Source organism: Aethalodelphis obliquidens, unplaced genomic scaffold, assembly GCF_003676395.1.
Source record: "Aethalodelphis obliquidens isolate GAN/ISIS:26980383/991018 unplaced genomic scaffold, ASM367639v1 scaffold3, whole genome shotgun sequence".
NCBI classification, from domain to species: Eukaryota; Metazoa; Chordata; class Mammalia; order Artiodactyla; family Delphinidae; genus Aethalodelphis; species Aethalodelphis obliquidens.
Window position 1 is genome coordinate 77,519,672 of NW_020837947.1, and position 72,089 is coordinate 77,591,760.

Here is a 72,089-nt window from a genome sequence, read left to right on the forward strand (position 1 = left end):
TATTGATAACTTACTTTTTGCATCAGAGGAAATACAGCTTCTCCCCACTGCCTGTTTCAGTGTGTTAGCTGCTGTCTTGGGTGGTATGTTTAAGTGAGGGACCATGGAAGTGTTTTCATACCCCAGGACTCTGGCATCCAGGTCATCGTGGGCACTTCTTATTTATGAAGATGTTTCCTGTTTGGAAATTCAGGATCTGAGACAGAGACTTCACAAATCAATTTCTATACTCCTCTATTTTTGGTGTTTCTCTAGTAATGACAGAGAAATCCACCTCTTAGGCAAACTCTTAAGATTGTTCTCAGCTATTTTTCCTTTCTAAACTTTTTGAGTATTACTCTACACTTTCTTAGGAGATTTAAAGCATTCTGTACATGCTTTCAAACTCAGTTCTGTCACATTCACTGGTATTTCCCACATCCGTCGTTTTGAGAGTCCACGTTTATCTTTGCACAACAGGGCTCCGACGGGGTCACAGCTGTAACTGGTTTCTCAAGCAGTCTGAACTCAGTGGGGAATGAACACGAAACCATCCAGTTTTCCTGTAGTCACTGACTGGGACCAAGCTCAGATGAATTTCTCTTTGTTGTATCTTGGACAACATCTTGGGCAGATTAGAATTGGGGTCACTTTGGATGATTTAAAGTGAGTCGATTTTAAAACTCTAGTCTCCTTTCTGACTGAAAACTTAGCTCGTCCTCTCTGCCAGTAGATTTGGAATGGGAGTGGGCAGGGTCTGCTCCTTTACTTCCCTTTTACTTGCAGAAAGGAGGCTGAGACTAGAATACCTCAGGGATAACTGTTCTTCTCTGAGAACAGGCAGACTCTGGTGGTCATTAGGGCTGCTCATCGGGGTTTCTGTTCTCCTTCCTGACACTTGGAGGAGTTGCACTTACCCACTCCCTTATGTACTTTTATACTGACAGATGGAGGAAAAAGGGAATGTGAGGGAATCCTACATTCTTAAAGTTTCCGTCTGGAAGTGGCTTATCTCACTTCTAGTCAGTTTTTATCAGCCAATGACCACCGTAGTCTACCTTTCTGGTCCTCAAATAGTTGGCTACCTCTTACCCAAAAGTTCCATCCAGGTATTGCATTCAGCCCCAAGTCCAAAATCTCTGAGTGATGGTGCAGAGTGTCTTTACCAGGTCTATGCATGGCCGCTGTTAGTCTGAAGACCTGTGAATGTGATAGACAAAGTGGTGGGAGAGAAATAGGACAAGCAAAATCAACATTCCCATTTAGAAAGAGGGAAGAACTGGAGACACAAAGCAGCTTCAGGTCCATAGCGATCCTGAAATCCAGACAGTGAGGAACATTCGTTGATTTAGACCCCAACTCTGCTCACTGGGAGAGCTTCCTGGTCCACTGTTCCCCATGGCTTTTGAATCTGTCACTCTAGAATATTCTTTCTTTTCCATTATTCTTTGAGATAATCAAAACAGATACTGGGAAGTTTGTCTGTCATTGAGTACTGAGCAGTTTTATCAATCTGCTTCATACCTGTGGACACCTGAGATCATTTTAAGTCTTGAACAGTCACCACCCTTTTTCAGTTCCCATATATGGTTTCTGTGGTAGTATAACTGTTGAAAATAGCAAGCACCATATCTTTTAGATTCCATTCAGTTATATTTGCCAGTAACCAGTTCGTTTTAGACATACTAATTCATTTTGCTGAAGTTCTCCTGTCTCCACTTGACTTAATTAAGAGTGTATGAAGCTTTTATCTTCTTTCCCTAAACCCTGTTTCCAGTTGGAAGAAACCTTAAACCTTTAGCTGTACCTTGCTGCTCTGTCTCCTTAATCAATTCAGAGGTTTTAACAATGAGTTTGAAAGCCACACCCTTGATTTTATCCTCCATGCGTTCTAACTGGTCTCTATCATTCTAAGGCATCCTTAATTCTTTCTTGTACAAATTGAGAAAGGAGAAGTAGTAGCCTCTTGCAGCTTTTTGATCTGTGGATTTTATCTATTCCAGTTTATTTGCTTTTACTTCTGCATGAAGCTAGCCAATTCTTTTCTGAACTCATCTATTCCTCATAATACTTTATCAAACGAAGCTAACAGCAACCAGCACACAACAGTAACATTATTTTCTTATGTCTTTCACTAAAGCTACAGATTCTCTCTACATATTATCTTCCCTCCAAGTTATTTCAGGCAACAGTTTTACCAAAAATATCATTGGTATGCAGCATTAATCCTCATCTTTTCAGCTTCCAGTAACAGTTTCCTAGCTGCCCATCACCTGATTACTAAGCAATGCTATGTATTTGTGGTTTTATGTTATATATCATGACTACACGTCACACTACGTGCTAACTTCTGTATCAGTAAGAATATGCTACGTAGTGCTAGCTAGAATATGCTGTAGTAACAAACATCCCTAAAACTTCAGTGGCTTAACCCAACAAAGTTTATTTCCTCCTCCAGCTACATGTCCAACACAGGATAATAGAAGAACTTTTTTCCTTGTGGATGTTCAGGGACTCAGACTGATGGAGCCTCTAGTTGATGAAGGCTCCGTGTAACTAGCATTCATTGACTACAGCTAGTTACTTGGCTACACCTAACTTCAAATTGGATGGGGAATTGTAAGACTACCAGATGCCTGGAAAGAAAACTGGAATGTTTGTGAACAGCTCTAACGAATTTTATAATCTTTGGAGCAAAATAGTAATTGGTTCTAGCTTTTGCTATTTTAACTTGCCCATCTGTGGTGCAGATGTGGAATGCACAAGAATTCTTAACAATCCTGATACTTCCCCCAAGCCTGTTTCTTTCATACTCTTCCCAATTTACTTAATAGCAATTCCATTTGCTCTGTTTTTTGGTTAAAAAATCTTATCTTCCATGTTTCTCTTTCTTTCACACTCAGCCTCCAATCTGATAGTCAATCTGATTGGTTTTACCTTCAAAATACATCCATACTATTACCACTTCTTTCCAACGTCACCTCTACCATTTAGCTCTAAGCTACCATTGTTGTTCACCTCCTAAACTGGTTGCCCTTTTTCTACACCTTCAACCTGTAATTATTCTCAATACATTTCTCATCATCACTTTTTAATGCAAAAAGCATATCATATAATTCCCTTGCTCAAAACCCTCCAAAGGCTGTATCTTTAGTGCCTGAAACAGAACAATGCCTGGCACTTAGTAGATGCTCAGGAAAGTTTGAGCATCTGAATGAATAAAACAACATTGATCCATGAAAACACAAATAGATCCATGGAACCAAACTGAATATTCACGTGGGAATTTTGTATATGGTGAAGGTGGCATTTCATGTCAGTAAATAACAAATACTGGTAAAGATGTGGAGAAAAGGGAACCCTAGTACACTGTTGGTGGGATTGTTAATGGGTGCAGCCACTGTGGAAAACAGTATGGAGGTTCCTCAAAAAGTTAAAAATAGTACTACTATATGATCCAAAAATCCGACTTCTGGGTGTATATCCAAAGGAAATGAAAGCGGGATATCGAAGCGATGACTGCACTTTCACGTTTGTTGCAGTATTATTCACAACTGCCTAGATATGGAAATAACCTCAGTGTCTGTTAACAGATGAATGGATAAAAAAGATGTGGAATATTACTCAACCATTAAGAAGAAGGAAATCCTGCCTTTTGTGACAACATGGATGGCACTTGAGGGCATTATACTAAGTGAAATAAGCCGGACAGAGAAAGACAGATACTGCACAGTATTACTTATATATGGAATCTAACTAAAAAGTCAAACCCTTATAAATAGAGAGTTGAAAGTGGTTGCCGGGGGCTGGGGGAAGGGACAAATAGGGAGAGGTTGGAAATGGGTAAAAACTTTCAGCTATAAGGTGAATAACTTCTGAGGATCTAATGTAAAAACATGGTGACTACAGTTGATAACACTGTATTATATTTAAAAATCTGAATTTCTTCTCTAAAGACAAAAAATAATGATGCCTGAATTAATGTTTCTCCCAGAACATTATTTGAGTTATTCATTCATGCATTCATTTGGCAAATACTTTTTGAGACCTAGAAGCAGTCTCTGGTTAGGTCCTAGGTACAAGCTAGTGAACAAAATAGACAAAACCTCTACCATGAGGGAACTGAAACATTCATTGAGCATCCAATATGTACCAGACACTGTGTTGAGGCTGTAAAGATGAATATAGTTCCCGCCTTCAAATACTTTTTAAAGAAACAGATAAGAACATATAATCACAACCCAGAAATAGTATATACCATTATACCTCTAGAAAGAAAAGTGGTGTCAGAAAAAAAAAGATTGTATATGGCATATATACTATAAAAAGTCAAAACAGATAACATGACAGAAAAAAAGTAATTTCATATTCATAAGACAGCTAACTGGTTAATTTCCTTGCTATATGAACAGCTTTTACAAATTGATTTTAAAAAGAAGGTCAGAGAAACCACAATAAAATGCACAAAGAATGTGACCAGAAAGAAAAAGAAATAGAAATGACTCAAACATATGAAAAGAAAAATCATGATCTCAGTGCTAATACTGAGAAAAAAAGCAAATGAGAACTTTAATGAGATACAATTTTTAAAAGCACAATATTAGCAGAAATAATTTTTTAAACATCTGGTGTTTGACAAATAGGGTCAAGTTATAACTGTAGAAGAAAGGATAAATACCAGATTTTAAAAAATCGAACATAAGCTTTATAAGCAAATAAAACTTCATCATGAATTTATTAAGTATTTTCTGTTAATACTTTATTTTCCCAAGAAATACTGATATCCTTTAAAATATTCTGAGGTTTGCATTTCATTTGGACAACAAATGATGGTGTCCATTCTAATGCCTGAAGTTGATCATAGGATTGGCAACTTAGTCCATGGAGAGTTGTCCTTGGATTCTTGATGCTATGTAGAAGGTTCATTGAGAAGACCTTCTTCTATTCCTTACTGGGGAGCTCATTTACTGAGAGAAAAACCTTTTTAGTTTGTTCTTCACAGATATAACAATGATCAGGATCATACCTTTGTGGAAACCATGGATATAAAAGCAAATAAGCTGCCTCATCCAGGGCTGGGGACCCACCCAGGGAGGGCAGCTTCTCTGTAGGCAACATGGTTGTTATACTCACTTCTGGTTCCTCACACTCTCTGTAGCAGCACCTCCCTTCTGGCAGGATACTAGACATTGATTTATTTTACTATCTGTGGCAGCTGAGCTCTAGAGCATTTGATCAAAAGGAAAGGCAACAAATTAATACAATCCTTCCTCCTGGGGGTCTGGAGGGAGGAAGAAGGGCATTTAAAGCAACTGAAAAGGATGTTTAGCTGTTTGGATTCTCTTACATCCTCCCCTTACTCCCTGTTTTCTTCTGTTGCTTCTAATCCACCCAGGGTACCCCTGGGCCTCCCAGTCTGGCCCTGTTTTGCTCAGGCACTGGATTTGGAAGGACTCTCTGTTAAGCAAGACCGGGTTTCAAGGAGGACCAGTCAGAGGATCTGTAGAGCGAACAGTCTGTGGGGCAGTTGAAGCTGTCACAGAAATCTTGCCTTGAGGGCCAGAACGTAAACCCAAACTATTGGTAGGAAGCTGTAAATTCTTCATTTCAGTGAAAGGATTGGAGTACACTTTCTCCAGCTCACATGGAGGCTAACAGAAAACATTTATCTTATCCAACCTTGTAAAGTTGGTCCAGAAGCAGACTGGTTGAAGGGGACAGAAATGATGGGAAAGCGCTAACCACCAAGAAGTCTTGGTCCTTCCAGGGAGTCCTCTGCGGGGGGGTAGCATGTATCTGCACAAAAATGTTTTCATGGTCTGGCTCCACTTCTCTGGCTTGCAGGGGAGGCCAGATTCAAGGGCTTCCTTCGGGGAGATCTGCTGGTGATTTCAGTCACCCCGGACCCCGCTTCACTAGAGTTACATTTTTCTGTCTCTGATAATGATGATCTGTAAACAGTCTCAGCCTCTGTGTTGCAACCCAGATGTGAATTATACACGCTGATGCAAAGAGAATTAAAAAAAAAATTGGTCCAGTATGTTCTTTGCAACATTTAGAATTCCTTCGAGAGGAATTTTCCAACTTAAAGGTCTTTTTTTCCTCTCATAAGCATTTTATAAGTCTTGCAGGATGATTACTCATTTTTCTAAATAAAACATTAGCTACTCAGTGTCTAAATAAGGTATTTGAAATGCAAAGAGGTTTTCCTTTGGCTCTTCTTAAAATAAAACATTTCTGAAAATTTCTTGGATGAAAGGATATTGAGGCTTAAATGTGTCAAAAGTTTGAGCAGATGGGGATGGAACCTATTTACGTGGTGACCTGGTTGCATGACTGCCCTGTGTTTGTTTTCTGTTAAGTGATTTGTAGGGTATTGAACCTGGGAGGCCTTAGCACTATTCCAATGCATCCATGATGTTTTCATTGTTAATGTAATTATGGACTTTTACAGAATATCAAGTGTATATAAAAATGAATCATTCTGTTTCTGAAGGCTTAATGGGCTTCTCAGAAGGGAGAGAAAAGAGATTGTGTCTATTAAGGAGGCCCCTTTCCTTCCCTCCTTCCTGCTCTTTCTCCCTCCTGTTTCCCAGTAGAGCTTATTTCCTTAGTTACTATGTCTACTTCTTTATTTTTTCTCATTTCCAAGATTTGCTAATAGCAGACTTCCAAACTCCCTGTCTTCACAACCACGGAACATGCCTAATTGTTTCTCTTTGTGGAAGAACTCTGAACACTGTAAGGTACTGTAGTAATGTTAAGTAACATATGCTATGGAAATAAAAAGGAAAACATAATAGAAATAAACAGGAGACCAGAAGGCATAGGTATTGCTCAATTTAATCACTTAGTGATAATCAGAGGAGAGCAGAAGTATAAGTTGAATCCTGTTCAGAGGCTGGGAAATTACAATTCTGGTGATCCCTGATTCAAGTATGAATATAATTTTGTTGCGTGGGTAAACACTTAGGTACTAAGAATGCAGAAAAGGCACATGGACCTTTTAACTATTGTCTTTTTTGTGTGATGTGGGAAATTGAAAGTATGGATAACTTAACCCAGTGGTTCTCAAGGGGGTTTTTTTCCCCCAGGGGATGTTTGCACTGTCTGGAGACATTTCTGGTTGTCATAAATGAGAGTAAGGGTGCTACTGGTATGTAGTGGGTAAAGGCTAGGGCTACTGATGAACATCCTATAGCACACAGGGCAGCCCTCACAGTAAGAATTATTTGGTGCAACATTTCAATAATGCTGATTTTGAGAAACCATGGCTTAATCTAATCCATCATTATTTGAAAACGAAAACTCAAAATAAGCAAACAAACATAAAAAACTAAGCCTTATATCATCTTTAGCCATTCTTCCTTTCTTTTTTTTTTGGAAACTCTGGTCTGTGTCTAGCACTATTGAACTCTAGAGAGTCTTACTATGTGGAACTTTAAACTCTGTGCTATAATACTCTCTTCTTCTTCATTTAATTTACATTTAAAGATATTCAAGACTTTTCTTATATGTCACTCTTACTATGTGAAGCTTTCTGTGACACTGTCTCCTTATGACTCTGTCTCCTAGGAAAAACAAATTATGTCCTAAACAACCACTGTAGTGTGCCTCTGTTACTTATTCTTCACACTCTACTGTTTGTTCCCATTTAAGAACCTTCCCCCCACTGTGAGCACTTGAGGGCAGAAGCTGGATTCCACTCATCTTTAAAAGCCCCAGCAGAGAGTCTATCCCTCAGCAGCCTCCAAGAGATGGGGTTGAACAAATGCCTTCATGAGTGAAAATCTCAAGGAAGGAGCATCCCTGGGTTAACTTCTCACTTACCTGTGCTTTGTTTATCTTTTGAATATTTTTGTGACATGTGAGCTTTGTTCAGGAGCTCATGATATCACTTTCTAGCCCAAAACTCTTTCCTGAGCTGCATTATTGGTGTATACATGTATAATTATTTCCATTTTTTCCTGGATGTCTCTCAGGCACCTCAAACTTACCTACATCAAAACACTCCCTAACTTGCTTCTATTATTCCTCTCACATTATTTCCCTCCCTAACTTGCTTCTTTTCCCAAATACCCTGTAATCAAGAGTGATAGAGCACTTCCAAACAGCTTCCAAATTTCTTTCTCATTTCCAGGACCACTGCTTTAGTTTACAACTCTAACTCAGCATCCTACTTCGAGAATTCTTTTAATGAAAAATCTCTTCTTTCCCCTGGTTAAATCATGCACTGATTCAATGGTTCCTCATTGCCTGTAGATAAAATCCACATTCTGTAGACTGGGAATAGAAGACCCTTCATGATACTATCTCATGCTATTATCTCCCCAGCCCGTATCAGCTCACACCTTCTTATGTGCTCCCAGCACACCAAACAATTTGTTGTTCCTTAACGTACTGTGCTTTGTTACATGCTTTCATCTGTGTTGTTCCCCTTGCCTAAAAGCACCTCCTCTCATCTCCCACCCTTCTTGTTATCCACCCACTGTCATCTACCAGGTATCTCTCTCCGGAAACTATTCACTTCTATCTTCAGGCTTGATTGGTGTCCCTTTGCTGGGGTCCCAACTCATTCTGGCTATATTTCCAGGTCAACCCTTTTCTAATAGAGTTGTCAGTGCCTCTCTTCCCTATTAAACTATGAGCCCGTCAAGGAAGGAGGTTGCATGGGACCCATTTCTTATTACAGAGTCTGACAGAGAGGAGTAGTAAACACAGAGCCTCTCCTGCAGGAAGTACTCAGTTAGCATGTACTCAGTTAAACTGAATCTCGGATGAAGAACCCATTGGGAGTACATCTGGAAATGGAGTGGCTGTAGCATATTCAGCTTATTTCTCATGTATCAATGTTATTTAAAGGGACAAAAACTCAACTCCCCTCCCCAGAGTGTGAGGCTCCAGTCTCTTTGTTAGTCTGCTCTATTGGATTTTGTTAGTCTCCATTCCTGTGGATGTTATTTAACTATTCAAACTCACAAAGATACCATCCAATTGCTTTACTGAATGGAATTTAGTTTGGCCTTTAGAAAGCTATCTTAACTCTTTCCAGCCAGTAGGTTATCATTTAGTTAGAGTATTGAGGTGGCGAGTGGTTGGGGAATGAATGAGGAAGTGATGGTGGCCTCTGACAACATTGCAGAAATGGCAGGAGAAACCTCCAAGTGACCACATGCGGGAAAGGATAAGTGGGTATTAGGTGAGGGCCAACAATGAGATAATTCAAGTCCAGTTTCCAGGTTTCAGCTACTACAAAAATGTTGAAGATTTAAAAATAGATATAATCGATTCCCCGTCCCATTTCCAGATGTGGAAGCGTCCTCTGTCCCATTCTCAGACTCTGTGGGTCCAGCAAGACATATAAAGTAGAGGAGGGGTGGTTAAGTCTGGACAAAGTTGAGGCATGACCTAACGTTCCACATTCCAAAAGGAAAAAAAAGAAACCTCAAAACAAAAATCACATCACTGTATTCTTGCAGACATAGCTGAGGTTAATATTAAAAGTGTCACATCAGTTTTATTTTATTTTCTCTTTCTGAGGAATGAAGCAGCGGGAAAAGGACGAAATGAAGTTGAGGAAGGTGAACACATGACTTATAGTTCATATTTTCCAGAAAAATATAGCATGTAAAAACCTTTCTGGAAAAAATGCTGAAACTGGATTGGATTATTATAAATTTTGAATTCAGGTACATCAGCTATTTTATCAAAATGAAAGTCAAGCTGTGTTCACCCAGAAAGCATTCCTCAGGGGTGTTAAGTGTGATGATGGTTATAAACTTTCTCAGTTAGATTTCAAGAAAAGAAAGAGTAAATGTAATTTGGCTTGTTATTCGTACTCTACTGAATTATGTCAGATCCAAACTGCACAAAACCTTTAGGTTAATTTTGGAAAAAAAGAAACTAAAAATCTTTTATGTGCATTTTTGTTGATACCGTTTAACCTTCAAACATCACACAGTTTATTCAGCTGCCTTTTTCTTTCTTTCTTTTTTGACTGTGCTGGGTCTTTGTTGCTGTGAGCAGCCTTTCTCTAGTTGCAGCGAGCAGGGTCTACTCTTCGCTGCAGTGGGCGGACTTCTCATTGCGGTGCTTCTCTTGTTGAGGAGCACGGGCTATAGGCGCGCGGGCTTCAGTAGTTGTGGCTCACAGGCTCAGTAGTTGTGGCTCGTGGGCTCTAGAGCGCGGCCTCAGTAATTGTGGCTCACGGGCTTAGTTGCCCTGTGGCGTGTGGGATCTTCCCTGACCAGGGCTCGAACCTGTGTCCCCTGCTTTGGCAGGCGGATTCTTAACCACTGGACCACCAGGGAAGTCCCCAGGTGCTTTTTTCTTAATTATACTTTGTTACTAAACAGAGTGAAAGTATCACTTGAGAAATCACTTACTTTTTCAGGAAAACTATGCATATCATTAATAATTATTTTATTAAAAAGAGATGTTAAGAAAGGTTTTACTGAAGAAAACTTTTGGAAGGAATCCCCTTTTTTTTGGTTTCTGGAAATATGTGGAAGTCAGGAACAAAGCTTCGGCTATCTTTTATTGTGAAAAGATTCATTTGGTTTACTTTAAATGGGTTTATTGAGAAAAAGAAAGTGGAGAAAATTTCTATAACAATGAAAGAAACTTCCTTGGGCAAATCTGCTAGCTGCTTTATGCTTTGGTTGCCTCATGTATAAAGTCAGTTTGGATTAACCATATAAAAATATTCCAGGCTTTAAAATTCAATGATTCTGCTACCTTCTTAATTATCTAAAGGACAGTTGATTTAAAAAACATACAACACTATAAAGTGAGTACTATACATCTTGCTTTTGAAAAATAAAAATTATTAAAGATCAAGTAATATTTCATTCATTCTTATTTTGCTTTTGTAGTCAAGATAATTTTTTTTTTAATGAAGGAGTAATGGTTTTACAGATTAAACTGTTCAAAGAGGTAAAACAATACACATTTTGGCCAGATGCTGGAAGTTTGGGCATTAAAATCAATGCCTAGTTTAAGTCAGGGCTGAAGATCACCATCGTAGAACGAGCCTCTGGGGCAATGGAGGAAAGCTGAAATGTTATCCAATAATTATTTATTATTAGATTGTCCTTGATAACTGTTCATAGTAAACATTTAAATGTGTTAAATAACTCAGGAGCAATAGTCTCTCAGCACTGCGGACAACAAATGGCTCTGAGCTTCCTCCAAACCACATTTGTGTTGCCAAATAAACATTCAACTGGTGGTTGAAAAGCCCCACCTTTCTCTAACACCATTGTTTTTTCTTCATATTCTTTATTACTTCTGGATAGAAGACAGTTTTCATAGCTGGATGTTGTCAACATGATTTTGGAAACCTTTTTCCCCCAAATCTTGAAATCTTGAGATGTTAAATTAATATTCTGCTTTCCATGTATCACAGCAAGATATAAAAATTACAAACTAGTACTACTTGAAGGATGTATGACTTAAAAAAATAAATAATTAAAAAAAAAGAAATACAGTGTTTAAAGATATGTATCCATGAGGTATAACTAAGACATTAATCTTTTCTTAAAAGTTATAACTTTTGTTGTATAATCATTTATTTACAAGTCAAAAACCCCAAAAAGCTCTGAAAATAAGTTTTTCTTTTTTTGTAAATATGTGGCAAATATTTGGTTGCAAAACAGGATCTGAGCTGACATAATGTCATTCCAAGGTTTATTTACTTTACTTAGAATGACTGTTGCAGTGGGAAAATATTACTCTTCTTGATTACATTTGCTTCCCTAACGCTGGGGATTTTATATAGGAAGCATTCAGATACCATGTTACCTTTCTAAAAGGTAGAAAATTCTGAATTTTTAAACACACACAGCCCCAAAGCTTTCAGATAAGATTTTCCATATTCTTAGGGATATGCTGTGGAAGATTGTTTCTCAAAAATGTCCTCAACAAAATTCCTTATTCCACATGTTCTTTTCGAACCTTAACATGATCTCATCAAGAGGTAGAACTTAATTCCTTTCTTTTGAATTTTGGCATGTTTGGGGCTTGCTTATAATTAGCAGGATGTGGTATTATTAACATTATGTGTTTCTAAGGCTGGATTTAAAAATGCCACAAATGCCCTTGTTCTTGTGGGACACTTGCTTTTGGAGTCCAGACACCACACTCTGAGGAAGCCCAAGAAACCTATGAAAAAGCCAACACGGGGCTTCGTTCCGTACTTGTAGGTGAGTTATCCACCAATAGTCTAGACCAGTGTGTCAGTCATGTGAATAAGCCATCTTGAGAGTTAACTATCTAGTCCCCAGTTGAACGACTGTAGGTGATACTGTGCTTAGTCCTGCTCACATTTCAGATTCATGAAATTTGAAGCCATTCATGAATAAATTAATGATTTTTTTGTTGTCACTAAGTTTTGGGGTAGTTTGTTATGCAACAATAGTACTGGAGGCTTAAACTGCCTTGTAAGCCGCTCAGTTGCCCCAGGGAAGCCATTCATCAGGGAAGCCCAAGCTACCCCACATGGAGAGACCTTACGGAGAAGCTCTTAGACTGCATTTAGAAAAATAGATCCCAGCCAGTCACCTGCTCCAGCTGCAGCCAACATTTGACCAACTCAGAGAGAGACTGACTCAGAACACCCCATCCATGCTCTTCCAGAATTCCTGATCCAAGAAGCCAAAAAGGAAGAGCTATGAACTTAAGAAATGGAAGAGGCAGCTAGGTGAAACCATTTTTAGGAAAGATCAAACTGGTTCTGAGTGGTTTCTGTAGTCATGTGTTCTGAGGTTTTCACTCTGATCACCTTTAAAGAGATCAGACCTGCACAGAGTATTACATATGTATGTATGTATGTATGTATGAGAATACAGTGTGTACGGGAATATAGAAAGGAGAGTAGTTAATTCTGTTCTGGGGCATTTGTGAACAATTTGTAGAACAAATCAAATTTAAACTGGTGCCTGACAGTTGGTTAGGAGATTTTTCCAGGTTGTAAAGTGTGGGTTTGTATGTGTTATGGCTATGTGAGGAGAAAAGAAAAGAGGAGGAGAGAGACAGCTGGGAGAATGGCTACTGAGACTTCCAGAGGCTAGGTCTTGATTTTTGTCCTTTCTTCCTTCCTAAGAAATTTCTTCTTTTGATTTCCTTGAGATAATCCCATTTAAGGTAGTACCCTTTTTTTTTTCCTCTGAAACTTGCCCTCAAAAGAGCCTTGACTAAGACAATTCTTTTGGTTTATGACTACCCTATTCTAGGTACTGTGATAGTCATGGTGCATATCATGGTGCATATCATTAACATGGTGCATATCATTATGCACCATATAGTCATGGTGCATATCATGGTGCATATCATTAACATGGTGCATGTTAATCAATTTAATTCTTACAACTACTTTTTGAATTTCAAAAATTCAAAATGGGAATATCGTCATCCCCATTTTGAAGATAAGGAAGCTGAGACTAAATACCTATTAAAGTTACAAAGCAGGAAAATGAAAATGCTGGATTCAAAATCTAGACTTTCACCCTTTACGGTACAATGGCTCTCGTGTTTGATCTTATTCTCTTTAGAGCTCATCTGGTATTTACATATTTGTGGTGCCCATATATTTTATATGTAGACCTGCTTTATCCCCACAAATTCAGAGTATAGTAGAATTTGTATTTTAATTTTATTTTTTCCTTTGAGTTGGCCTTGTATTTTGTCTAGAATAGATGCTTTAATATTTAGTTGACTCAATTAGTGAAAAATAATGAAAAAACTAATGGCAGATAAGAGCTTTGGATTATGATTAAGACTTGAATGAAAATGAGAAAGAGACGTGTTTCTTCTGTTTCTTTCTGTGGGAAGGAGGAAAGAGGCTGTGACCTCGGGTGTGTGGGACTTTGCAGGGTATTTATACGAGGCTGGAGGTCTGCAAGGCTCCACTACAAGAGCTGTTCATCTTTGTTTTATAGCTGTTTTCTATGATGAAATAGACATTTGAAAGCAATTCTTGAATTCTTTGCAGATGACCAGATTTAATATTATTTTCTTTAAGAGATTCTTCCCTTTGTACAGTGAGATTTTCCTTAAATACTACTTCTTTAGAAAAAATATTCTGCACTGGTATTATTTACATACTATGTAATTTTTCTCTTGCCTCAGATATTTTTGTTCCTTTCCTGCTATTATAGTAAAAGATAACAACCACAGTGAATCTGACATTTAACTGACTAGCTTCTTTTGGAATACTGAAAAATTAGATTAGATTTATATTCTATTATATAATGTCAATTTTTTCTTAAACCTTTCAACACCAAAAATATCTCTCAGGTTAGCCTAATGTATTGTATAAATGTTCAAGTTGAATCATAGACTAATAAATTTTAGTATTTGAAGAAGAAAAGGAAAGTATGCAGAGTGGGGTCTGGACATTAAACACATACACACACAAACCCTCCAGGTGACTCTCAATGACCAGCCAGGGTTGAAAAACCAGTGTCCAACATTTTATCTTACAGATGAAATAATTGAATCAGAGGAAATATTGATAAAATGTCATTTGGGTTCCAGAAGAATGCATAAAACTAAAAATAAACTTAAAAATTCACCTAACAGGAATGATTTATTACCGTAATATATTTAGTAATAACACTTATTGGCAAACGACTGAAAGCCAACCCCAAATGGCATATGAAAAAAGGCAAATGGGTTGGCTTATAGAATTCAGGAAAATGTTGACTACCAAACCCTGGGAAGGGCAAGGATGCAGTTGGGCGTGAGGCACATTCCATGCCAGGTACTCAGATGCCACCATTCCTGTCTGTTGTTGAACTTTATTCTCTTCCATTGAAGAACACACTTCTCCACATGGCAGAACATGTGGTTGCCAATGGCTTTCCATCTTTATACTTCATCCTTTAAGACACCAGAAAGAGAATGACCTCAAGATATCACCCTAGGGCTGAATTAAAATATCCTAGAAAAGGATTCAACTTGAGTTGAGCACAAAACATAAATCAAATTGGTCCAACGGACAAGGTCACACTGTACTGAAAGAAGCATTTCCATCTAAACATAATGATGGGGGAAGAGGCAGTTTGTAGACAGGAGATCCTTAGCAAACCAGCTCAGGTGTCTACTAAAGTAACTTAGTCAGTTAATTGAGAGAAATGCATTTAAATATCTCTAAAATTCTTTCATTGGAAAATCTTTACCTGAAGTACAGGATAATTTTCTTGGGGAATCATTCTCTAGACTAGAATCTTCCAACCTTCTAGCAGTGGTGGCCCAAGAACTCCATAGCTCAATGCACAGACTTTTACCTAGTCTCCTTGCATTTCATCCTGTGCCTCATTTTTTGTGCTACGTGAGGTCTGCATCCCCAGTTTAAAACAGCCTGGTTCAATTTCTCCAGGGAATAAGTCTCTCTTCTCTGGCAAAGGAGTGGAGGAAGAGGAAGTCATTTTGTAAAAGTTGAGATGGGCCTGGGGAGACATTGCACAGCAGGCTGAAGCTCCTGTCTTTAAAAGGGCCTGCTTGCAAGGTTGGCTGTTGGCTGACTTCAGGAACCTTGGCTTTTCAAAACGTTCCCTTTGTCCCTAAGTGGTAAGGTTAGTTGCTGTGCCTCATCTGTTTATACAACACTGTGATTTATGGTGAATACCTGCTTTCCTGCTGGGAATGTAGCTTTTGGTAGGTGCTAGGCAAAAGGTGCTTACATGATCAGCCACCAGTAAAAACCCTAAACTTTTAGTCTCAAACAGGCTTCCCTGGGCAGCAACATCACACATGTTGCTGCATTTTCCTCAATGGCAGGAATGTGTGCTCTGTATGACAGAGGATGGAGTGTAGGAAGTCCTCGCATTGATTCCTCTAGGCTCCACCTATGTCTTTCCTACTGATCCTTCTTGTATCACTGTAATAAATATTCTCTGTGAGTACAACTATATGCTGAATCCTGTGATTCCTTCTAGTGAATCATCAAAATTGTGGGTGGTCTTGGGATGCCTGAAACAAGGACCTCACTTTCCAACTTCACGGTTTCCCCCAGTTCTGAACCTCTCTTCGATATTGCTTTCCATGGCCAAAACATTGTAATTCATTGGCTTTCCTTCTTCCCAAACCTGGTTGGAGTCTTATCTCACTGGTGTCCCCTTTCAAATTCTTTTGTCCGTATGGACTTTCATTACCACTTTTCATTACTGTAAGGTGTTTTGAGTGCAGATTTATGTAAGGGAGGCTAGAAACATGTGGTTAACTTGTCATATTTATGTGGAAGCCCTCTATTATATCTGTGAGGGTTTTTTCCCTGTTCCATTTATCCTAGTCATTTTTCAAAAAACACCATATTTTGGGTCCCCAATATCTGTCTTCATATCTATCTATAATTATTTTTATCTCTTTGTCCATTTCTTCATTTTGTGTAATTTTTCTGAAGTTACTTTTCCATACCATCATTAGAGTCTTCTGTGTATTAATGGTTTTAATTACATTATAAATCCTTCATTCGTATTATTTTTCTCTGTAGTTTTTTTTTGTGCCTATTTGATTTTAAAAATAAAATATCACCCTAATGCCTTATTAACTCATGTTTCAGCATGTTTCATAGAGTTAGTGTTCTCAACATTCCTTGAAAGTACAGACAAATGTTATTTAATTCTTTGTGATATATTTCAATTTCCTAAAATTGTTTCTCATTTCTGACATCCTCTATACCTTTTGTAATATATACCTGAAGTCTTTTTGACAAAGTTTCAGGTTGCAATATTTTTCTATCTACACACCTTGGAATAAATGGTTATTTCCCCACCTATTATTTGTTCCAGAATATTGTAGTTGTAACTGCCTTGACTTTGTTATTTGCAGCTACAATCTGAGTTTTTGTTTTTCTCTGTTTTGTTTCTTTGTTTGCGTGATTTTTCTTTAATTGCTTGAGACTATTGTGTTGGCAAATTGTGACACAACTTTTGCTTCTGGGTGTGCCAACACTTTGGTGAGAATACAGTTTAGAAAATGTACTGACTTCTTAAGTATATTTTTTCCCCCAAAGTTACCTTTTTTCTGAAACTGCAGAGTTGGCTTTGGGGATATTCTTTTCCATGTCACATAACCCACTCTTACCTCCACACCTAACACCTGACAGTTAAGAAGTGAGGTTAGAGGAAAAGTACTGGTAATGCATTGGCTCCTGGTCTCTCCTCCAGCCCCACCCCAACTGATGATCTGTGGAAGTGGGGAAATGTGCTCCAACTTAGAGATTCCCCATCTTTTCTTGTCTGTATAATCTCCAGTGCTTGTGCACGTGGGCTCAGTAGTTGTGGTGCAAGGACTTAGCTGCTCCGTGGCATATGGGATCTTCCTGGACCAGGACTTGAACCTGTGTCCCCTGCATTGCTAGGCAGATTCTATTTTTTTGTTTTAAATAGGTCTTTACTGGGGTATAATTGCTTCACAATAATGTGTTAGCCTCTGTTGTACAACAAAGTGAATCAACCATATGCATATGTATATCCCCATACCCCCTCCCTCTTGGGCCTCCCTCCCATCCTCCCTATCCCACCCCTCTAGGTTGTTGCAAAGCACCGAGCTGATCTTCCTGTGCTATGCTGCTGCATCAACATATATACACTATGAAATGCAAAACAATTAGCTAGTGGGCAGGATCCTTAACCACTGTGCCACCAGGGAAGTCCCCACTAGAAAGCTTTTAAATGACAAACCTCTCAGATTGATATTATAAGAACTTCCTAGCCTTAAAGGAAACTTTGGATAGTTTTAACTGAAAATAAAATGACCCCAAAGATGGGGCTACCCCATCATCACATACAGTTATTTAGAAAAGGTACAGTCTGAATTGGCAAGCTAGAAAAAAGACTCACCCTCTGAGTTGATAAGAACTGAAGTCAAAGAGCAATGTTTGGTGAGTGGAGCAATAAGGATTTTGGTTGTCACTCAAGCTTTTTGGCTGGGCATAAACTATACAGCATAACAAGTCACCCTTCAAAAAAACATGGTAGGTATCTAGTAAAATCAGTAGTGTTTAATTTCTATGCAAAAGAAATTGATTGGAGTCCACAGCTAACATCATAGTCAATTGTGAAAAGCTGATAATTTTCCTCTAAGATCAGAAACAAGACAAGGATACCCAGTCTTGCCACTTTTATTTGACGTAGTACTGGAAGTACTACTCAGAGAAATTAGGAAAGAAAAAGAAATGAAGAGCATCCAAATAAGAAAAGTAGTAAAACCATCACTATTTGCAGATAACATGATACTATATTATAGAAAACCCTAAAGAATCCACCAAAAACTGTTAGAACTAATACCTGAATTTGGTAAGGTTGCAGGATACAAAATCAACATATTAAGTTTTCTTTGCATTTCTATACACTAATAATGACCTGTACACTGAAAATTATATGACATTGATGAAAGAAATTAAAGATGATACAAATGAATGGAAAGACGTCCCATGCTCATGGATTGGAAGAATTAACATTGTTAAAATGTCCATACTGCCCAAAATAATCTTAAGATTCAATACAATTGTTATCAAAATTCCAATGGCATTTTTCACAGAAATAGAACAAATAATCCTAAAATTTGTATGGAACCACAAAAGACCCTGAATAGCCAAAACAATCTTGAGGAAGAAGGACAAAGTTGGAGGCAACATGCTTCCTGATTTCAAACTATACAACAAAGCTATCGCAGTCCAAGGAGTATGGTATTGGCATAAAACAGACACATATATCATTGGAACCAAAAAAAGAGGACAGCAGTAAACCCACACATATATGGTCAATTAATTTATGATAAAGAAGTCAAAACTGTACAACGAATGGTGTTGGGCAAACTAGACAGTCACGTGTAAAAGAATGAAACTGGATCACTATCTTACACTATACACAAAAATCAACTCAAAATGGACTAAAGACTTGAATGTAAGACCTGAAACATAAAACTCCTGGAAGAAAACAGGTGGTAGGCTTTTTGATATAAATCTTAGCTACGATTTTTTGCAAAACAACAAAAGCAAAAATAAGTAGGACTGCGTCAAACTAAAAAGCTTCTGAACAGCAAAGGAAAACATTAACAAAATGAAAAAGCAACCTACCAAATGGGAGATAATAGTTGCAAATCATATATCTAATAAGGGGTTAATATCCAAAACATATAATGAATTCACAAAACACAATAACAAGAAAACAATCTAATTTTAAAAAGGACAGAAGATCTAAATAGACATTTTTCCAAAGAAGACATCCAGATAGCCAACAGGTACAAAAAATACTCAAAATCACTAATCATTAGGGAACTGCAAATCAAAACCACACTGAGATATCATCTCATGATAGCCATTCTAACTTATTGAGTTATAGGACCCATGATGTCATCTTAGTATAATTTCTAACAGGTAATAAGTTTAAAATTTTTATAAATGTAGGCTATTTGACAAATGGAAACTTGACTGCACATTACTGTAGCATGTTATCAATCCTATAAATTTATGTTACTTGAAGAATAAAAAATTTGTATTTTAATAATAATATTCATGAGGTAAATTAACAACTTAATATTTTCTGTACATTTTCACACTCTGTGTTTAGCTGCCTGGAAACTATTCAACATCTACTTATGATTGTTTTTTAGCACCTTTTAATGCAAACATTACATAGAGTAACTTAAATTTCTTTGGAGAGCAGAACTGACATTCTGGGTGGATAAAATAAGATTAAAGTACTTTAAAAAATACCCTAAATCTGTCATGTAAAGACGTTTCCTGTTAGCACCAAGAGCTGCAGATGGTCTCATCACCAAATATATCTACAATGTATGTTATGGGATTATGAAGTTGAATTTCTAAAGCTCTGACAATGTTCTCTGATTACTACCACTTATAATATCTTAACGTTGTTTACTTCTTTTTCTTAACACATTAGTACCAGGTTTCTCCTGGAATAAGAGAAGAGAAATGAGAGGTTTTTCATAGCTACTATAGATATAGAGAAGATGAACTTTGCAATTTAGTTAAAAACCGTAGTTGAAAAGTAACATTGAATTATCATCCAGCTATCTATTTAGACAAAATCTCTAGTATTAAGTCCCACAAATACTGAAACATACTTTAAAAATAAACATGGATAATTTTATCCCTTTGATTACAAGTGTAAAGATATTTGTTCTATGGAAATGTATACATATAAAATGGTATACATAATTTATGACATTATTTATAGTAAGTATATGAAAATATGATAATATATGCATATAAAGAAACGATTGTGTGTATGGAATAAGGTGTGGCATTGTCATTCAGCAACCCAATAAACTTCCTCCAATTTTGACAAATTGAAACTTCTGAACTGCAGATAAGATGATATATTAACTTCTAAAAATTCAGATATTTAGTTCATGGATCTTGGTTACTTTTTCCTCTACAATTTGACATAGATATTTTGTTCTAGAAGGCTCCGATGTAAGCAACACATTTCATTTTGGTACAAACTGTTATGAATGGCTTGGGAAAATACGTTATTCTATAACTTGAAGAGTCGAAAGTTTCACACTCTAATTTAGACTTTCAGACTTTCTATTGAAACTTAGAATATTACATTTATTTTTAGAAAAGAACATTGTGGAATCCACAAAGAATTCATTAATATGTTTTGTTGAAAGTATGGGTGTCTCCTCCCTGCATACACTTGTCTGCCTCATTTCTAGGCATCACAATCCCATCTGATCCCTCTACTTGGATTAAATACTCATAGGCTGCCCCCTGGAAAGTGAACAGGCGATTCTGAGGACAAGACAGGCAGTGGTCTGGAACCACATTATAATGACAAATAAAAACATACTCCTCATAATGAGCAGAAAATGCTGCTGATTTATTGAAACACAGGCCCAGAAGATAGAATGGTATTAAGACCAATTAGTGGGAGGAGTTGTTGGATAATGGGGTTTTCTCGTGAAATGAAGGAACTTTTCAGGTAAGCAAGGACTCTGAATTAATAGTCTGTTACACAAAACCCTTACAGACAAGATAGAAAGTGGCACTTGATCTAGAAAATCAGTGAATTAAAATAATACTTTGATTGATCCTACAAGCTATGTAATAAAAAAATACCCTAGATACCAAACAGTTTCTTAGAAGTGGAGAAATAAGAATCCCATGGTCATTATCCAATTGGCAATTTAATATCTCTAAGAGTTATGTAACAATTATTGAGATGGGATAATGATGAAACAACCCTGATGCGAACATGTAATGATCTGATATGAGAGATCTTGATAGAGAAATTAAAGAATTTGTTCAAGTGTTACCCAACTTATAAATGTACATGCCTAGGATGTTGTTTAGTCTCAATTGTTCACCAGATTTTGGTGATATCACAGGTCAAAGCAAACAAAATTAACTTTATAAAACATATTAAAGAAGAAATATGATTTAAATTTGCTGCCTCTGAATTTGTTTGTAGAACTGATATAGAATGCTCTTATAGCTATGACTAATTTATAAATTAACACAAATGTCCAGGCATTGGAAAAGTGTAACCTCAACTTTAAATCTACTGAAAGTACTATTAGAGACTTAATTTTATTTAAGTCCTTGATGAATCATATGGTACTAATGCAACAGGTGATATTTAATGGTTCAGTAGCAGGAGCTAAGATTCCTGAAATATTTCAGTTGTGACATCTGCTTAAACCATTCAGTGTTTGCATATTAATCACGTGATGCAGTTGGAATAACTGACATTTATAGACTCTAAGAACCATTCTGCTTGCGGACAGATAAAATTGGCTTAATTCTCCTTAGTTACTGAGAGTAACTGTGTCATCACAGGTGGTCGTGTAGATTAACAGACAGTATAAGAAACAAGAAGGTAGTTTGGTTTTTTCTTGTGATATTAAATTTTAAGTTATTGACTCACTTTCCCCTCATGTATTTACAAAATTTTTAAGGAAAAACTTGCCAAAGAAGAGACACACACACACATGCATGGGTAAATGTGCGCACACACACACACACACACACACACACACACACAGACAGATTAAATGTGGAATATTTTTAAAAGATAATAATGCATCTAAGAGGAGAAAAACAATTATGCTCCATAATTCCTCTGATAGCATCAATTCTGATAACAGTCACAAAGGCCAAAATGATAGCATTTTAAATTACATATTTTCATAATCAGAGAAGGGAGAACAGGCTGGCTATTGAGAAAGACAATTCTGTTCCTAATTAACAAACAAAAAAAATGGACAACAGTAGTTTTACAGTAAATGTAGAATCAGAATTCAAAAGTTTATTTCCAATATTCACCTTGATAAACTCCAAGGGCTAAAACTACATTGTAAGTCTGTGATCAACCCCCTGCAAGGAGTTAGTGTAACAAATGTTAAGGTATTTATTTGGTATGGAGAGCTCTCAGGTAGACCTTTAATGACTCATTTGATTCAAGAGCAGCATTAGAATCCTTAAATGAATGTTCACAAAGCACTCATTCTGGATTGCAGACATCATATATCACCTATTGTCAAACAACACGTTCACTTTGGGAAGCCAGCAAAACAGGAGTTGTGACTACTTTGTGCTAGTGAAAACTGAGAAGGCTGCCAGTGCTCTCCCCTGAATGGAAAGACCCTCTGTTTCCACAAGAGTTGGAAAGATGATATATATATATATATACCTGCCTCAATCATATATCCTCCGATACCTGCACCCATGATTACTGAGATTTACAGTTGTGATGGGCTGAATTGTGCTCCCCCATTCATATGCTGAAGTCCTAACCCTAGTACCTCAGAATGTGACCTTATTTAGAGATAGGGTTTTTACCAAGTTAAAATGAGGTGATTATGGGCCCTAACCCAATATGACTGTTTTCCTTATAAAGAGAAATTTGGAGATGGACTCACATACAGGGGAAAAACCATAGGAACATGAAAATGGCCATCTACAAGCCAAGGAGAGAGGCATGGAATAGGTCCTTCCCTCACAGCCCTCAGAAGAAACCAACCCTGCCTACACCTTCATCTTGGACTTCTAGCCTCCAGGCTGTGTGGCTATAAATGTCTGTTTAATCCACCCAGTTTGTGGTATTTTGTTATAGCAGCTCTGGGGACCTAATACCCCAGCAATGATTTAGGACATTTGACCATGCACCAGAATAAATCCAAAAACTAAAAGAAGCTGACAGAAAAATATAGCTTTCTTTTTATGACTCTTCATATTTAGTTGCCATTTTCTGCTGAATATGACTATACAGTTGTAAACAAATATATACTTCTAAGCTGTTAACCAGACACAAATTCTTACATTTAAAATAATTTAAAAATATCCATAGGGAATATGTAAGAAAATTTTATTTTCATAACTGTATTTTCTAAAAAAAAAACGATTTTTATTCTATAGTTTTATTATGATTGTGTGTAAAAATATTTTTCAAGCTAATTTGCTTATCCTTTTGAATTTCCACTTTTTTTCTCATCAGAAAACAACCTTTACCTAAAGATCTTGATCTGTGGTGTATTTTGTACTGTCATTAGGTAGAATGCTGAAATGCGATCACTGCTTTTAGTCTGATTTATGTGGAATTTACTAAACACTGAAGGTTTAATAAAGTTATAGTAGGCTTTTTTATTCAGTGAATGTACTGACCTTTCTGACAATAAAAATATTTAAATTTGAATTCAAAACTTTTTAATAGATGCCAAAATATATTCCTAGACTGAATTAAAAAATATACAATAAATTTAAAGTTAACCTTTATATATATCTATGTATTACAAAATACTTATTGATAGTAGAAGCAAAAGCTTCTTATTAAAATAATCGTTTTTACTGAAGTATAATCTGAAATCCTGAACTGAGGTTAAATATTTTAAAATAACTTTTTATCTCATTTTTTGGCTCAGCAAATCTATTGCTGTTTGATAGCTTATGCCTCTGCATTCAGAGTAGGACACATAAGCTGAATTCACATTGTAAGCAAAATGTTGTGTCTTTTCTTTCTTTTGTAACAGTAATAATCATAGACTCATGAATATAAGAGATATTCTATATGTGTTTCTTTACATAGAAGTGCCAGCCCCTGCTCTCATTCAGATGTTCATCCTCTGGCCTCTGTTACCTGGATTACTAACATCTCATCCCCTTTTTAAAATTCAAAACTTCACCGAACATGAGAGTAAGTTACAAGCTTTATTTTCCTAATCCATATATAAATTTTCTTCATGTTTAGAATTCTATTTAGCCAAAAAAGGGACACATAGGAAAATGAGTATATGTCCTTCTTTGACTTATTCTTTCCTTGTCACTTATGGGTTTTCAGCGTATATATAAACTCTTCCATTTGTCATTTAAGTGAAAGCTGAGTGATTTTACTGTATGATGTTTTTAGGCTTAAGTGGTTTGATGATAGGGCTATTAGTGGTAATAGTAACTAAAACCAACCATGCAAAATCCGTCATACCATTCTAAAACATCTGGATTCTGCCCCACCTCAAATCCCCCCAATTTGTATACATTTTATGATTTTTAATCTACTGGGAGTCTTGTTTTCTTAGGCAGTAGTAATCTTGCTCACTAGGTAGCAAAAGGAAAGTCTTTCAATAGAGGAAAATTATTGGACAAGTGAGATTGGTGATTGTCACAAGAACTCATTGGCCACAAAAGGAGAGTCAGCAACTTGGGACACGGCCGAGACCAAAGACCAAGCAATCTCAGCTGGCTTACAAAGACAGCTCTTCCTCAAAAACCGTTCATAATGCAATACTCCCTAAATTAATAATCTCACTTTGATTAACAATGTAATCAAAGATTATATTGGAAGCTGGGATCTACCCTTCATCCATTTAAAATGAAATCTCAACTTTAGATTTATCATAAAAATCACTCAAGGAAATAATAATGTTCAAGATTTCATACACAGCTCAGTTTGAAAATTGTATGCAAACTGTTTACCCAAACATTATAAAGCCAAAGGTTTAGCTGTGGCAGAGATGACTAGCGCTCCTCAAACATGTACTTCTCCTTTCTTGGTATAGAATTGTCTCTGGGAAACAGCTGCTCAATCAGCAACCAAATTTCCCAAGTCCTCACAGCCTTGACATTTTGGTAAAGGCTCTGGGTAGAGGGACTGCCATGAATTTCTGAAACCACCTGTGACTTTTAGAATGCCATTATTTTCAGTATAGTCTATCTCTCCCTCTTGGAATCTTTAAGCAAAAATAATGCTAGTCCTGAATACTTTGTCTTACTCAGTTGTCTAGCAGACACAAGAGCTACTCATCCATATGGTCAGGCTCTCTGAAGTCACCTGACCCACAGGTGCTGGCATGGACTCCCCTTTCTTGGTGACCATGCCCACTTTACAACGGAGGTGGCCAGATATGATTTTCTATTTTTATCATGACTGAGTATGCCTTTGGGTTCTTTATAAGATTGACAAACTGTTTGTAAATTTAAAAAATCACAGAGTTACAACTTAGGTTAAATACAGGAGAAGAGGTTGCTTCCCACACAGAACGCTTACCCTTTGTCCCCACTACTCACTCTTCCACACTCAGCCATGTCTCACATTTGCAGTTAGCTATGTGGCCTTTGTGTTTCTAGCTCACACTGTACAACAGATTTTAAACCTCTCATAAAATTCCCCTTTTTATTAAGTGTAAAAATAATTCTCTGACAGAGGGGCTATAACAAAATTCACTTTATGTTTACCTCCCATGTGTAGCCAATGTGACAGTTTAAAAAGTCCAATGTTTGCTTTGTTGTATGAAATAAAAATGCGATATGCCTCCAGTCACTTCATGTCATATACTGGGGAAAGTGTATTTGAAAGAGACTTGAACACGTGGAGGTGGGATAATGATGCTAGGTTTCTTCAGTATAGAAGATGGTCCAAGAAGTTCAGCTTAACAGGAGAAAAATGAGGAAACAGCTAGTTATCAGGGCCAACTTCTTAAGAATTCTGCTGTAGGTACTTTCTCTTTAGTGTAAACAGTGAATCCAAGTGAACCAAAGATAATTGGTTTAAGCATCGTTGTCCCTAAAAGTAAGAAAATTTCATATTGGATTTTAAAAGCCAGTGGAAACAAAATGAAAAATAAGACCTCACATTTGTGTTACCTTCTCACCTGCCTCTCACAGCAGCCTTTTGGAAAAGATGAGGTCATACTATTTGATTCTATTTTAGAGGTAAGGAGGCTTTCACTTACAGAGGTGATGTGTGCAAGTTCTCAGAACTGAGACTTGGGTTAAGTCTCTCCTTCATTATTGCAGTCCCTGCTTCGTATATAATGATGCTGCTTGGATCAGGCAGGGCTGTTTAGTAGCGTGAAGAGATGGTGCTCTTTGTAGGGCATACGACATCCAAGAACAGGGTCAGTTGGCTTCCTATTGGCTTATTTTGTCTACTTTGGAGTTGTAAAATCTGTCAAATGATATTCAGAATTTTTATATTTTACTATAAAGTGAAATCAAGTGTATGCGCACACACACGTATCAATGAAATAATATCATTTGAAAATTTAAGCTGAATACTTGCTATAACATTATCATCAGGGAGATATTCAGAATATTTAGGCACCTTTTATGGCACAGACAGTAGCGCATCAAAATAGAACACTGGCCAATCAGAATGGAAGTTGATCATAAACAGCCCGTTTGCATGTGTCTCAGTGGACAATCAACTCTAACTCTGAAGTATCCATAGACTGGGAAACCTGGGGGCAAAGATAATAAATGTCGGCTTCTTCCTGCTCTGTGAAATCTGTGAAAAATGATTCATAGACCATGCTTATGTTCAGTCTCTTATTTTTCAAAGTAAATAGTTCAAACTTTCACAAATTACTATATTTATCAAAACGTTATCTTATGTTAAAAATCACACGCTGAGGTTCAGACTCTTGCAAAACTGTGAATAAACTGGATCTCTCTCCTGGGCAGTTTTTTTTTTTTTAACATCTGTATTGGAGTATAATTGCTTTACAATGGTGTGTTAGTTTCTGCTTTATAACAAAGTGAATCAGTTATACATATACATATGTTCCCATATCTCTTCCCTCTTGCGTCTCCCTCCCTCCCACCCTCACTATCCCACCCCTCTAGGTGGTCACAAAGCACCGAGCTGATCTCCCTGTGCTATGTGGCTGCTTCCCACTAGCTGCTATTTTACGTTTGGTAGTGTATATATGTCCATGCCACTCTCTCGCTTTGTCATAGCTTACCCTTCCCCCTCCCCATATCCTCAAGTCCATTCTCTACGTCTGCATCTTTATTCCTGTCCTGCCCCTAGGTTCTTCAGAACCATTTTCTTTATTTTTTTTTTTTAGATTCCATATATATGTATTAGCATACGATATTTGTTTTTCTCTTTCTGACTTACTTCACTCTGTATGACATTCCATCCACCTCACTACAAATAACTCAATTTTGTTTCATTTTATGGCTGAGTAATTGTCCATTATGTATATGTGCCACATCTTCTTTATCCATTCATCTGTCGATGGACACTTAGGTTGCTTCCATGTCCTGGCTATTGTAAATAATGAGGCAATGAACATTGTGGTACATGTCTATTTTTGAATTATGGTTTTCTCAGGGTATATGCCCAATATTTTCTATCCTGGAAAATGTTCCATGAGCACTTGAGAAGAAAGTGTATTCTGTTGTTTTTGGATGGAATGTCCTATAAATATCAGTTAAGTCCATCGTGTTTAATGTATCATTTAAAGCTTGTGTTTCCTTATTTATTTTCATTTTGGATGATCTGTCCACTGGTGAAAGCGGGGTGTTAAAGTCCCCTACTATGATTGTGTTACTGTTGATTTCTCCTTTTATGGCTGTTAGCATTTGCCTTATGTATTGAGGTTCTCTCATGTTGGTGCATAAATATTTACAATTGTTATATCTTATTCTTGGATTGATCCTTTGATCATTATGTAGTGTCCTTCTTTGTCTCTTGCAATAGTCTTTATTTTAAAGTCCATTTTGTCTGATATGAGAATTGCTACTCCAGCTTTCTTTTGATTTCCATTTGCATAGAATATCTTTTCCATCCCCTCACTTTCAGTCTGTATGTGTCCCTAGGTCTGAAGTGGGTCTCTTGTAGACAGCATATATATGTGTCTTGTTTTTGTATCCATTCAGCCAGTCTATGTCTTTTGGTGGGAGCATTTAATCCATTCACATTTAAGGTAGTTATCAATATGTGTGTTCCTATTACCATATTAAAAATTATTTTGGGTTTGTTATTGTAAGTGTTTCCCTTCTATTGTGTTTCCTGCCTAGAGAAGTTTCTTTAGGATTTGTTGTAAAGCTGGTTTGGTGGTGCTGAATCCTCTTAGCTTTTGCTTCTCTGTAAAGGTTTTAATTTCTCCATTGAATCTGAATGAGCTCCTTGCTGGGTAGAGTAATCTTGGTTGTAGGTGTTTCTCTTTCATCACTTTAATTATGTCCTGTCACTCCCTTCTGGCTTGCAGAGTTTCTGCTGAAAGATCAGCTGTTAAACTTACGGGGATTCCCTTGTATGTTATTTGTTGTTTTTCCCTTGCTGCTTTTAATATTTTTTCTTTGTATTTAACTTTTGATAGTTTGATTAATATGTGTCTTGGCGTGTTTCTCATTGGATTTATCCTGTATGGGACTCTGTGCTTCCTGGACTTGATTGACTATTTCCTTTCCCATATTAGGGAAGTTTTCAACTATAAGCTCTTCAAATATTTTCTCAGTCCCTTTCTTTTTCTCTTCTTCTTCTGGGACCCCTATAATTTGAATGTTGGTGCATTTAATGTTGTCCCAGAGGTCTCTGAGACTCTTCAATTCTTTTCATCCTTTTTTCTTTGTTCCACTCTGCAGTAGTTATTTCCACTCTTTTATCTTCCAGGTCACTTATCCGTTCTTCTGCGTCATTTATTCTGCTACTGATTACTTCTAGAGAATTTTTAATTTCATTTATTGTGTTGTTCATCATTGTTTGTTTGCTCTTTAGTTCTTCTAGGTCCTTGTTCAACGTTTCTTGTATTTTCTCCATTCTCTTTCCAAGACTTTGGATCATCTTTACTATGATTATTCTGAATTCTTTTTCAGGTAGACTGCCTTTTTCCTCTTCATTTGTTTGGTCTGGTGGGTTTTTACCTTGCTCCTTTATCTGTTGTGTATTTCTCTATCTTCTCATTTTGCTTAACTTACTGTGTTTGCGGTCTTCTTTCTGCAGGCTGCAGGTTGGTAGTTCCCATTGTTTTTGGTGTCTTCCCCCAGTGTCTAAGTTTGGTTCAGTGGGTTGTGTAGGCTTCCTGATGGAGGGGACTGGTGCCAGTGTTCTGGTGGATGAGGCTGGATCTTGTCTTTCTGGTGGGCAGGACTGCGTCCAGTGGTGTGTTTTCTGGTGTCTGTGAACTTATTATGATTTTAGGCAGCCTCTCTGCTAATGGGTGGGGTTGTGTTCTTGTCTTGCTAGTTTTTTGGCCTAGGGTGTCCAGCACTGTAGTTTGCTGGTTGTTGAGTGGAGCTGGGTCTTAGCGTGCGATGGCGATCTCTGGGTGAGCTTTTGCCGTTTGATATTACGTGGGGCCAGGAGGTCCCTGATGGTCCAATTTCCTGAACTTGGCTCTCCCACCTAAGAGGCTCAGGCCAGACACCTGCTGGAGTACCAACACTTTGTCAGCCACCCGGCTCAGAAGAAAAGGGGGAAAAAAGAAAGAAAAAAAAAATGAAATAAAATAAAGTTATTAAAATAAAAAATAAAAGAATTATTAAAAATAAAAAGATAAAAAGAAAGAGAGAGCAACAACCCAAAAAACAAATCCACCAGTGATAACAAGCGCTAAAAATTATACTAAAACAAACAAACAAACAAACAAAAAATGGACAGACAGAACCCTAGGACAAATGGTAAAAGCAAAGCTATACAGACAAAATCACACAAAGGAGCATACACATACACACAAAAGGAGAAAAAGGAAAAAATATATATATATATACACTAAAAAAACAAAAAGGGAAGAGAGCAACCAAATCAATAAACATATCTACCAATGATAATAAGCTCTAAATACTAAACTAAGATAAACATAAAACCAGAAACAAATTAGATGCAGAAAGCAAACCCCAAGTCTACAGTTGCTTCCAAAGTCCACCACGTCAATTTTGGGATGATTCATCCTCTGTTCAGGTATTCCAGAGATGCAGCGTACATGAAATTGATTGTGGGGATTTAATCTGCTGCTCCTGGAGCTACATGGAGAGATTTCCCTTTCTCTTCTTTGTTCGCACAGCTGCTGGGGTTCAGCTTTGGATTTGGCCCCGCCTCTGCATGTAGGTCGCCTGAGGGCATCTGTTCTTTGCTCGGACAGGAGGCGGTTAAGGTAGCAGCTGATTCGAGGGCTCTGGTTCACTCCAGCCGGGGGGAGGGAGGGGTACGGAATGTCGGGCCAGCCTGCGGCAGCAGAGACCAGTGTGACATTGCATCAGCCTCAGGCGTGCCGTGCGTTCTCCCGGGGACGTTGTCCCTGGATCACGGGACCCTGGCAGTGGCGGGCTGCACAGGGTCCCAGCAGGGGAGGTGTGGATAGTGACCTGTGCTTGCACACAGGCTTCTTGGTGGCTGCAGCAGCAGCCTTATCGTTTCATGCCCGTCTCTGAGGTCCGCGCTGATAGTCGCGGCTCGCACCCTTCTCTGGAGCTCATTTAGGCAGTGCTCTGAATCCCCTCTCCTCGTGCACCCTGAAACAATGGTCTCTTGCCTCTTAGGCAGTTCCAGACATTTTCCCGGACTCCCTCCCAGCTAGCTGTGGTGCATTAGCCCCCTTCAGGCTGTGTTCACGCAGCCAACCCCAGTCCTCTCCTTGGATCTCTCCTGGGCAATTTGAATAACATGAGTCTGTTACTGGAGACTGATCCCTTCTCTGCTTAGCAAATCAGCAGCAGGCCCCACTGGACCCTGTTCCTGTCATACACCCTTCAAATCCCTCAGCCACCCTCTGGACCCACTTTCTCTGCTTATGAATGATTCCATATGGTCACATGTTTCATACTTATGTAATATGATGATATAATTATTTTATGAGCTTTTTGTCATAATTTCAAAAGAAACACTTTTCCCTCATATTATTTCTAGACTGAATTCTGTTTAAAAGTATCCTGAAACTTAATGATAAATCTGGTCCTTTCCATGCAACAAAACTTCCACCGTTACAGATAAGTGCAGAAAAGGACTTCCCTGGTGGTCTAGTGGTTAAGACTCTGCGCTCCCACTGTAGAGGACGCAGGTTTGATCCCTGGTCAGGGAACTAAGATCCCACATGCTGCAGACAAAAACAACAACAGCAACAAAAACCAAACAAATAAGTGCAATAGCTATTTTTATTCTTTTCATCAGTATGACAACCTGCACAAATAGGAAGTACAGTAATAAACTGATGCAGACTTTAAGAGAAATTAACAGCCAGGGAAATAGTTGAGATAATTCCACGAGATTTGTCAATAAATATTTTCTGAAAAAAATTTGGGGAAAGCTATTTGCATAATTTCCAGTAATATAATAAATTCCTAAGGGAAGTAGGCTTACTGTTAACATTTTATTCAAGTTTTGTACATTCAGAGTTGCAATTAATCTGTGGGGAGAGGGTGCTGAGATTATATAATCTCCAGGTTCAAATAATTGTCTGATCTATTTTTAGTAAATTTCTATAAACTAGATAGCAACTGATAAGGATACCTCCTTTTAGAAGAGGTATTTACTAACTGAAATGTAATATCCAGATTTATAGAGCTGGTTCTCCTGCCTTGCAATGACATATTTAAAGTCATGCTTTTATTTTCAAGTGAAATTGAGGGAAAATTGTCTTTGTTTAACTCCTGCTTTCAACTTTCCCAGACTTTCCCCCTGAGTGTTAATATACATAACATGTAACCACTGAATATTTATTTAGATGATTTTTGTTTGTTATGAACTGAATTGTGCCCACCCCCATTCATATGTTGAAGTCTTTAACCCCCAATTTGACCGTATTTTGAGATAGGGCTTTATATGGAGGTATTTACGATTAAATGAGGTCATTTAAATGAGGTTAAATGTGGCCCTAATTCCACAGGAATTGTGTCCTCATAAGAAGTTTTCATAAGAAGAGGAAAAGACATCAGAAATCGCTCTCTCCATGAGCACACAGAGGAAAGACCTTGTGACTCTATTGCTTAGTAAAAGAGAGAGACATGGCATTGAAAAATTGGCAGTGGCCACCGATTTCATGCATGTGCTCTGATGCTCTTGTGGATCTCCCAATAATTTTGGAGACTATTTACACATGGTTGAAGAACTACAAGAACACTGATGTGCAGCAGATCCAGACCACAGGTATTTGGTCATCACTAAAAACAGATTTACCAATGGGAATTTGCCAGTTTCTGTTTTTCAGAGCAGCTGTTTCCTTCTATGTGCTCAGTAACATTCAGTTTTGTTTACTGATTTGTCCTTTTGGATAGATCACTGTGTTAGCCACCGTGAAGAATTATAAAGAAAATCAGACTTCCAGACTTCGTATTGAAGACACACATATTTATCTGAAGATCTTCCACAAACCCCACTTGAATGAGTGTAGAAGAACAGAAAAGGTAGAAACTTGTAGTCAGAATAGGAGCAAATGGCAAAGAAAAGGTCTCAGTTAAATTTTAGGTAGTGGTGGTCTGGATGAGGAACTGTAAAGCAAGGTATTGCTATTTTTTCTTTTAAATAAGATTTTAGGACTATTTACTTTTTCTCGTTAAAAATAGGGATATTATTTTGATAAGATAATTCTTTTTTTTTTAAATAAAGAAATTATGAACACAAGTCTTGCTATCCCTCGCTCTTCTGGGGAAAAGGTGGGTTAGTATCCAAGGAACTGCAGTGGTCACTGTTACAGAAACAAAGGCACTATCCTTTGCTGTGTGAGGGGTGCCCCTGCTCCCATTCTCTTGCTATATGCAACCCTGATAATATATCTTGGCACTGACAACACGTTTCAAAGAGGCAACTGTCACAGGTTAAAATTTACAGTCACAAACTCATATTTTTTGAAATGTAACTTAAACTTTCCCAAGAGTGTTTATTTCTGTTCAGGGGAAAACACTTAATATTGCCACTTCCAGGAACACTGTTTCAAAATAGTTGCTTTCAGGATACATAGTTCAGTATACAAAAATACCTTTTTTTCCAGGTGATTTTCCCTTATCTAGGGGTTTCAAGGGGAACTGAACCCTGGGTACCACCAGCATGCAGGGATCTTGGTTATATCTCCTTACAAACAAGACTCTCCTCTTAGTTCCTTCTAGTAATGTCGATCTGCTAAGTCTTGACTATGTCTTTCATCCTTTCCCTGAAATATCTCACAGCTCAGTATAGGGTTGCCAGATTTAGTAACTAAAAAATATAAAATGCCCTTGTAGTTACAAGATGGCAGCCCAGAGCTTGGCACTGTTACTACAGTGGTCTTTAGTGAAGTGGGAGATGGTCTCCTCTTCACTCTGGAACATAGTGATGAGGCCCCTGGGAAAAGCAGTGTTTGAGACTCTGGGCTTAATAACCATGAAGTTTTCAGAATAGCATGAGCCCTAGAAATTCACTGGGAGCAACGAAGCGCTCTTCCAGGAGACCAGCATCTACCTCAGACTCAAGCTCCTCTATTGTGACCTTGGATGTGCCAAAAGAATCACAGAGAAGGAATAAACAGAAATTGGGATCAAGATGACAAAGCAGAAGATGTGGCAGCATCCTCTGTGGTCAGTGAGGAAGTCTTGAGGAATAGAGTCATGAAAAAAAGCAAAGTGTAGGAAGGTTAAATTTCAATCTGATAGTGAAGGGGCTTTTAAATATTTCAACAGTTTGGTTGTACTTTCTGGAGGAGGACAGTTTTCTGGATTTGGTAAAGGCACTGGAGTTCAACCTTCACAAGGACTGTCAAATGGAAAGAGCAGTAATTAGTGCCCCTTCCCTCAATAGTCCAAAGACTGGGACATGGACCAAGGTAGCCTTTGATTCTATTACTTCAAAAGGTGAGAAAAAGAGTTCAAATCCCAAAACTAATGGCCTTTTTCCTGTCTTTATTGGGATAAAGCATACCAATGGAATGCTAGTAACAAGAAGTCGGCTGTGTTAAACTTTTTCTTCATGATTGGATAGTGAAGCATGTGACACAAACCCACTCTGATCTGGCACCTATCTTTAAAGACTGTAAGAAATATTTAGCAGACATTAAACATGGGAAGAGTGGCAGTAATAATGATCAAAATGGAACTAACAAAATGTTGGTTGAAACACAGTCTCTTTCCCTATTTGGTTCAAACAAATTACAGCAAGAACCATCATTTTTGTTTCATGACAGCAAAACTAAAGGTACATCTGAAAAGAAAGTGAAGTCTGTGTCTGAAAAGAAAATGGACCCATTGCTAGGAGCAATAGATGCTTTTGCAAGAAGATTGATGCCTCTGTTTTAGGCTTGTTAAGCTTTGGCCCCCTGACTGGATTTTTATTTTCCCTTGGCAAACCAGCTTTTTTGGCAAAAATATTCCACAAAGTAAACCAGTTTCTTCACCATTTTTTCACTAAAACATTGGTGAGCCAAGCAGAAAATGGCAGAAATGAATGCAAAAGTAGAGATAAAGGAAGGGATGATGAACCGCCCAAAATAGTAATTACTCAAGTAAAAGGAGATGCTTTTTACTCCAAAAACTATAAACTATTTTATAAGAAAATGAATTTAAAAGAGAAGGGTATAGGTACCCTGCATTAAAATCTATAGCAAATCAGAAGCACAGCTGCAGACACCAATTTAGGAAATATATTGCTGAATGTTTTGTTTTGTTTTGTTTTCTCGGTACACGGGTCTCTCACCATCGTGGCCTCTCCCGTTGCAGAGCACAGGCTCCGGACATGCAGGCACAGTGGCCATGGCTCACGGGCGCAGCCGCTCCGTGGCATGTGGGATCTTCCCGGACTGGGGCACGAACCAGCGTCCCCTGCCCTGCATCGGTAGGCAGACTCTCAACCACTGCGCCACCAGGGAAGCCCTCTTTAGTACTTTTTAAAACCCTACTTAGAGAATTCAACTTATCCAGCAAAGTAGACTAATGACCAATTGCAGCTAAATATAGCAAATAAATTGCAAAGTAATAGGAAATGTGATCCAGTTGATAATGTGCAATAATAGAGCAGAAGTCATCCGAAAAACATTTCCTTTATTACTTTCAAATGGGAACTTGCAGAGGAAAATAGCTTCTCATTTCTACCTTCTATTTTGGCTCAGTAGCGAAAGGTAATCAGAACACATAGGGATGTATCCTTTAAAGCTATGATTTCTTTAGATATTCATCAATAAATATTTATAATATTTATTTCAGTTAAGATCATGGGCTTTGGAGCCAGACTGCTTGGTTTTCAATCTCAAATCTGCAGTTTACTAGCTGTGTTACCATGGGCAGGTTAAGTTTGCTTTCATTCATATGTAACAATAGCACTCCTCTTCTAGGTATGTTTGTGTGATCATATAGAGAGCACTTAGTACAATGCCAGGCATTTAATAAACATAAATTTAATACATGCTGCCATAGACATTTAGCTTAAGCAACCCCATAGACACAGTTTATTAATAGAAGTAAATTTGGCCTTTAGTATAGTGTATACCCTATAAGCATTTAAAACTTCAAAAGCAAAGACTGTATGGTATATAAGTTGATTTTAGAAAACACTCCTAGTATTAAGACTCTCAATTTAGCTGTAAAGTCACTTCCAACATGAAACATCAGTGGTTATTGTGTTTGAATAATTAGAGAGCTGCTTTTGTAAACTCTAATCTGAATTGTGGCTTTGAAATTCTAACAATCAAATTTAGTTCTAATGACTAAAATAAGTGTGCTTTAGAGAAACAGAACCTAGTGTAGGCTCTTAGAACAAAATATTAGCAATTGTGTTAGTGGTCATAGATGTGCCTGCCATCTGTGGTTAAGTGTTTTGATTAAGTCTATAATCTGAAAATGTGTTGTTTTACTCAGCTTGAGGTTTGTAGAGGAAGGAGTCCTATTGTATTCTGACTGCACGATGCCATTTGGTGGGGATGCATGCACCCTGTTTACTCCCAGAATCATTAGACCACGGGAAAGTTTGCCAAGTTCCATCTATGCATGTGTAGCTTGAGGTCAAATCTGTTTTTCCTTAAAGTTCAATTTCCTTATAAAGACAACCCTGGCCTCCAGACATCCCCATGCAGTTTTCTTTGTGAAAAAGTAAAATTAAAAAAAAAAAATCTAGCACATTCTGAAGTTCACCTGGGCTTCATTTCCATTGTTTTTTGTTTTTTTTTTGAGTTGTTCACATTGCAGAAGAAACACGTTTATATTCTTCCAAATGAGCAGAGACCATAGTAAATAGATTATTATAGTGACTTTATAGATAGATATCAGGATTCAAAGATATGAAAATTAATGCTAATTTATTTTCATTTTTGAACAAGCAAGATTTGTTACCAGAAACACATAATTTAGATAAAATAAGCAGAAATTGGAGATTGTATTTATGCATACTTAAGGCTAAATTAAAACATTATGGATATAATGAGGAACGAATTATTATTCTCTAATACAAAGGTGGTTTATTTTGAAAATTAATGTCAATTCTGCTGAAACTTAATGCATCAAAAATTGCCGAATGTTTTCCTACTTTGTTAGGAATAAAATGGATTATTATTTTCAAGGGACAGAATGAGGTTTTGCAGGGGACAACATTGTTATTAAATCTCAGGGACAGCATAATATGCTGAATTCCGACTGGAACAAAATATTAGCCGTTCTTTTAGTGGTCACGGATGCACCTGATATATGTGGTTAAACATTCTGATTAAGTCTATCATCTGAAAATTTATTACTTTACTTAACTTGATATTTTATGTAAAAACCAAGACACTCTAAGTGTGCAAAATTTGCTCTTCCTCTGCAATAAGCCAGGTCTTTTAACTCATACTTAGATGTTCAACATGCTTATGACCAATTTTCCACTTTCAATTTATCTTTCTTTTAATACCAACATCAAATTAATCATTGTAGGTGGTGTCTCTCAGTTCCATAAAAAGTATTCTCTATGGCTTTGAGGTAAAGTGCACACTCTTTAAATCGAAATACCCAGCCCTTTACAACACAGCTCAATCTGGCTTTCTAGCTTGTTCTTCTAAAATTTTCCTTTATGGACCCTCACTTTATTTCAGTCAAACTGTCCTAAATGACCTCTTGTAAATTTCATTTCTCTAAGCTAGCAGGGTGTTTGGAGCCCATGAATCAGAATCCCAGGGAGTGTTTTTATGGAGCAGGTGCTTATTAAAAATGCAGATTTCTTGGTCACACTCCAGATCTATTGAATCAGAATATCTGGGTGCAAGGCCCCCAAATCTGCATTTTGACAAGCATCTAGATGATTCTGATTCACATGAAGCATTTGTCTTCATCTTTCCAGCCACCCTATAGTAAGTATCATTTTCCTAGTATGTCAACCTATTGGGATTCTATGTAATTATGAGTTCTTCAGAATTCTGTTCAAATCTCACCTCCTTCAAAAAGCCTTTTCCGATTCCCCAAGGAAGATGTTTTTTATTTTCTTTACCTTCATGTTGCTTATTGTTAAGACTCCTCTTATAAGACCTATATGCTATGTCTCTGGTCCTGGAACAACACTGAAAAAAGCATAAGAGCAGAAGATTTGAACTGTTTTTTCTTGATCCATATATAAGAAATATATTTTACATCCGGACATAACACACACACACACACACACACACACACACACCCCACACATACATCTAAGTTAAAACAAATTTTACAAAACAATCTTTATTGTATTAAATGCCATTTGGTTATTCCCATTTTGTATTATATTGTATTGCACTCTATTATATTCTATCTATTTCATTATGAAATACTTAAAAATATCATGGCTCACCCATAGGCCACTATAAATGTTTTGAAAAATACAGATTTAAAGGGCTAGTTTGCACCCAGCAAAACACGTTGTAATGTTTTCCCAAGTGTTTAATTCCTTGAGAAATCATTAGGCTTGGTAAAAAAACAGATTATTTTGAAACGATTAGATTATGGATTGGCAGAAATTAATATTCAAATGCAATGAGTTTAACTGGTTACATGATAATTTTGATTTGAGCTAGTTTCTGACAGTAATATTTGCCTGATCAAATAATTTTAAAAGGCTAGAGTAGTTTGAATTCATCAATAAAAAGATCATATTAAAAGACATAAAAATAGTTGGATTTCTCTGAAGACTCAGGTATTGCATCTGTCTCTTAGAGTCAGTTTTTCCCTTACATTTTCAAAAATAATCCCCTGTCCCTAATTAAACCTCAAAAATTTATTTGACAGAATCTGAGCATATCTATTAAGGATGATGAGTTGCCTTGAGGATTTTAACTTGGTCATTTTACAATCCATAACCTAGCACAATGCTATTCATACACTAAATTATCAATACATATTTATGAATAAATAACTTAATGAAGAAACTATGGATTAATATCTGAATTTCCATTGGCTGAATTCACAAAGCTACATTTTACTTAAGCCATTGCAACCCATTCTAGATTTAAAATTTTTACTTAGAAATAATTTTAGATATAAAGAAAAGTTACAGAGATAACATAGACAGTTTTCATATACTTTTTACTTTGTTTCCCCTAGTGTTAATATCGGTGATAGACTGAATGTATCCCCTCATAATTCATTATGTTGAAATCCTAACTCGTAATATGATGGAATTAGGAGGCAGGTCTTTGGGAAGTTATTAGGTCATGAGGGTGGAACCCTCATGAATGGGGTTAGTGCCCTTATTAAAAAAACCCAGAGAACTCCTTCACCCTTTTGCCATGTGAGCACACAGTGAGAAGACTACAGTCTGTGAGCCAGGAAGGGAGCTCTCACCAGGCACAGAATCTGCTGACACCTCGATCTTGAACTTCCTAGTCTCCAGAACTGAGAGAACTAAATTTCTATTGTTTATAAGCCACTGAGTCTATCGTATTCATCTTATGTATCATAGTACTTTTGGTCCAAATTAAGGAATCAACATTGGTACATTACTATTAACCAATTAGTTAATCATTTTTCCACTAATTTCCAGAATCCAATCCAGGATAATACATTTCCTTTAGCTGTGATGTCTCCTTAGTCTCCTTCGGTCTGTGACAACTTCTCAGTCTTCCTTTATTTTTTATGATCTGACATTTTTGAACAGTACTAGTCAGGTATTTTATATAATGTTTCTCATTAGGGTTTGTCTAATGTTCTTCTCATGAGGACTGGGTTTGTGGATTTTGGAAGAATACCACAGAAAAGAAGCACCCATCTCATCACATATATATATTTAGGAGTATATGGTATCAACATGATATTGATAATATTAACCTTGACCACTCGGTTAAGGTTGTGTTTGTCAGATTTCTCCACTGCATGGCTACTATTTTTTCCTGCCTGTATCCTGTGGAAGTGCATGACTAGGTCCATTTCACATTCCAGGGGGTCATTATTAAGCTCCACTACTAGAGAGAGTAATATCTATATACAGTATTTGGAATTCTTTTGTAAAAAAAAACTATCCCTTTCTCCTCATTTATTAAAATTATTTATTTATACCAGTATGTACTCATATATATTTATTTTATACTTTGGGTTATAAAACAATGCTATTGTTATTTATTTTATTGCTCAAATTCTTTGGCCACTAGAATCTCATTCAGATTGGCTCTTGTATCTATTTGACACCACCCCATCATTTTTTCTTTTGAATACTTCATTCCTTTGTGGCACTACGAGATACTCCAGGCTCATCTCATAGCTTCACTGCCTCAGTTCTAGAATCAGCAATATATTCAAGTAACTATTATATACTATAATAAAATTAATGACTTAACAAATTAAAGTAGGAAGAGAACAATTAAAAACCAGAAGAAATTAGTAAGTATAAACATAGAAATTAATGAATTTGGAAATAGAAAAATAGTAGATCTAATAAATAAATCTAAATGGAAATTATTTGAAAAACATCCATTTTGTTTTTGGAAATACTTCGCTGAAAGAAAATTCATTTTGGAGGCTACCAATGAAACAAACAAACCACTAGCTATCCTACCAACATAAAACTAAGACACAAATACACAAAATTAGAAATGACAAGTGGAAAATAACTATCAAAAAAAAGAAAATTTTTAAAATGATGAGACTAATTTGCACAACTTTGCAAGTAAATTTGAAACTCTAGATGAAATGGAGAAATTCCCAGAAAAGTACAACTTATCAAAATTGGCCTTGGGAAAGACAGAAAATCTAAACAGATTAATTACCGCAGAAAATATAGAGAAAGAAAAGCTCACCCACCCAATGAACGTTCAACACATACTAGGTCGAGGGGGTTCTGTAGGGAAATTCTATCAGCTTGTTAATGATCAGATACTTTCAATACTGTTTGAATGATTTCAAATCAAGTAAAGGAAGGAAAACATTCAAATCATGTTTTTAAAAAATCCTGAGATAACTCATATATATTATGCACATTTTGTTGCAACTTATGCTTTTGATTTAACAATATTTTTGGATATTCCATGGGTTAGAGTGTATGAGTTCTAAATTATTCTTCTAATGTCTAGTTTCATACTTAGTAGAGATATATAATAATTTATTCAACTATTTCCATACTGAAGGGTATTCACATTGTTTCCAGTTTTTTGCCCTTGCAAGTAATGTTATATTAAGTATCCTTGTACACATATTGATATAAGAGAATATTTTTCGAATAGAAGAAAAGTTATGTTAAAATTGGATGAAATTTATAAACTCTTAGATAATTTTTGGAAGTACTTTAACCATGTAACCAACAGGCTAGACTAGGTGTTAACATGTCTTATGCTTCATACTTTTTCTTCTTCTTCATGCTTATTCACTGACCATGTTTTAAAATATAAATACTAAATAGCAGTTTGTGGGCTGTCTGCTACCTGATTATTTGAACTCTTTAAAGAGAACTGGATCACTGGTAATATGACAACAATCCTTCTTTCTGTAAAACTAGAGTCATTTTGATTCCCTAGGCTTCCTTTTCCTATCCCTAAATGAAGAGTTGAAATACATTATCTCTGAGTCCCTTCAAATGTTCAGTTTCCATGAAAATCTGTGAACAGAAAGAAAGTTTCCAGAATTTCAATGTGCAAATGACAGAGAAAGGGAGATGGGAAAATACAAAAAAAGACCAAGTAACTTCCTTTCTAACAACTCATGTACCATCCAGGTCACGAAGGAGCAGATAATAGAGACAACCACATTTCCAGTTGGGGGGAAAGATACTGTGCCAGAAAACACCAAGAATGGATTTTTCAGCTTTTAAAATAGTCCAAACATAGGTTAAGGCACAGGGGTGCTTGATAAGCATCTAGGTGAGCCTCTCAGCATCCTGGTTTTGCCTGATGAAGGGATATTATTTATCAACTCCTTCCAAAGTCTCCTTTGTTGAGTAAGTAGAGTTGCGTGCATATTGTCAGACATACGAATCAGATGTCTAATCTCACTAAAGTCAAATAAAAAACCTAGTAGAGTGCTTCCACTTTCACCTCAGAGATATACAGAGCTGGAAAGAGCATCGCTTCTACCCTAACAAAATGAAAACCTAGGCAAACTACAAATTAATGACTTTTCTTGCACCCACCAGAGAAATAAAGTTGCAGGTTAGACAGCTTACCTGAAATTTGTAGAGGCACCTGTAACGAGAAACAAGATCCATGCATTTGCTTGCCTCAGATAGAATGCCATCTAATTTGGTAGAAAGATTAAGGTAGAATTTTTTAATGAACTGCTGAAAACTGAGTTTAGGCTAATATGAGAGCACTAACAAAAGGAAAGTTTGAGTAGTTGTATTCATTTCATACAAAGTAGACTTTAGAACAATAAAGATTATCAAGGATAAGTAGGATACATTATGATACAGGGATCAATTCTCAAAGAAGGCATGACAATCCTAAAGGTGTATATTAAAATCTCCTATTATAGCTGTGTTTTTGTCTATCCAGCAAACTCATGTGGTTTTTTTCCTTATGAAATTTCTTTACTATTGGATGCATAAATATCAGTAATTAAATCTCTGTTGTAAATCGTAGCTACTAGCACTAGAAAATATCCTTCTTTGCCTTTTTTAATGTTTTGATTGCTATCTCACCAGATTTAAAAATTTTCAACTTTGCTTTCTTTATATTTTTATGGTGGTATATATCTGTTCATCCTGTCATTTTAATCATTATGAATTTCTTGGTTGTAGGTATATCTCTAGTAAATAGCATATTTTTGGATTTTGCTTTGTTGACAAATTTGAACATCCTTTTCTTTTGATAGCTATGTTTTGCCAATTTATGTTTGCTGACAAAATTAATGTGTTTGGCTTTAGTTCTGCAATGTTGTATTTCATTATTTTATATGATGAATATAAATATACTATATTTATATGATTATATATTCATATATATATACACTTACATGTTTATATAAATATACTTTTTTTTTTTTTGCTGTATGCAGGCCTCTCACTGTTATGGACTCTCCTGTTGCGGAGCACAGGCTCCGGACGCGCAGGCCCAGCGGCCATGACTCACGGGCCTAGCCGCTCCATGGCATGTGGGATCTTCCCGGACTGGGGCATGAACCGGTGTCCCCTGCATTGGCAGGTGGACTCTCAACCACTGCGCCACCAGGGAAGCCTTATATAAATATACTTTTAAATGCAATTTCATATATTTGTTCTTACTTTTTGTTTTATCATATATTTAGAAAGGTTTGTTTTCTTGTCTTAATAACTCCCTGTATATTAATTCTTTTATACAGTACTCTTCATACCCACCCTCTTTTTAGAGACCATTAATCTTTTCCCCCCATGCAGGAGAAAAATGAACTAGTACTATCTTCTACTCTTCTCCATCTCCAGTGGTCTAATCTCAAGCAACATACTTGAAATCACTGAGCTTGTTCTACATTTTATATACAGTCCCAATTATTACAACATTGTTGTAGTTGCACTGTTACTACCTTGTCAGAGAATATAACTATCATATACTATTCCATCTCCCTGAAAATCATTATCTAGTCTTTGTTCTACAGGTAAATGTAGATTCTATGGCCATAACCAGTCCTTTATGCCAGTGCATTTCTGGTCATTTTTGTGTTTTAAAGCTTATTCTCAATCTCAAGTAGATTATTTGAAGCTTATTCTCAAGTAGATTCAGCAATAATATTTCCTATGTTATTTCATTTTCCTCATGGTTTGTCTATTTATACAAGATCAATTTGATCTGAAAAAAATTCTTTATTAATAATGTTTTTCTTAAAATCTTACACATGTTACTCCATTGCATTCTAGTATAAAACACTGATCTGGAAAGGCCTGCAATCTATTTATTTTTTCATTATAAGTGACTTGGTCTTTGTGCCTGGATTCTCCAAATATTCTTTCCTTTAGTTTTCAGGTCAATAGTTTTATTAAAATATATTGCAACATTGGCTGTTCTGGGTCAATTCCCCCCAGTAGGTGGCATAACCTTTTAAATATAGTTTCAAGCTCTTTTATAATGTTTAGGAATTTTTTTCTGAAATTGTAATGCTTAGTATTTATTCTGTACTATTGGTTTGATTTTCACTTTCAGAGACTCCTGGTGTACTTATATTAGATCTTCTTTACCTGTCCTCTATCTAGCACTTTCTCTCAAATCCTTTCCATCTCTTTCATTACTTGTTTTTTTTTTTTTTGTGGTACGCGGGCCTCTCACTGTTGTGACCTCTCCCGTTGCGGAGCACAGGCTCCGGACGCGCAGGCTCAGCGGCCATGGCTCACGGGCCCAGCCGCTCCGCGGCATGTGGGATCTTCCCAGACCGGGGCACGAACCCGTGTCCCCTGCATCGGCAGGCGGACTCCCAACCACTGCGCCACCAGGGAAGCCCACATTACTTGTTTTTAAATTTTATTTCTATATTCTTTTTATCTTTTACATTAGTTGTTATTTTAATATGCTTTAGTGTTCTTTCTAATTTGGTCTTCAAATCTATAGTTATTTTTTTTCTTTTAATTCTTTTATTTTCTTCCTTTTCAGTTCATCTTACATTCTCACTTATGAGTTTTTATAATTCTGGTTTGTGTCGATCTTTTATTGCTTCTAGCATTTCTTAACTTCTTTTAGCTTGATTTGACATTTTTGGCTAAATTATGTATTTGTTGCATGGGCATACCTTTCTAATGTACACTTATTTTATCGATTCATTAGTTTCTTTTTCTACAATAACTTTTTAAGTGATTCAACTAAGTTCATTCCTACTACTTATATTTAATTGGTTTTTTAAACTGAACTCTTAGGAAGGGATGGTGGATGAGGACAGCACAGTTTCAAGACTTAGAGCTTCCTCTTCCATTGTTATATGTAAGTTCACAAATACGACCTCATACTGAGATCTCTTACCTTTATCTGGGCTTTCTCTTTCCTTGCTTCCTGGTGTTTTTTTCTTGCTCAGTTTGGATTATATCTTCAGCAGTTTCTCCCCAATACAGGATTGTTTTTCTAGAATGGAGTTTCAATTGGTTAAGTTTCAGAGTTCATAAGGGGCCAACCAACCGATTTAACACCATCTGAACTTCCATGGGTGCCTTGTTCTTACCTGTGAATTTGAACCTGCAAAAGTCCACATTTGTTTCAGCCACCAGCCTCAAATTTGTCTGCTGATTTTGGAATTCTCCACCTCTTAGAGCCCCCAGAATGTCTAGTCCTCCTTCACTTCCTTCTACATAGTTAATATAGGAAATGGTCTTCTTGTTATCTTTCTTTTGTCCTCACCCACTTGCATATTGAAGTTACTGGGAATTCTTAGTTTTTCTGTAGATATTGTCTGTGTATTTTCTGTTTTATTATCCTAATTGTTTTACATTTTGTGAGGGGAGATTTGAGGCAATTACAAAACTATACCACCATCACCATCTTTTTCACAATCATCTTCAGTACTTGTAAAACAGAATAAACTAGTAGAGAAAAACCTACAAAAAAAAGCAAATGAAATGCCTATTACTTTAACCTTAAGAGTACAAAGTACAAACAAAGGACCCCTCTTCAGTTCAGTATAAAAGATCTCAAATCCTAAGATCACAATTTCATATGACCTGAGAGTAGGATTCTAGAGAAGAAATTTAAATTAAAGTGAAAGAAAGCCCTGAAACATTTTTATGCTCTCAATGATACAATTCACTTTCTGCATTGTTGGAAAGTGATCTCGATTGTTATTTTTCCCTGGAGCCATGTTGTCCTATACAGTAGCTACTACCTGCGGGCAGCTACTGAGCACTTGAACCATGTCTAGCATCACATATAGAAGTGATAGTATTTTTGATATACTGGATTAAATTAAAATATTATAAAATTCATTTCAATTATTTCCTTTTACTTTTTTATTTATTTAAAATTTTTTAAATTTTATATTGAAGTATAGTTGATTAACAATGCTGTGTTTGTTTCAGGTGTACAGCAAAGTGATTCAGTTATACATACACATGTATCTATTTTTTTCAAATTCTTTTCCCATTTAGGTTATTACAGAGTACTGAGCAGAGTTCCCTGTGTTATACAGTAGGTCCTTGTTGGTTATCTACCTTAAATATAGCAGTGTGTACATGTCAATTCCAAACAAAATTCAGAACTATATATGTGGCTTACATTTGTGGCTCACATTAACTTTCCATTGGTTAGTACTGCTCTGGAGCATGAGAATCTGCATTTTCCTTTCTCCATCCTCTGTGTCCAACTGAATCTCAAGGTATTCTGTAGTATTATAAAACATAAGCAGAATAAACATTGGTATGAACTCATGTTTAGCTTAATATAGAAGAATATGGTTACATATAGAAATGTTTATTGCTATGTGTATATACATGGGTTAGTAGATATACAAATAATTTATGTAGATATTCTGCCCTCAAGGAGGTGGAGCATAACTCCTCACCTCTTAAGTGATATAGCGTAGTGATTTCCTTCCACAAAGTACAGTATGGAAAAATAGAAAGAAGGAAGAGGGTGAGAGAGTGAGAGTAAAAGAGAGAGAGACAGAGGAACTTGTTTAAATTCTTAAAACCAGTGATGCTTGATTTCAACCCCACCATTATCCTTTCTAATTTAATGAACCAGTAAATTGCCACTTATATTTTGCTTAACTGTTCTAATTTATCTCTTCCAAATATAAGATTTGTATTTAACAGGATTCTCCAAAGAAACAGAACCAATAGGATATAGCTATAGACATAGATACAGATAAGAGATTCGTTATAGGAATAGGCTCATGTGATTATGGGGGTTGAGAAGTCCCACAATCTGCCACTGCAAGCTGAAGAACCAGAAAAGCCAGTGGTGTAATTCAGTCCTAGTCCAAGGGCCTGACGATCCAGGGAAGCCAATGGTCTAAGTCTAAGTCCAAAGTTCTGAGAAAGAGGGCCCAGTGGCATAAGTCCTGTTGTGAGTCCAAAGGCCTGAGAACCAGGAACAGTGGTGTCCGAGAATAGGAGAAGATGTATGTCTCAGCTCAAGCAGAGAAAGCGAGTTTTCACTTCCTTTCCACCTCTTTGTTCCATTCGGGCCCTCAACAGATTGGATGATGTCCACCAGCACTGGTGGGAGCACACTTCTCTAGTCAGTCTACTGATTCAAATGCTAATCTCTTCCTGACACACTCTCGCAGACATACCTAGAAATAATGTTTTGCCAGTAATCTTGGCATCCCTTAGCCAAATTGACACATAAAATTAACAATCACAACATTTGAAAATATACCCTCTTCCCAGAAACCCTTCTTTACTCTTCACTCCCTAAGCTCTTGCCTAATTAACTAATTTCTTTCACCAATAAATATCTCAAATGAGTAGTCTATACTTACTTTTTTATTCCCTGGTTACCATGGAAACTTTTGCTTCCATCCTGCCTGCTAGTTTTTTTTCTTCTGTGATGTTGGTATTTATGTCCCCATTTTCATTCTTCATAGTAGTAATTTGAAGCTTCTCTCTCTCTCTCTCTCTTTTTTTTTTTTTTTACTTTGAGTCAAACTAAAGGCTTGCCAATTTTATCGACTTTTAAAAGAACCTATTTTAGTTTTATTGATTTTTCTCATTTTTTTTCTATTTCCTATTTCTTTTATTTCTTCTTTAATCTTTATTTTTTTTCTTCCCTCAACTTGGGTTTAGTTTGCATTATTTTGAATTCCTTAAGGATGAAATTTTAGTTATTAATTTTATTCTTTTAAAAATATAGGTGTTTAGAGCTATAAATTTCTCTCTAAGCATTACTTGAACCTTATCCTATAACTGTAGGGTATGCTGTATCTTAATTTTTATTGATTTCATAGTCTTTTTTTTTTTTGGCTACAGCATGCAGGATCTTAGTTCCCTGACCAGGGATTGAACCCGTGCCCCCTGCATTGGGAACATGGAGTCTTAACCACTGGACAGCCTGGGAAATCCTGATTTATTTTTAAATTTCTCTTGTGATTTCTTATTTTACCCAATCTTTATTTAGAAGGGTGTTGCTTAATTTCCATATACTTGTGATCTTCCAAAATTCCTTTCTATTTATTAACATCTAATTTTACTCCATGTAATCACAAAACATATTTTATATGATTTAAATTCCTTTGAATTTATTTAGCCTTGCTTAATGGCTGGATATATGGTCTATACTCAGAATATTCAATGTGCACTTGAGAAGAATGTATAGCCTGTTCCTGTTGGGTGAAGTGTACTATAGATGTTTGTTTAATATAGTCAGTATACAGTGTTGTTCAAGTCTTCTGTTCCTTTGCTAATTTTCTACCTAGTTGTTCTGTACATTATTGAAATTACATGGAAGTCTCCAGTTATTATTGTTGAATTTTTCTATTTCTCCCCTCAATTCTGTCAGATTTTGCTTTATTTGTTTTGGGACTCTGATGTTAGGAGCATATATGTCTTTATATTGATAATTGCTATATTTGATGTATTTAGATATAGCAGTTCTTGTTTGATTGACTCATCATTGTCTCTAGTAATAAATTTTGTTTTAAAATCTTTAATTTTGTTACCATATGCATGGCATATCTTTTTCATCCTTTTCTTTCAACCAATTTATGTCTTTGAATCTAAAGTGTGTCTCGTATGAAGCAAATTCATTTCACACTCTAATGATTGGTTAATCTTCTAAAACCTCCACTGTCATTATAACTGTCCTCTCTAAGGAGAGTTGCCCTGTTTATTACAGCAATGATTTTCTCTTGAGCACTGAGAGCACATGTATTCCAAGAGCCCGCTACACACATATAGACACACACACACACACACACACACACACACACACACACACGCACCATGCAAACAAGGCTTTTGTCAACATATGATAGTTGACTGTTAACAAAAAAAAGTTTAAAAATGATAACTCTATGGTACTTGTTCTTAAACAAGAATGACCTGGTGAACTTGATACAAAGCCAAATTCCCTAGCTTTAGCTGAAGGATTCTTATATAGCAGGCTTACATGGGTCCCAACTATTTTCAGTGAAGCAAGTTGGTAATTATGATGCAGGTGGTCTTCACACAATCATTTGAAAAAGCAGAAACCAACTCACAAGAGGATCAAAAAACTGGCATCAAATGCCTCATAAGTTGGCTAAGGCTACCTGTGTAACCTTGAAAGCAGCAGCTCTCCTGAGATTGTCCGATGAATGTGTTTTGCTCATGCTGTACCTTGGCTGATTTATTCGCCTCCATCTGACATGCATTATTCTTCCTTTATGCTTGACTTCAGCCTACCCCTCCTTAAGCTCAGCTCAGATTTCACCTTCTTCATTTTTACTGACACTTACCTAAGTTAGCCTACAATGATCTGAAGGATGAATTGGGCTAACTGCTATTGTTTTCCTAAATAGTAGCAATAATTGCTTACTTTAAAATTTTCTGATTTCATTACCTTAGTGAAGGGTTTGACTAGGACTGATATTTCCTCTCTAAAGAGCAGTGAACTCTTGCTGGACTTGTCAGCTGAACCTGGCCTTAGACTGCAGGGCATGGGGACAGTCCTGATGCAAAGATGTGTCTGGAGGCAATGCAGAGCTCAAGAGTCAGGTGAGCAGTCCCTCTCAGGTGGCAACCTGGAGAAGCAGAGGCAAAGTCCAGATAGGAATCAGGAGTCCCAGAGGAGAGCAAATTCTGAGTGAAAGGAAGGAGCTATACCTCCATCTGGACCATATGTCCCATTTTTGCAAAGGCTGGCTGGATTGGGTGCTGGTGAGGGTGCCATTAGAAACATAGCCACAGAGAGAGAGAGAGAGAGAACTATAAATGATAAATTAAACTCTTTCATTCTTATTAAAAAGGATAAGAAAACCAAAAAGACCAACTTTGAAAGGCCACCATGTGCTATTCTTAGCTCACTTGTACAGAGACTATCTTTGACCTCAGGTTGGCTCCCTAGTGTCTTTCTTTGGTCTAATCTTCTGAGTTCCTCAAGGTATTAGAGGTTGGAGGGAAAAAATAAGGAGCAATCTTGTGCTCTGTTGATGGCTGCAAATAGGGTCAAATTAAATGTTTATCTCTTCCATTTCATATCTGAATTACTGACAACATAGAGTGTCACCAATCACATTGTACTAATCAACATTAAAAGATATTTAATGATGATTTCTGTAATTAATATACAGAACATCTCCAAGTCAGAAAAGGAGCTGATTTATTTTTTCTCCTACAAAACTGCTTTTGGCGTCATTTAAAATTATCTAGATATATAAAGATAAAACATTTAAAAACCCTGACTAGATACCAAAAATATTAATGTTTTTCTTAAATCACTTGACTCCATTTAATGCTTTTATATAATGTTCATAGGTCTGCATATATGTATGTATATACATATATGTTTATTTATCTGAAAGTATAAGCATAGTGAGACAAAATAGAAATATTACTATGTGTGTCCCTTTCCTCTTATACACTCCATTTCAACCTTTGCTTTTAATTATATTCTTTCTTAATAGCCAGTGTACCTTGGGACAATATTTATATTTTCTTTAATATCATTGACATATTAAGTAATTGTAAAAATGGTACATTGAGTATATAGTTAAATATGATCAGTAAACAAGTGACATGTATATAGTAAATAAAGAACTTTTTATGGTAATCAAAGGGCATTAGATATAAGTAAGAGTAGATAGAAAAACCTTATCTTAACACAGATATGTTTCATAAAATTAACTAAAAGCCTGTTTTATATAAATTCACACACATAACACCTCAGGGTGATAACAACTCCTCAGACTTTCAGAGAGTATGTTCAGGTTAAGATTGACAGAGAGGTTGTTTGCTTTTTCTGTTTCTTTTCATTCATTTATTTATTTGCTGGGCACATACCAGGTGATAAGTAAACAACACAAGCAAAGTCCCTATTCTCATGGAGCTTCTTTTCTACTGGAGGAAGGCAGCATGGAAACATGTAGACAAATGTTTAAAATGATAACATTTCAAATGCTTTTCAGAGTTATAAAGAAAATAAAGGTGGGTAGTGGAATATGGGAATAATGGAGAATGCAGTATTTTAGGTATAGAGATAGAAGAGGCATCCTTGAGGAGGCGTATCTATTCCAAAACCTGATATATGCAAAGCAGTTAGGCATGTGGAAATTTGAGGGAACCTGCTCCAAGCAGAGGGGCCCCAAGTGTGAAAAGCTAGGGGCAGGAACAAGATTGATCACCTGTGGAAGTGGAAGAAAATTAAGTAGCTGGGTTCTAGTGAAACAGGCTGTAAAGACGATGTAGGAAAAGTAGTCAGGGGCAATATGGTGTAGGGCTCTGTGGGCTCTGGTAAAATTTGACTCTATTCTAAAAGTCAGGACAAGCAATAGGAAGATTTTAGGCAGGACAGTAAAATAATCTGATGATGAACCACGTGGACTAGAGAGCCGGCAGGGGACCTTCTGGTTTGGCTTTAACAGGTGCATCTGATCAGTCGTCCTAAATTCTCTCCCCATTTATCTTGTTTTAACTGCATCCAAAGCCAAGCAGGGGACTGTGGAAAGGCAACCTCTTTTGAAGAACATAATGGTTTAAAGGAATCTGTTTCTTTTGGAGAGTATTGAAGACCATAAAATGTTGGAATGTTGGTAGATTACCCATGAGAGAATGATTGCCAAGGGGATTTAAAAATGTGTATCAGGAACAAAATGTTCCCTTTCCACAGGATAAAGAGTAGAAAAAGTGCAATCTCTCTTTTACTCTCTCTGTCTCATTACAACAACATTCTTCTTCTTCTTTTTTTTTTAGTTAGTATATTTTTTAATCAATAGAATTTGTACCGTTGTTGAAAACGACATGCCACGTCTCAAGTGTTAGTCATGTATTTTATAATAAAAGTCAAACAAATGAGAAAAAACTAAAATTATATTTCTATCTCTTTCAATTTCCTTTTTCAATGATCTTTCAATAGATGATAAATTCTCTTCTTTTGCTAGAGATTCAAAAGGAAAAAATTGATAGGACAGACAATCATTTCACTTCATTTTGGAAGAAATAAAACAGATTAGAGTGTTATTTATTACTGTCATGTTACTATTCCATAGAGCCCAAAATATCAATGGTAAAAATTATTATGTAAACACTTTTGCATATTTCCAAATAATTATGTAATATTTTTAGGATGTCATCAAATCAGTTAAATACCATTAGTAATAATGAAAATGCTTGAGGAATTCTTTACCTAACTATAAAGCATTTGGCTTTTAAAAGACATATTTGATCTCATTGTCTACCAAATCTGAACAATTAATATCTCCAGCTATCTCTTGAATATTTTCATAAAAATTGTGCTCATAAATATGACTTTTTTAGATTAATGGCTTTATTATTTTATAAAAATTATGTATGCTTGGGATAAATATTTAAGAAATACATAAAATGAGAAGAAGGTTTTTAAAAAAACATTCCATATATAACCAACTAGAAATAAAAATGGAAGATACGTGATTTCATCCAGAAACTCTCTCCCCCGCACTCTTTCACTCACTATATCTATCTATCTATCTATCTATCTAAAATCTATCTATCTATCATCTATCTGCACCTGCATATCTATATCTATATCTACACACACACACACACACACAAACACAGTATAAGAAATAATAGGTTGGGGTGGGGGGGAATCAAGATAGTGGAGTAGAAGGACGTGCTCTCACTTCCTCTTGCACGAACACCAGAATCACAACTAGCTGCTGGACAATCATCGACAGGAAAACACTGGAACTCACCAAAAAAGATACCCCACATCCAAAGACAAAGGAGAAGCCACAATGAGATGGTAGGAGGGGCACAACCACAGTAAAATCAAATCCCATGACTGCTGGGTGGGTGACTAACAGACTGAAGAACACTTATACCACAGAAGTCCACCCACTGGAGTGAAAGTTCTGAGCCCCATGTCAGGCTTCCCAATCTGCGGGTCTGGCAAAGGGAGGAGGAATTCCTAGAGAATCAGACTTTGAAGCCTAGTGGGAATTGATTGCAGGACTTCAATAGGACTGGGGGAAACAGACACTCCACTCTTGGAGGGCACACACAAAGTGGTGTGTGCATTGGGACCCAGGGGAAGGAGCAGTGACCCCAGGGGAGACTGAACCAGACCTACCTGCTAGTGTTGGAGGGTCTCCTGCAGAGGCGGGGGGAGGGGGGCTGTGGCTCACCATGGGGACAAGGACACTGGCAGCAGAAGTTCTGGGAAGTACTCCTTGGCGTGAGCCCTCCCAGAGTCTGTCACTAGCCCCACCAAAGAGCCCAGGTAGGCTCCAGTGTTGGGTTGCCTCAGGCCAAACAACCAATAGGTAAGGAACACAGCCCCACCCATCAACAGTCAAGTGGATTAAAGTTTTACTAAACTCTTCCCACCAGAGCAACAGTCAGCTATACCTCCCACTCGTCCCTCCCATCAAGCCTCTTAGATAGCCTCATCCACCAGAGGGCAGACACAGAAGCAAGAAGAACTACAATCCTGAAGCCTGTGGAACAAAAACCACATCCACACAGAAAGACAGACAAGATGAAAAGGTAGAGGGCTATGTACCAGATGAAGGAACAAGATAAAACCTCAGAAAAACAACTAAAGGAAGTGGAGATAGGCAACCTTCCAGAAAAAGAATTCAGAATAATGGTAGTGAAGATGATCCAGGACCTTGGAAAAACAATAGAGGCAAAGATCGAGAAGATGCAAGAAATGTTTAACAAAGACCTAGAATTAAAGAACAAACAAACAGAGATGAACAGTACAATAACTGACATGAAAACTACACTAGAAGGAATCAATAGTAGAATAACTGAGGCAGAAGAACAGATAAGTGACCTGGAAGACAGAATGGTGGAATTCACTGCTGCAGAACAGAATAAAGAAAAAAGAATGAAAAGAAATGAAGACAGCCTAGGAGACCCTTGGGACAACATTAAACACAACAACATTCACCTTATAGGGGTCCCAGAAGGAGAAGAGAGAGAGAAAGGACCAGAGAAAATATTTGAAGAGATTATAGTTAAAAACTTCCCTAACATGGGAAAAGAAATAGTCACCCAAGTCCAGGAAGGGCAGGGAGTCCCATATAGGATAAACACAAGGAGAAACACGTCGAGACACATACTAATCAAATTTACAAAAATTAAAGACTAAGAAAAATTATTGAAAGCAGCAAGGGAAAAACGACAAATAACATACAAGGGTACTCCCATAAGGTTAGCAGCTGATTTCTCAGCAGAAACTCTACAAGCCAGAAGGGAGTGGCATGATATACTTAAAGAGATGAAAGGGAAGAAACTACAACCAAGATTACTCTACCCAGAAAGGATCTCATTCAGATTCGATGAAGAAATCAAAAGCTTTACAGACAAGCAAAGGCTAAGAGATTTCAGCCCCACCAAACCAGCTCTACAACAAATGCTAAAAGAACTTCTCTAAGTGAGAAACACAAGAGAATAAAAGGATCTACAAAAACAAACTGAAAACAATTAAGAAAATGGTCATAGGAACATGCATATCGATAATCACCTTAAATGTGAATGGATTAAATGCTCCAACCAAAAGATACAGGTTTGCTGAATGGATACAAAAACAAGATCCATATACATGCTGTCTACAAGAGACCCCCTTCAGACCTAGGGACACATACAGACTGAAAGTGAGGGGATGGAAAAAGATATTCTATGCAAATGGAAATCAAAAGAAAGCTGGAGTACTTATACTTATATCAGATAAAATAGGCTTTAAAATAAAGAACGTTACAAGAGACAAGGAAGAACACTACATAATGATCAAGGGATCAATCCAAGAAGAAGATATAACAATTATAAATATATATGCTCCCAACATAGGAGCACCTCAATACATACGGCAACTGCTAACAGCTATAAAAGAGGAAATCGACAGTAACACGATAATAGTGGGGAACTTTAACACCACACTTACACCAATGGACAGATCATCCAAAATGAAAATAAATAAGGAAGAGAAGCTTTAAATGACACAATAGACCAGAAAGATTTAATTGATATTTATAGGACATTCCATCCAAAAAAAGCAGATTACACTTTCTTCTCAAGTGCACACGGAATATTCTCCAGGATAGATCACATCTTGGGTCACAAATCAAGCCTCAGGAAATTTAAGAAAATTGAAATCGTATCAAGCATATTTTCTGACCACAACGCTATGAGATTAGAAATCAATTACAGGGAAAAAAAACGTAAAAAGCACAAACACATGAAGCTAAACAATACATTACTATATAACCAAGAGATCACTGAAGAAATCAAAGAGGAAATCAAAAAATACCTAGAGACAAATGACAATGTAAACACGATAATCCAAAACCTATGGGATTCAGAAAAAGCAGTTCTAAGACGGAAGTTTATAGCTATATAAGCCTATCTCAAGAAACAAGAAAAATCTCAAGTAAACAATCTAACCTTACACCTAAAGGAACTAGAGAAAGAAAAACAAACAAATCCCAAAGTTAGCAGAAGGAAAGAAATGATAAAGATCAGAGCAGCAATAAATGAAATAGAAACAAAGAAAACAATAGTAAAAATCAATAAAACTAAAAGCTGGTTCTTTGAGAAGATAAACAAAATTGATAAATCATTAGCCAGACTCATCAAGAAAAAGAGGAAGAGGACTCAAATCAATAAAGTTAGAAGTGAAAAAGGAGAAGTTACAACAGACACCGCAGAAATACAAAGCATCCTAAGAGACTACTACAAGCAACTCTATGCCAATAAAATGGACAACCTGGAAGAAATGCACAACTTCTTAGAAAGGTATAACCTTCCACGACTGAACCTGGAAGAAATAGAAAATATGAACAGAGCAATCACAAGTAATGAAATTGAAACTGTGATTAAAAATCTTCCAACAAACAAAAGTCGAGGACCAGATGTCTTCACAGGTGACTTCTTTCAAACATTTAGAGAAGAGCTAACACCCATACTTCTCAAAGTCTTCCAAAAAATCACAGAGGGAGGAACACTCCCAAACTCATTCTACGAGGCAACTATCACACTGATACCAAAACCAGAAAAGATATTACAAAGAAAAAAATTACAGACCAATATCACTGATGAACATAGATGCAAAAATCCTCAACAAAATATTAGCAAACAGAATCCAACAACACATTAAAAGTATCATACACCATGATCAAGTGGAATTTACCCCAGGGATGCAAGGATTCTTCAATATACACAAATCAATCAATGTGATACACCATATTAACAAATTGAAGAATAAAAACCATATGATCATCTCAATAGATGCAGAAAAGGCTTTTGACAAAATTCAACACCGATTTATGATAAAAACTCTCCAGAAAGTGGGCATAGAGGGAACCTACCCCAACATAATAAAGGCCATATATGACAAACCCACAGCAAACATCATTCTCAATGGTGAAAAACTGAAAGCATTTCCTCTAAGATCAGGAACAAGACAAGGATGTCCACTCTCACCACTATTATTCAACATAGTTTTGGAAGTCCTAGCCATGGCAATCAGAGAAGAAAAAGGAATAAAAGGAATATAAATTGGAAAAGAAGAAGTAAAACTGTCACTGTTTTCAGATGACATGACACTATACATAGAGAATCCTAAAAATGCCTCCAGAAAACTACTAGAGCTAATCAATGAATTTGGTAATATTGCAGGATATAAAATTAATGCACAGAAATCAATTGCATTCCTATATACTAATGATGAAAAATCTGAAAGTGAAATTGTGGAAACACTCCCATTTACCATTGCAACAAAAAGTATAAAATACCTAGGAATAAACCTACCAAAGGAAACAAAAGACCTGTATGCAGAAAACTATAAGACACTGATGAAAGAAATTAAAGATGATACCAACAGATGGAGAGATATACCATGTTCTTGGATTGGAAGAATCAATATTGTGAAAATGACTATACTACACAAAGCAATCTACAGATTCAATGCAATCCCTATAAAATTACCAATAGCATTTTTTACGGAACTAGATCAAATCATCTCAAAATTTGTATGGAGACACAAAAGACCCCGAATAGCAAAAGCAGTCTTGAGGGAAAAAAACGGAGCTGGAGGAATCAGACTCCCTGACTTCAGAATATACTACAAATATACAGTAATCAAGGCAACATGGTACTGGCACAAAAACAGAAACATAGATCAATGGAACAAGATAGAAAACCCAGAGGTAAACCCATGCACCTATGGTCAACTAATCTATGACAAAGGAGGCAAAGATATACAATGGAGAAAAGACAGTCTCTTCAATAAGTGGTGCTGGGCAAACTGGACAGCTCCATGTAAAAGAATGAAATTAGAACACTCCCTAACACCATACACAAAAATAAACTCAAAATGGATTCGAGACCTAAATGTAAGACCGGACACTATAAAACTCTTTAGGAAAACATAGGAAGAACACTCTTTGACATAAATCACAGCAAGATCTTTTTTGACCCACCTGCTAGAGTAATGGAAATAAAAACAAAAATAAACAAATGGGACCTAATGAAACTTCAAAGCTTTTACACAACAAAGGAAACCTTAAACAAGACGAAAAGACAACCCTCAGAATGTGAGAAAATATTTGCAACCGAATCAACGGACAAAGGATTAATCTCCAAAATATATAAACTGCTCATGCAGCTCAATATTAAAGAAACAAACAACCCAATCTAATAATGGGCAGAAGAACTAAATAGACATTTCTCCAAAGAAGACATACAGATGGCCAAGAAGCACCTGAATAGCTGCTTAACATCACTAATTATTAGAGGAAGGCAAATCACAACTACAATGAGGTATCACTTCACACCAGTTAGAATGGGCATCATCAGAAAATCTACAAACAACACATGCTGGAGAGGGTGTGGAGAAAAGGGAACCCTCTTGCACTGTTGGTGGGAAAGTAAATTGATACAGCCACTTTGGAGAACAGTATGGAGGTTCCTTAAAAAACTTAAAATAGAATTACTATATGATCCAGCAATCCCACTACTGGGCATACACCCAGAGAAAACAATAATTCAAAAAGACACATGCACCCCAATGTTCTATTTACAATAGCCAGGTCATGGAAGCAACCTAAATGCCCATCGACAGATGAATGGATAAAGAAAATGTGGTGCATATATACAAGGGAATATTACTCAGCCATAAGAAGGGACGAAATTGAATCATTTGTTGAGACATGTATGGATCTAGAGACTGTCATACAGAGTTAAGTAAGTCAGAAAGAGAAAAACAAATATTGTATTTTAACGCATGTATGTGGAACCTAGAAAAATTGTACAGATGAACCGTTTTGCAGGGCAGAAGTTGAGACACAGATGTAGAGAACAAACGTACGGACACCAAGGGGGGAATACCATGGTGGGGTGGGGATGGTGGTGTGCTGAATTGGGCAATTGGGATTGACATGTATACACTGATGTGTATAAAACTGATGACTGATAAGAACCTGCAGTATCAAAAAACAAACAAAAAAACCCAACTAATACTAAACTTTGTTTGGGTTATTTGTATGGAAATATGTTAATATAAATGTATCAGACATTACATGAAATTTCTAAAAATCTTATATGTTCTGGTATAATGTTATAAGTCATAATTCTAGTTATTATTTTAAAATGTATATCTCAGAAATAACTAAATTTCCTTGTCAATTGCATTATTATGAACTTTCATCAAATCTTTAACTGCGGTCATTTTTAAGTCTTTTGTCATTTACAGACAGTTCTGGGTGTACTCTGATGTTTTCACAAAAATGTTCCTATAAAAAGGTTTCATTTTCAAGGAGTTCATGGAAAAGATTCTGACAAGTACACGTTTCTGGTAACTGACTATACTGCTGAACTGAATGAATAAGCATTTTCAGAACTCTAATGGAAAATGATGAATTCATAAAAGTGTTAACAAAATATCAAGATGAAAAAAGATTAATTACATGGGACTGAGTGAACTGATGAGGATGGTTATAATTTTTGTGAATTTCTGTTTGAATAAAAATAAAATCTCACAAGGACTCAGAGGCAAAAAGTATACAAATTAATTTTCACTGCAAAGTAAAGGAGCTGTTACAGTGGAGGATTCCTGGACTGAATGTCAATATTATGACATAGTGTGAGTGTGTTTCATGTTTGGTAATTGCAATCATTGTTGCTTTTGTTGTGGTCATCCATTTACAATGCTTGGTGTCAGTTGATTTATCTCTTGTAAAAATAAAATACAGTGTGTGTGTGAGTTGTGAAAAAAAAAAAGAAAGAATAGGCTGCATAAAATATAATGTATATTTTAAGGAAAATAGAATCACAAGATACATTGTTTTAATCAAAATATATTAAATTTTTCTTGAATTTAACCAAAGAAAAGTTAGTAAAGGAATTGTTAAACTTCAAATGATTTTTTTCTTCCAACAAAAGTTAACAAATCTTAGAAGATGCTTCTAAAGTTAATTAAAAGATTATGAAAAATTACAAAGCTGTTGGCTCTTTTTTGTTTTGCGGTACGCGGGCCTCTCACTGTTGTGGCCTCTCCCGTTGCGGAGCACAGGCTCCGGACGCGCAGGCTCAGCGGCCATGGCTCACGGGCCCAGTCGCTCCGCGGCATGTGGGATCTTCCCGGACCGGGGCACGAACCCGTGTCCCCTGCATCGGCAGGCGGACTCTCAACCACTGTGCCACCAGGGAAGCCCTGGTGGCTCTTTTTAAGCTACTCATTTCAACAAAAGAAAGAATCAGTTGACTACCCTGCTAAAAAGATGAGAAAATACCCCATTTAAGCTTCTCCCAATTTTCCTTCCCCACACCTCCTATTCTTTCTGACATTGATGTGTTTTAAATTTTACATTCTCTTGTGTAACCATAATTTCCATAATTGTTTAGTTCTGCACTCATCTAAAGTACACCATGAATCCATTTTACTATGGCTTCTCCATTTCAGAGTTCCTTATTAGATTCACCTTTTATTTGGTTTTCTTTCATTGTCGGTTTCCTTTGTTTGCTTCCACGTTCCGAAGAACTACTCATACGTGCTGCTTTCCCTGAGTTCTTGAAAGTTTCTGAATGTTTTTCTGTTTTCTTCACAGTTGAGAAAGCTTAGCTAAATTTACCAGTTGGTTAGTATTTGCTACCATTCATCCATTTACTCAACATTATTAATTAAGCTCCTGCTATGTACCAGGTATTGAAGACACACAGTGAACAACATTGCGCAAACAACACAGCCAGTGCTCCAGACCTTATGAAGCTCACGATCCATTGAGGGTAGCAATACAGGCAAATACATGAATTTTATATTGTGGTGTATGTTGTGGAGAAGAAAGGCGGGGTGATGGGATAATGTCTGTGCCTTTTTAAGTGTTATGGTTATGTAGTGCCTCCCTGGAGATGATATTTGAGTTGAGATAGTAATGACAAAGTGAGCCAGTCATGTGGAATCAGTTGGAAAGCATTCCAGGCAAAAGAAACAGAAGAAAAGTAAGTGCATGGACCCTATGATAGAAAAAAAAAATGCTTTCTGAAGATTTTGAAGGGCAGAGAGAAGGCCTTTTTTGGCTGAAAAGTAGTGAATGGGGCAGAGGCCGTTGTTAGGAGATGATTCAAAAAGGTAGGGAGAGTGGGCCATGTCAGGGCTCATAGGACAACATGAGAAATTTGAGATTTTTCTAATTGCAATGGGAAGTCCACATTCTACTCCAGACACTACCTCCTTTGTCTATGCCTCCTCTGGCAAACTTTTTGAAAGGGTAAATTTCTTACATAATGTTATTTCCTTCATCTGCTCCTTTCAGGTTTCTGTCATCACTGCTCTAAGACCTTGCTGACAAAATTATCACTTATATTTGGAAATGGTGGTTATCAGGGTCTGGGGGCTGGGAGATATGGGGAGATGTTAGTCAAAGGGTACAAACTTGTAGTTAGAAGATGAATAAGTTTTGGGGATCTAATACACAGCATTGTGACTATAGTTAACAGTATACTGCATTATATACTGAAAGTTGCTAAGAGACCAGACTTAAATGTCCTCACCACAAAAGGAAAAGATAATTACGTGATGTGATGGAAATGTTAGCTGGTGGTCATATTGCAATATATGTGTATCGAATCAACACCTTAAACTTTTATTGTGTTATATGTCAATTATATATTAATTTAAAAAAAAAAGAGGAAAGAAACCTGGCCACCATCTTATGAAAACAAAACAAAACAAAGTTAGAAATGGCAATTAGATTGCTTCATCTAGTGGTCACTTCTTTGCTCTTACCTTTCTTGATCTTTCAGTGATTTCATTTGATTAGCCAACCTCTTCCTCCTTTTTCTGTTGGCATGTATGACATGGCATTTCATAGTTTTCCTTTGATCTTACTGAGCACTCCTTAGTTTTCTTCTTTGTGTATTTATACACTGTTTCTGTGTGATGTCTTACAGTCACATGACTTTGATATCATCTATGTAACAATATCTCCCAAATCTCATTGTCCTGGCCTTCCCCAGAACTCCAGTTTCATGTATCAACTGCTCACTTGGCATCTCCTCTTGGATGTTGTAATATGTATCTCAAACATAACATGGCCAAAATCAAACTCTTATTAGCCAATCCCAAATAAGTGATCTCACGGACTTCCCCATCTCAGTTAGTGGTACCCTCATCCATCCAATTGCTCAAATATATAAATGTCTCAGCATTCTTGATTATTCCATTCTTCAGCAAATACTGTCATTTTATGTCTAAAATGCACCCCCAGTCAGAACAATTCCCTCCAAAATGACCAGCCTCAATTTTATTTTCATGTACAGTTCAGAGATTAGTTCAGAGATTATAGAAATTCTATGGGTTTGAACAATTCTTGGAGTAAGGGTAAAAGTTGGGAAATAAATGTTAGTTCCTTTAGCCATTTAGAATTGCATTTAATTACTTGTAACAGCCAACAACAGTGCTTCAACAATTTAGAGGTTCATTCTCTCGTGGGAAAACAATCTAAAAGTAGGCTCTTCTGAAACCATTAATGTCCCAGATTTCCTCTTTTTGCCTTGCCATTCTTTATGTATTTCACCTTTGAGGGTGCCTTGTGATTACAAGATGGCTGCTGCAACTCAGGCCATCTTGTTCACTTTTCAGGAATAAATTAGGGGAAGAGGCGTGGGGAAAAAAGACACTTCTAGTTGAGTAAGTTTCTTTGAAATCTCTTTAAAGATTTCAGAAGCCTTACCTAGTGACTTTTACTTTGCTATTCTAACTTCAAGGGAGCTCACCACCACCTTGAATAAAAACATGTTTGTGCTACAAAAGAAGGTAAGAAGCATGGATATTGGGTAAACTGATAGTAGTCCCTGCCACAGTTTCTTTCCCTCCTCTTTCCACAAAGCATGTCTTTTCCTCCATTTAATATCTAAAATCAACTCTCCAGGAGAAATATTTTAAAACAAAAAACATTGCTTTAAAATTAAAAAAATCACTTGTTGGTCTTTTAATTCCATTTGTTTGCTCACTAATATTATATCATGAAATGTTAACTCTGAGAGAACGTTAAAAATGACCATAATAATGTGAGCTTTTCAAAGTGTGGTGAAGATCAGTGCCAGTTCCTGGACGATAGTGTTGTTTCTTGTCAATTATATATAAAAATTAAGTGTTTTTTATAGCAATTTTGTAGAAATTAGATTGATTAATTATATTCCTGATCCTTTAATAATTTTGAAAAATGGCTTATAATTTTTTTTTCACTTCTTTAGTCATTTACTTTTATTGTTTTTTCCATATTATTAATTTATGACATATAGGATATTTTAAAATAAATAGAAATAAATATATTGACAGATAGTCTGTCCTTTTAGTTTTTAGACAAGAAAAGTAAAGTTTATAGGGCTGAGAGATAGTCCTAGAATTACTATTCAATAATCATAAAACATATTTTACCATACTATCATCAGTACTTAATAACAATGTTAAGCTATAAACTCAAAATCTTAACCAGTAACCTCAATATCTAAGCATTGCATCTTGGTAGCTTGTCAAAAGTTTCATCACACTGGAATTCTTTATTTACTAATTCAATTGTAGTGGAAAGGTGTAACCTAATGGCTGCTGGAAGCCCTGGGTCCTAGGATTGATATTCTAGGGTGGGGATAGAAAGATTTGAGCTAGGTAATTTTGGTCTAAAATTTTTGCACAAAAATTACACTAACCTATCAAAAATATGCAGTTAAGTTGTTCCAGAATAATATCAAACTATGAGGAAAAAAATTTACTGCTATTAACTATCTCCTTATATTTCCATTGAAGTCAGTTGATTAATGTGGACATAGCAAGTCTTCAAAAAGTACAGAGTAGTAACTGGAACCAATCTTTAAGGGATTTATAACATGATTATAAGTCAAGAACAGTTTTACTGTCTTAGGTTTAAAATCTGATGCTCTAGGAATAGGAAATCCAATTATTAAACATTCTCTAATCTGTCTAATTTGCTTTAAATTATTTTATAAACCCAGCCATATTTTTTAATTCTTCTGTTTCTTCTCTTCTAGTGCATCCAAATTGGTAGCATGTTGGGATTAGACACATTATTTATAACAAAAATGTCTGCTTGAGCTTGGGATTGTTTATTAGCTCTGAAGCTAATACATAGCATGACAACCCCTTCTACCTGCTTTTTAATTTGTTGCACAATGTTTGTTTACTTCTCAACAGAAGCCCTAGCACCCTTGACAAGTCTAAGAAATATGTTTCACAGAAATTATAAAAGAAGTATCAGGCAGCCCAGTCATGCTCTGAGCAATCTGCTCAGAAAAACACAGAAGCCAGAGAACAGCAAGTAGGAAGCCAGACTAGACTAAGAGAAGGAGTATGAGGATTAAAAGATTAATGGTACAGAGACACAGATACCACCCATTCATTACTTAACATGCTTAGAATCATAGTAGATCCTCAATATATGTCTGTTCAAGGAATTATAATTTAAAAAGTCAAGGACAGAACTTAGGCATGGGTGGTGGACAAGATCAACCCTAAGAGAAAGTATTGAATAATTTTACTTACTGCACTACAAATTCACTGAGATCAAAGACAATATCAGTTCATTTTTACATCCATTGTACCTACCACAAATTATCATCAATGTATGGAATGAATGATTAAATGATCTATGGTAGCTGCAATAAAAGTAGATACAGAGAAACACTAAAGTCAAGATAAGACTGAGGTGGATTTATAAACAAAATGGAAGTGAAGACATGGTTGTAATTTCAACATACGAGAACATAAGAAGAAATGGAGAGTGAGGATACCAGGAACAGGTAGAGGCAGAGATGAGGAGAGGTAAATGTAGAGGGGTCTGCGTGTATGTGTGTTTACATGTGTTAATGGAAACAATGAGAGTAGAGGAAAGATTGAAAACGCATAAGTGGGATGGGGTAAGTGAAAAAGTAAGGACCACAAATTTACAAAACTATATCCTTCTTGTTTCCTTCTCAAATTAGAACAAAGAGAATAGTAATTAAAAAACATAGTAAAACAGCTTGAAAATGAATTATCCAATACTATATGCAGATATGATTAAGATGCAAAGCTTCCAATTTAATTGATTACTTGATGTTCAAACAGATAATTTTGTAATAAGAAAAGGGAGTGAGATGTTACATCTAAAGAGGGATACTTATTTGTAATTAAGTTAAACCAACCAATAATCAAGTCCTTCTGAATTTTCCAACCAAACTCCTTGAAATCATGGACAACAATTGCAATCAGTTTATAGGAATACGTTTTATACAAGCATGTCTTTAAGCATGTCATTAAACTCAATCATATTCAATTAAGTTTTCTAACGTCCTATCTTTCTTTCTTTTTTTTTTTTTTTTTTTTTTTGTTTTGCGGGCCTCTCACTGTTTCAGCCTCTCCCGTCGCGGAGCACAGGCTCCAGACACGCAGGCTCAACGGCCATGGCTCACGGGCCCAGCCGCTCCACAGCATGTGGGATCCTCCCGGACCGGGGCACGAACCCGTGTCCCCTGCATAGGCAGGCGGACTCTCAACCACTGCGCCACCAGGGAAGCCCTGTCCTATCTTTCTTAATGAGCCAAGGCAGAGTGGCTGGATCAGGCATTTTTATCTGATGGAATCTTTTAAGGATGGAGGTAGGTATACTTCTAGATGTTGTACTTCAGTTATAAATATGTGGTTCTCAGTGTCAATCAAGGCTGGTCAGAGTTCCTCATTTTGTCTCACCTGAAGTGTTCTTTGAATATTTATTACTGCTTGATACAGGTCTACTGTGTCCTTCTACTCATCTACCTTAGAGATATCAAATGTCACCAAGACAGGCATGAGTCCCAGCAGATCAGATCTACCAACACCTAGGACTTATTGCTGATGTCCACAATCTAAGATAACTCTAAGCATCTCACTTACAGTACAACCTGCTCAGATGACATTTTTCTAACCAATGACTCTTTTATTTTTCTATAACCAATAATTCTTCCACATTTCTTTCTCAAATCCCTGACAACTTCAATCCATATTCAATCTCATTTTCCCAATTATGATGTCTTCCCAAGACACGGACCATCATAACTCTGTAGAAATTTCTGAGTCCCCCCTTTTAAGATAGTCTTGTCTATGAGACTCTTACAGTGTTCTAGCACAAGAAAATGGCCGCCTGTGTTTTTTCTCTTCCACTGCTACTGGTACTAACACTGGTACCAGCTACTACTACTGCTGTCTTTCCACCATCTACTATGACTACTTCTACTACTATTACTTTTACTGCCACCACTATAGCCATCTACTACTACTACTGCCTCTGCTACTGATGCTACTGATTCATGAAACCTCTATTGCGAGCCAGTTGTGGTACTAAGCTCTTTACTCAGGACAACCTTGTAAAACAGACATTTTATTCATTCATATTTTATAGATGATGTTATCAAAACTAAAATGAGGTCATGTAATCTGTTATTAAATGTCAGTGTGTGGATTTAAAAACAGGCCTCCTTAGCTCCAAATCTTGGATAGTTTCTATTCTACCAAGAACAGAATGACTATATTTACCTAGGAAATCACCAAGAAACCAAGATCCCTTAATTTGGAATCTGGAAAAGCTTAAGTGTACATGCTGGGATTGACTTGGCTAGTTGGAAGGCAAGAAGAAGTGACTTTCTTGGTATAGGACATTTTGTCCCTTCTTACACTCTAGTTTACCTGTGGGTTATTTAGAATGAGAAGCTCAGTTTGGGGACTAGGTGTTAGGTACATACTGCTCTCTAAGTAGATGTCAAGAGATGGAAAAGTTCAATGAAGTTCACTAAGACTCATTGTAATCCATGGAGAATTATCTCAGGTTTAACAAAGGTAAGGGTCTACTAAAGTTCCAAAGGGCATTAATTCATGAAAAGAAATTATCCACTTTATGCCTGCTTGCTTTAATTATATCAAAATTGAAGCATTTGAAGTTCATTGTGTTCACTATTATGTATGAATCTGTGAAGCCCCACATTATAAAGAATAAATTCATTTATGGTCTGAGGTCAAGAAGATGGGAAGAAAGAGTTAGGTTGGAACCCCATATTTTTAACTTTAGCCAACATAGTCTTTCTGGTTAAAAAGAAAAAAAAAGAAAGAAAACAGCAAAATTAGGAGGTGCACAGTGAAAGACTTTTAAAGATATTCCCTTCTGACTCAAAAATGAAATCAAATGAAATGAACACTTATTGGTGTAGGAAAATACTATACATAGCAGATATTTAATAAATATTTGGTAAATAGTTTTACATTGGCAAATATATTTAAGCTCTTGCAGCAAATGACATTTTTAGACCTCTCATATACTATCATCTGATTTTTAGAATACAGTTTAAAACTTTAAAATTAACCGTGTGGTAATTTTAAAAAAGCTTTTGGAATAATTTAGTGAATGCAAATATTTTTGCTATTACATTCTAGGAACTGATTGTTTAGAAACATGAATTAGGTTTTTTAAAATTTATGTAAATTGTTATCACATACAATACAAATAAACAATATTTGCAAGCAGTAGAAATCACTTTTTAAAAGAAGAGATTTCACTGAAATTTGGCTTTTTAAACCTTTATGAAAAATCTTTATTTGAATCTCGGAGGCTCTACCACTATATAATGCAATAAAAAAGCAACATAAAAAATACGCAGTAAAATGTTAAACATGTAAACAAATGCATGAATTAATGCACAATTTCTTATATTCTCCGCAGACCTCAATAACCTTCAGTGTCAAGTTCCAGAAATGTGAATGTGGTTACAAGTACTATTATTTCTGGGGGGTAAGATTATACCTTTATTGAAAATAAGGTCCTCCATATAACCTCCTGCTTACTTTCCCTGCATGAGGCCACTGCTTTTTAAATTGCTGTTCAGCTCCTGCTATTGCTCCTATAGGTGATTCTGCAAAAAATACATCAAACTTTTAGAGAATTTGAGGGTTCCACATGTTAGGTGAAGTTGAGCTTGGAAAAGCTGCAACAGTGTTGGGGAGTTCATACTGGGTAGTGTCTGAGGCACAACCAGTGGGCCTGAATGGTGCCTGCCATTTCTTAAGGGTGTTTCTTCCTAAAGCCTGAATATATTCCCTTCAGTTTACATTATTGCTTAAAATTCCACCAATTTGGGCATATACCCAGAGAAAAATCATAATTCAAAAAGACACATGCACCCCAATGTTCATTGCAGCACTATTTACAATAGCCAGGTCATGGAAGCAACCTAAATGCCCATTGACAGACGAATGAATAAAGAAGATTGTGGTACATATATATAATGGAATATTACTCAGCCATAGAAAGGAATGAAATTAGGTTATTTGCAGAGACGTGAACGGACCTAGAGACTGTCATACAGAGTGAAGTAAGTTAGAAAGAGAAAAACAAATATTGTATAATAATGCATATATGTGGAATCTAGAAAAATGGTACAGATGAACCAGTTTGCAGGGCAGAAATAGAGACACAGATGTAGAGAACAAATATATGGACACCAAGAGGGGAAAGTGTGTGGTGGTGGTGGTGGGATGAATTGGGAGATTGGGATTGACATGTATACACTAATATGTATAAAATAGATAACTAATAAGAACCTCTGGTATAAAAAAAATTAAATTAATTAAAAAAAATAAAATAAAAAGGAAAACAATTCCACCAATACATTTGAGTTATAAATACAAATACTTCTGGGAAATATATGGAGTGTTAGAGAAATGAGCTCAATCAGATTGGTTTTTTTGCTAGAAACTAAAGTGAGATCCCACTCTGAGACTAGGAGTTTGTACAGAAAGCAGGTGGAGTGACTATGCAGGATTCCCTTCAGCAAGAAGCCCTGGCACAGCAGGATGGAATGTTCTAAGGCTCTGCAGAAAAAAAAAGGTGCATGGGTACCTACAGGAAGTTTAAAAGGGCTTTATCCTGAGCCTGGGAAAGGAATGAAAGAAGCAGAAGTCCAGTTGTCAAGGTTTAGGGAAGAATAGGGATTAGAGGCAATTAGGGCATGAGTGTTATCCAGGGAATTTGTAAAGAAAGAAAATAAATTGCAAAGCAACTGAGAAGGGTAGTGAAATTGAACTTTTTCCCCTTACTCCTAAATTACTCATTCCCGGCTCTCAGGAATTACACATATTAACAGTCTCACTATGTTTCAGTTTCTTTAATGGTAAAAAGAAAAAGGCCCTTGCTGAGGAGAAGGGGAACCTAATCATTATTGTATGTGCATTTTAAATTCCAAAAAACAAACTCTTTAGAGTTCCCATCAGAAAATGCCTCAGAATGGCAAATAATTTGTATTTCATGATCTACCCTTATTTTGAGATAAATCTGCAGTCTCTCATTATTGTTAATCAGATAGAATGTTTGTAGTTCTGGGAACACATAGGGAGGTCTCATGTCTTTAGGATCTGCTCAAAACCTCCAGCCCCTGCCCTCACTCCCCCCCATACCCTCAACCCAACTTGGGTTGGATTTCCTAGACTAGGTGATAGGGAAATAGTGTCTCATTTTTTAAGACAACAGACAACAGCTCATTTTTCAGCCTTTTATGACTCTCCCAGGATGATTTGGCTATTCCCTCCATCACACCCCTATATATCTTGTTTCTTCTCTTGTCATATCTCAAATATTTCTTTGCTCTTCCCTGTTTTCATATCTTTCTTCCCCTATTAGAGGGTAAATCCCTTAGAACAAATGATCGTATGTTTGTCTTTGCAATCTCAGGGCCTATCGAAGTAAATTCTTCCCCCAAAATGGGTGAATGAGCGAATGCATGCATGGATCCTTCAGTGAATGAAGCAGCAGCCCGGCAATTCCCCTTTGGGATGTAACCCATTAATCAGTTGGAGCTGCTTACCTGCCAGGAATTACTCAGAACTATGGCTTTGGTTCCTGTGCTGGTTTCCTTTTCTCAGATATCAAGATAATTTTAAATACTCAGATGTGAAGATTGTAGGCAATCTAAGGGGAAAATTAAATCTTTTTATTTTTGTAATCCTGTGATGATTCAAGAAATTCTCCCTTCCATAATAAACATGAACTAGCAAAAAATAAAATAAAACCCTGTTCACTCTGGCTACATAACTACATATGTAGCTGGGAAACAAAGAAAGGGGAGGGATCCCAAGCCAGGAGTGATGGTTAGAGATAAATAAAGATGATGTATTTCCAGTAAAACAACTTACAAACCTGCTAGAGATTTTAAACAAAGTAAAAATGAAAGCTTTCTTCTGGATTGCTATTAGCCACATCAGATTCTCTAGATGATTTGAAACTTCCAATGAAAAGCAACTCAAAATTTATGCAGTGCACTCCTTCTCTTCAGAACTGTTGTTTTGCAGAATTAAAGGAGAAATGTGACCTTGATTGCATTCCTGGAGGCCATGCCTAATCTAATTTATTCCCAGTAGAGCTGAACAAGGAAGAGTTGGTGCAGTCTGCTGGCCAGGTCTGCCACCACAATACTTTCTTCAAAAGGTTTTTCCATCTGGAAAATGCATAATTCAGCTTCACTGGCATAAGTACATCATATGTAGGAAATAGAAGAACAATGATATTAACTGAACAAGCTTCAAAATAAATATGGACTATTTGAAAAGGAATGCTAACCAGTTGCTGAAAAGTGAACAGTTCTAAATGGCTTTCATCTTGATGTTCTGGACCATCCATTTCAGTCTGTTTTTATTTTTGGAGTAGAATTTACTTATTTTTCAATCTAGGGAGTATAAAGAGAAAGAAGAGGTAAGTGTAGAATGTAAAAGAACATATCCAGAGGAAGGGAGCCCTGAAATAAAGGAATTCTGGAATTGGAATATTTGATTTTTTTTTCCATGAAGAATTTTACTCATAAGAATTCTGTCACAAGCAATGGAAAAACAGTGATAATAAGCTCAATGATAGTGTTGAGAGTGAAATGCTTAACTTGTATGGTGTCGGAACAGCCAGCTTTAGCAGCCCCAATGATAACCTGAAAAGTTGGTCACTGTCACATGTGGAACTAAAATTGTTACCAGGTGACACCTCTGACCATTGGTTTTCATGTTCATTTGGCACAAGTCTTTTAGCCTCTCCATAAATGCACCAAATATCAGGCACACATTCCCAAATATATAAACACACTTCATCAGGCACAAGGACACTTCTCCCAGCTAATATTCATCATTATTATCACCATCATAATCGAAAAGAATATTTATTTATTTATTGAGAACCGTCAACATTTCATCATTTCTAAGATGAACGATTTTTTTTTCATATTTTAACATCTCTGGTGTCAGAATGTGTTTTTCAATCAATGTTGTCTTATAATTGTTATCAGTCAGATGATTAATACAGCATAGCTGTTTTACCTGACAGTTTTGGAAATATTAAGAAATAGTCAAAATATCTATAATGAGTATTGTCAACTTGAGCTAACCCTCTGGGTACAATGATGAAATCTTTTAAGAAATGTTGTATGACCCATGATCATGAAGACATTGAAAAGAATATCTTGTGGAAAAATACAAAAATCAATGAATTTAATTCTAATTAATTAATTTTAATTAATTCGAAATGTTCTGAACACTTTAAGCAAATTATTTTATTTGTGTTGAACTTTTCATTTATGTAAAGAGTGATATATGATAAAAATAAGGAATTGGCTCACATAATTATTGAGACCAAGACATTCCAAGATCTGCAGTCAGTAAGTTGAACATCCAGGAGAGTAGATATATATTTCTAATCTGAATTCTAGTTTGAAGATCTAAGAACCAGAGGAATTAATGATAAGTTTCAGTCTGAAAGCCAGCAGAAGGCTCAGTATCCAAGAAGGGCCCGTGGTTCAGTCTGAATCCTGGAAAGCTAGAAAACAATGTTCCAGCTCAAACAGACAAGGGGATGATGGTTCCCTCTTATTCACAGGAGGGTCAGCCTTTTTGTTCTATTCAGGCATTCAACTGCTTGAAGGAGGTTCACCCACATTAGGGAGGGCAATCTACTTTAGTCTACCAATTCAAATGTTAATCTCATCCCCAAACACCCTCACAGGCATACCCAGAATAATGTTTGACAAATATCTGGGCAACCCATGGCTCAGTCAGGTCGATTTAGACATCACAGGTCTTCCCCTTGTCAACTTGGCATCTATATGCATCTCCTTAAGCCATGCTTAATCTCCAAATAAAGGCAATAACAAGATCTTAATTCCACTAATGTGATACAACTCTCTTGCGTACAACTGCAAATGCACTAACTCTTTCCCCGGAAGAGGAGCTAAAGTCCTTGAGTGACGTTTACTCTTCTCTTTGGTGTCCTGGAACTTAAATACTGTGATGTAAAATTAATAGAACTTAAATACTATGATATTACAGATATATATATATATATATAATTTTATTATAACATATTTTATATAAAATACACAAACAAAGGTATTCATAAAATAAGGAGGAAATATTCATGAAAATTATAATCCTAATTTCTGCTACTGGTCACATAGCCATAGCTGGTATTTATAACTATCTCCTTCCGCTATCCATTTTGTATTCTCTTTGCCTCAAAAAGCTCTTCAACTGGTTTTTATTCTTTGCTTGGTGGGGGGACCCAAACTTTCATTCTTGAAGGGTCCAGGCCATTAGTAGTCCTGCCTGAATTGGGTTGTTGTAGTTTTCCATTGACCTTAATCTCAGAGCATGGTGATGCTAAGAGACACCCTAGGGGATCTCCTGTATCCAGACATACTATTCCTCACCTCTACTGTAGTCATCCAGTTTGTTCAGAGTAGTCACACTCAATCCCCCCAGACAGCACAGTAACTCCCTTCTTTGATTCAGAGACATAAAGAGCCCAAAAATTCAGTGGCAGTTTTAACTTCCTGTTCAGTGGCATCACTACTGTATCTTCTAGGGGAAGCATTCCTCCCTTTGGAAATAAGACCTCTGGGCCAGCAGAGTCTTGGAAACAGGAAGCAAAAACTTTGCTAGTGGATCACTAGCAAGTAGTGCCACTCCCATTTCCACTACTTAATTCC

The 72,089-nt window shown here is 36.5% G+C and overlaps 1 long non-coding RNA gene and 1 pseudogene across 1 annotated transcript; one reads left to right on the top strand and one right to left on the bottom strand.

The window, feature by feature from the left end:
- Positions 1 to 23,318: 23,318 nt before the first annotated feature.
- Positions 23,319 to 34,851, top strand: LOC113612442 (nuclear pore complex protein Nup50 pseudogene; annotated as a pseudogene).
- Positions 34,852 to 44,482: 9,631 nt separating this feature from the next.
- Positions 44,483 to 45,463, bottom strand: LOC113606161 (uncharacterized). The gene is made up of 2 exons (XR_003427457.1): positions 44,663 to 45,463; positions 44,483 to 44,565 (listed from the first exon to the last, which is right to left on the bottom strand). It is a non-coding gene; the product is annotated as an uncharacterized LOC113606161 (long non-coding RNA).
- Between the last annotated feature and the right edge of the window lie 26,626 nt (positions 45,464 to 72,089).